Genomic DNA, 72089 nt, shown 5'->3' on the forward strand with positions numbered 1-72089 from the left:
TGGTGCTTTCCGTATCTTCTTTAGTTAATCACGGATGGTGGGTCCTCCCCTTATAATTTTTCTTTATAGTAAGAATATACTTATTCTTGATATTCTGAATTATCCTCTTAAACTTCTGCCACTGCTTCTCTATTGATCTATCCCCTAGCCTAGTATCCCAGTTTGCTTCAGCTAGCTCAGCTTTCATACCCACATAGTTGCCCTTATTTAAGTTTAAAATACTAGTCTTAGACCCACTCTTCTCCCTTTCAAACTTCTTTCCCCTATTATTCCTCATCTCCATTCAAACCAATTATATATTCTGATCTCCTGAACCAAAGTCATCTCTAACTATTGCACCAATGCCATCCTTGATCAACAGTGCTACCTCTCCACCTTTACTTAACTTCCTATTCTTCTTGAATATCATGCACCACTCAATATTCAGGGCCCGTCCTTATCATCCTGCAGCTATGTCTTCGTAATGGCTATCAGATCATATTTATTTACTTCAATGTGCACTACAATTCTACTTTGTAATGTATGCTATGCGCATTCAGATACAGAGCCTTGAGCTTTGTCTTTTTATTACCTTTGTAACATCTCATCTTGACAAGACTAGTCTTGACTAGTTTTAAAACAAGTTCCTGAGGAAAATGAACATCACATCTAGTTGAGAGAAGAGCCACAGGTTTGTCCTTTTTCAAAAGCAAACTAATAATGTCATTAGGCTGTGTTTTTGTGTAACACCAGGACAAATAAAGGACTGAGCCAGGTCCTGGAATATTTGATGAACCAAACGTAGTCAGAAAATTGAGCTGCCACTTGAGTGAATGCAATTGTAGTACCCTCTGCAGGATTCACAAGTCTTTCCTGTGAAGATCATCAATCAGATGGGTGGAATTTTTCGGCGTCATTTAGGGCTTGAGCAGGCAATATGCAGGAAGGCCAAAAATTGGTTTCACATCATCGTGAAACCAGTTTACGATTGTCTGCTTTGCCCGTCAGTGGAGGGTTGCGTTTCCCGCTGCTGAACGTCGGGAGCTTCATTATCATATATCTGCACATACCTGCTGGCTGGAATCATCAGCCCATGTGAAATTTACCACCCTCAGCGGCGGGAAAACACGCCGGTACGGAACATGTCTTGACAAGTGTGATGTGCAGAAGTCAGGACTTACCATCAGAGCCTTGCTCACATCACAGACATCCAAGGAGCAGGAGATGCTGGAGCCCTACAGCAACCGGACCCTGGAGGAATGTGCATCATATGCTGGATGGATTTATAGGGACAGGGCTCTGCTGCAAAGCAGCTTACGGAAGATCGAGGGTCTGCTTTGGGACATCAGTGTCTTGGCCATGGTCTGCTACAGATGATCATCGAGGGGGTGGAGAGTAAGGTGCAAGTTTGACTGGGAGAGGGAGGTGTACTGGGGTGGTGAGGTTAGGGGGGAGGAACCGATGGTGTCAGGGGGCAGTGAGGTTGGGAAAGGGGGAACTATGGTGTCGGGGGTGGGGGGTGAGATTGGGAGTGGGGGGAGGGAGTATGGGGAGGAGGGTGTAACGGGGGAGAATGCGGCAACTGGGGAGGTAGGTGTAAAGGGGGAGCAAGGTGTAAGGGAAGGACTTCTGAGGGGGAAGAAGTTCGGAGGGGGCAGGGCTTTGAGGGGAGGAAGGAATCTGGAAGAAGGAAGGAGTCTGGGGGAATGAAGGGGTTCACAGAGGGGAAGGAGTAAGGGTAGAGGAAGGAGCAAATGGGGGGATTTGCAGGTGACCGTGCAAGGGAGGGGTCTGTGAAGTTGATGACTGCCTTCTGGGGAGCAAAAGGAAGGTGGGCGTGGTAAGAGGGAATGGTGAGAATGAGAGAGGGTAGAGTGAGCCAGAAGGGTGGGAGGGTGAGGGTGCAACAGTAGCGGTAGATGGGACTACGAGGGTGTTGAACTCAGTGGGGACTTGGAGGCAGACAAGGACCCTGGGAGTAGGAAGGAGGAGGCTGGGGAGGTCAATGTGGATGGGGTGGGATTGTCGGGAAGGTAGAGAACTTATCTGGACATGTTTATCTGGACATCCCAGAAAGAAAAGGGTTCTGGCTAGTAGGTGACACTGGGGAGGTGGAAGGTGATGTCAGGGGGATTGACAGTGATAGGGGAAAGGACATGGGTGACTGTGGTGGGGGGAAAGGACGGGGAAGCTGAAGACATACTTAACAACTGCCATGGTCAGGATTTTTTGCTCAGTGTGTGGGCATGTGGCCAATGTGCCTGAGCGTAAAATAACATGCGATGACCTTGGGCAAGGGTCCCGACGACTTTGCGCACTTGCGTGATATTTTGGTCAGCGGGTATGCACGAGTCTTGCAATCAGCACTGCAGGATATCCTCAGGATAGTGGCCTCAGCCCATACATCTTCAGCTGCTTCATCAATGACCTTCCTTCCATCATAATGTCAGAAGTTCACTGACGATTGCACAATGTTCAGCACCATTCGTGACTCCTCAGACACTGAAGCAGTCCATGTCCAAATACAGCAAGACCTGGGCAATATCCAGGCTTGGGCTGACAAGCGGCAAGTAATGTTCGCACCACACAAATGCCAGCCCAGTCAATGACCATTTCCAATAAGAGAAAATCTAACCATCGGCCCTTGATGTTCAACGACATTACCACCACTGAATCCCCCACTATCAACACCCTGGGGGTTAGCATTGACCAGAAACTGAACTGGACTAGCCATATAAATACTGTGGCTACAAGAGCAGTTCAGAGGCTAGGAATCCTGTGACGAGTAACTCACCTCCTGACTCCCCAAAGCCTGTCCACCATATACAAGGCACAAGTCAGGAGTGTGATGGAATACTTCCACTGACCTGGATGAGCACAGTTCCATAACACTCAAGAAGCTTGACCATCCAGGGCAAATCAGCCCACTTGATTGGCACCACATCCAGAAACATCCCACCTACGCACTGTAGCAGCAATGTGTACCATCTACAAGATGCACTCCAGAAATTCACCAAGGCTCCTTAGACAGCATCTTCCAAACCCATGACCACTACCATCTAGAAGGGCAAGGGTAGCAGGTGGATGGGAACACCAACTGGATGTTCCCCTCTAAGTCACTTGCCATCCTGACTTGAAAATATATCGCCGTTACTTCACTGTCGCTGGGTCAAAATCCTGGAACTTCCTACACCACATGGACTGCAGCGGTTCAAGAAGGCAGCTCACTACCACCTTCGCAAGGGCAACTAGGGATGGGCAACAAATGCTGGCCCAGCTAACGAAGCCCACATCCCATGAATGAATAAAAAAAGATGATTTTCCAATGAGGCTGAAGTATGGGCATTAATTTACTTTCATCCAATGCTATAGGCTCTACCAAATCTCTGGCCATGTTATCCTCTGTAGAATCAAGCATTTTGGTTCTCCCTGGACAACTGTTCATCGTTAACTAGTGATTTGCAAGGCATTGCACTGGTCAGTTCAGTGGGACACAGATACGGGTGCTGCTGTTCCGCAGCAAACACAGCTGATTCCTCAGAATCAGAAAACAGAGACTGCAAATGGTTCAGCAATAGATTTGAATAGTGAATCAACCTCTAATACTTCATTTTCCAATGGATCACTCAGTGCTACAATGGTTTCTTTCTCATCACCTTCTTCAGATGAAAGCCACCCCAGTTCCGAAAGGTCATCTTGCAGATGGCCACAATTTCAATCTCTGTCCGGGGTCCAGTGAATGGTGCCTCTGTGATGGAGAGTGAACCGATGCTCAATGAATAAACCTCACCGGCTGCTGTAGGATAAAAGTCCACTGGTTCTACACATGACTTTGGAAATTCCGCCATGAAAGGCATCCAGTTGTCCAGTTATGGGTTGTCATCTGCTTTTTCTAGAATGCCCAGTTGTATATAGACATCGCCACTCATTAAGGATACACGTTGATTGTAGACAACATAGAGGGACTCAACAATCTGTCACCCTTCTAGTGAAGAGTGATAATTGGCCAACCCTTTATGGAAAGGTTTGTGCCACCTGGACCTTGCAACTTAATGTCTGATGAATGGAGGTGTAATGTTTGGAGCCAGTTAAAAATTGTAACACCAGCTCCAGTGTCAACTTTAAAGTTGATATCAAAGCCTTTAACTGTAACTGACCAACAGTCTTGATCAAGACCATTTAGTTCCACTAGGGACTCTGTAATTTTGTCTCTGTCATTATTTCCAATTTCTTGGATATTTTGCATTTCATCAATATTATCTTGTGTTTTTCCTCTATTACAGTTATTAGACTTTGAGAAGCGCTTGAAGTGTCCAGTCCTCCTGCACTGGAACACACTCTGTACACCCTGCTGGGCAATCTTGGCACCTGTGCTGTTTCTTCGTAATGCAGCATAAGCATCGCAAGACGTCTGCTATAGGGTTTCCCACTCTTTCGCTGTTTTGGCAGGCTTTTGAGTGGGTGGGATCAATGCCCCTTGGCATATCTAGATAACAGAGTCATCTAGAGTTGCAACAGATTATAGACCAATTTATTTCTCTGAGTTCAGCCTGCCGAGCGTACTGAAGTGCTTGATCAAAGATTAGGTTGTCTTTCGTCTGTAAAAAAAATCTGAGAGCTTTACATTATGGGCTCCGATGACAATGCAGTCATGAATATATTCATCTTTCAAAGCATCATAGCCACAAAAACTGGCTAGGCTGTATAGGTCAGTAAGAAATAGTTTGACGGACTCCCCTGGTCTTTGGGATTTTTGATTAAGGCATACTCAGTCATGAGGTTTAGTTTCAGGCTAAAATATATGTCCAATGCTTTTAGGACAATCACAAAGTATGCGGAGGACTCTTCCTACCCCTGTCTCAAGAGGACATCGTCAGAGACTGGTCCTATGGCATGAAAGAATGAACTAATCTGATGCTTCTGCTCTTTAGTATGCAGGCCTGATGTTGGAGGAAATGTTTCTTCCTAATTTTTGTCTCTCTGTAGGCCCTTGAGACTTTTGAACGGGCAGGTTAGGGGCAGTGACTGCTTGCCTAGTACTGATATTGTTACCGCTTTCCAGTTTGTCTCCTTCTCAGGTGGGTTTGCAGATTCTCGCTTTGATCAGGTTTTCTTCCAGTTTCGCACCGTGGGTGTTCCAATGATGACACCAACCTTCATTAGATTGGTGTCAGCACTGCTGCTACCATATTTTGTATGCTGGTTGAATGGCCTATCTTATCTTGAGTTACCCTGGTTGGGGGTAGTGGCATAGTGGTATTATCACTAGACTAGTATTCCAGAGACTGAGAGTAATGCACCTGGGGACCTGGGTTTGAATCCCATCATGGCAGATGATGAAACTTGAATCCAATAAAAATATGAAATTAAAAATCTGATGATGACCATGAAACCATTGCTGATGGTCAGAAAAACCCATCTGATTCAATAATGTCCTTTAGAGAAGGGAAATCTCTGGGCAAGGGTAATAAATTCTGGGCTAGCCAGTGACACCCACATTCTATGAATTAATAAAAAAAAACTCAATTAGTTACTTCAAACTGTGTTATTGACACCATATGCAAGATAGGTTAGAGAGTAGGTATGTCTCTCATGAGTGCAGACTGTTCCATCCTCTCTATATAGTCTCGAGCACATGACCACTGATGTCACTGTTACATCATGATACACATCACGCATTACCATAACTATTCTATTGAACCATTATACTACAAGGGTGGCCACGGTGCTCAACTTCTTCACCTCAGGTTCATTTCAGAGCTCTGTTACTGACCCTTGTGGAATATTTCAGTCGACTGCTCTCTGCTACATCTATGTCGTTATAGATGTCCTCACTGCAACAGTGGCTGCAATGGACGTGGCCTCACAAACAGAGGGCAGTGCGTTTTCCATCAATCGACAGTTTTCCCTATGTCTGGGGCGTTGTAGACCAGGGCATCATAGACTGTACCCAGGTGGCCATGAAGGCAACCACAGAAAGACCAGACAAGTTCATTTACAGGAAGGGATACCGCTCCATCAATGTCCAGGTTGGCAGGTTGTGACCAGTGGGGTTCCGCAAGGATCAGTGCTTGGGCCTCAGCTATTTACAATCTATATCAATGACTTAGTTGTGGAGACCAAATGTAATATTTCCAAGTTTGCTGATGACATAAAACTAGGTGGGAATGTGTGTTGTGAGGAGGATGCAAAGAGGCTTTAAGGGAATTTAGGCAGGCTAAGTGAGTGGCAAGAACATGGTAGATGGGATATAATGTAGAAAAATATTAAGTTATCCACTTTGATAGGAAAAGCAGAAGTGCAGAATATTTCCTAAATGACGAGAGGTTAGGAAGTGTTGATATCCTTGTGGGTGTCCTTGTTCATAAGTCATTGAAAGCTAACATGCAGGTGCAGCAAGCAATTTGGAAGGCAAATGGTATGATGGCATTTATTGCAAGGGGAATTGAGTACGGGAGTAAAGAAGTCTTGCTGCAATTGTATAGAGCCTTGGTGAGACTGCATCTGGAGAATTGCGGAGTATTGGTCTCCTTGTCTGAGAAAGGATATCCTTGCCATAGAAGAAGTGCAACAAAGGTGCACCAGACTGATCCCTGAGATGGCGAGATTGTCCTTTGAGGAGAGATTGAGGAGACTGGTCTATATTCTCTAGAGTTTAGAAGAATGAGAGATGAACTAATTAAAGCATACAAAACTCTTACAGGGCTTGACAGTGTAGATGCAAGAAGGATTCCCTGGCTGGTGAGTTTCAGACCATGGGACACAGTATCAGAATAAGAGGTAGGCAATTTAAGACTGATTTGAGGAGGCATTTCATCACTCAGAGGGTAGTAAATCTTTGGAATTCTCTACCCCAGAGGGCTGTGGTGCCTTAGTCATTGAGTGACTTTGTCAGGAAGATATAATAATGTTATTGGAATTTATCATAAAATAGTGGTATCTGTGTCCATATGTGTGTGTGTGTATGTGTGTGTGAGACTTAATTAGATTAAAGGCAGCTGGTCTGAAGGCTTTGATGTATTAAAGATAAACTGGGGTTGGGATGTTAAGTAGGTAAACATGGGGGAGTTTAGAATGTAAGGTGTAAAAGAACATTTCTATTTTTAAATATACCAGGCTAGATTGTTTTCAAAGGTGGAGTGAAATGTGTCACCTAGCCAGGTGAAGTTTATTTTTATTTATTTTTCCCAAAGCTTACTAATACAATACTATGAGAGATTTTTATGATCAGGGTAGTAAAGTACAAAGACATAGTGAAACAATGAGAATTTGCATTCAAAGGGGGGAATATGCATAAAGGAGTGAAGGCTATGTGTAAAGGCAAGCATTTTAAGATCTAACAAGTATGAAAAGCCTTCAGTGTCTATGCCTCAAGCTGCTGTCTACAATAAACTGAAGTTAAGAAAACGCACTTTGAATTGGATTGCTCAGGGTAACATCTTTCTTTACCTGGGTCTTTTAAAATCTATGTGTCTTACTGTTGACAGAGGTGTAACTGGGAGTCAGATTAATCAGGGGATTTAGAAGTTATTACAGTAGTAATTTGTAGACATTTGTATGTGCTTAAAATAATTTCTCTTATTAATAAATGTTTAATCTAGTTAACCTATAAGGCTCGGTGGTCTTATTACTACTGAATTCAAAGTCTGCATCTCAAAACATACAAATTGCAAAAAATAGCTGTGGCAGTTGTCTCAGGTTTCCCTCTGAGATTTGAACAACTCCGCACTTACCATCAGCTGTGCCATAATAAAGTTCAAGACAGAGATCGACAGGTTTCCAAATATTAAAGATATCAAGGGTTATGGGAATAGTGAGGGAAGATGGCGTTGGATTGAAGATCAGCCATGATCTAGTTTCATGGTAGAGCAGACTCATGGGGCTGAATGGCCTATTCCTGCTCCTATTTCGTATGTTCCTATGAAGACAAGCCTGGCACTGAATGAAGCATGAGCCTTAACATGGAAGGCAACCAAGCCATCGTATTTCCCAATACCATTAAATAATGATATAGTTTATTGGCTGCAGTCTCCACTGGCTCCAGTGAGAACCTGATGAAATCTCGGTACAAGTGATCTGTGACATAGATATGTAAATGGCATGCAAACAATTGCATAAACCAATGACTTTAATATAGCGTGAAGTGTGACAATTTTCTTTAGTACAGCCTGTTCCTACTTCCCCGCCGTGTAAATAATGTTGGCATGGCACTGCCGGTTAGAAGGCAGGAAATATGCCTATTCCTGATTTCCACCTCAAAGATGAAAATCCAATGTATAGAACCATAGGCTGAATTGTGTCCGCCCTGTGGAGACAGCCTGGGAGACAGGAGGGCTCATAAAATGGTGGTGGAGGGAGGCAGGAGGGAAGCTCAATGTCCTCCTACTGCCATGCAAAATAGTCAACAGCCACAGGGTGGCCATCCACCAACCATAAGTGGGCAGCAAATTAATGTACGAAACTGGCCAATTACACACAAACATACGTACAAACAAAGAGCAGGAATAGGCCATTTGGCCCTTGGAGCCTGCACTGCCATTTAATAAGATCATGGCTGATCTGATAGTAAACTCAAACCTGCATCCCACCTATCTCCAATAACCTATCACCCCCTTGCTTACCAAGAACCTATCCGCCTCTGCCTTAAAAATGTTCAAAACTCTGCTTCCACCACCTTTTCAGGAAGAGGGTTCCAAAGACTCACAGCCCTCTGTGAGAAAAAATTCGCCTCATCCCCGTTTTAAATGGGCGACTCCTTATTTTTAAACTGTGAGTCCTAGTTCTAGATTTTTGCACAAGAGGAAACATCCTCTCCACATCCACCCTGCCAAGTCCCTTCAGGATATTATATGTTTCAATCAAGTCACCTCTTACTCTTCTAAACTCCAGCGGATACATGCCTAGTCTGTCCAACCTTTCCTCATAAGACACCCCAGCCATTCAAGGTATTAGTCTGGTAAATCTTCTCTGAACTGCTTCCAATGCATTTACATCCTTCTTTAAATAAGGTGACCAATACTGTACACAATACTCCAGATGTGGTTTCACTAGTGCTCTGTATAGCTGAAGCATAACCTCCCTACTTTTGTATTCAATTCCCTTGCAATAAATGGTAACAATCTATTAGTTTTCCTAATTGCTTGCTGTACCTGCATACTAGCCTTTTGCGATTCATGCACTAAGACACCCAGATCCCTCTGCATTTCAGAGCTCTGCAATCTCTCACCATTTAGATAACATGCCTCTCTTTTATTCTACTGGCCAAAATGGACATTATACTTCATTTGCCAAATCTTTGCACACTCACTTGACCTATCTATATCTTTTTGTAACCTCTATATGTCCTCTTCACAAATTACTTTCCTACCTATCTTTGTGTCATCAGCAAATTTGGCAACCATCCCATCCGTCCCTTCATCTAAGTAATTTATATCAATTGTAAACAGTTGAGGTGCCAGCACTGATCCCTGTGGCACACCATTTGTTACATTTTGCCAACCTGAAAAAGACCCATTTATGCCTACTCTCTGTTTCCTGTTAGCCAGCCAATCTTCTATCCATGCCAATATGTTACCCCCTATACCATGAGCTTATATTTTCCGCAATAACTTTTGATGTGGCACTTTATCAAATGCCTTCTGGAAGTTTAAGTACAGCACATCCATTGGACCAAGGTTTCCATGGCGGCCACCATCCTGCCAGTGTTGACTGCGGTGTGTCACAATGCCGGCACTATCACCTCAGGTGGAAGATGGATGGACTCCTCCATCATGCCTTGTATCCTGAAGAGTGCAGCGGACATCCCTTCCTGATGTTCCTGAGCTTGCCTTTGAAGCTCCAGTAACTGTGACATGACCGAGTCCAGAGGCTCGTCATCTGACTCGGACTCAGTAATGTTCTGGCCTCCAGCAGTCCTCCGAGTGCCGGGAACCTGGGAAGTCCCTGCCTCCGCCTGCTGTGTATCAGCTAGTGTGATGTGCTCATCAGATTGTGATCCTGAGGCTACTCTAAAGCTAGATCCCACCCAGGTGCGTATCTCTGTGCTACTGGAGGGTGTGGGTGAGTGCTATGACAGAACTTCAGGAATGGTGCCTTCAGATTCCCCTTCGGAGGTTTCTTCAGAGGTTGCTTGGAGGCTCTGGGTCATGGACTCCGTCTGCTGCTTCCTAGATGTGCTATGAATGCAAAGGGAGATAATTAGTTCATGACAGTGGCCTGTGAAAGAGGACACATCACTCATGGCATGGTTAACTGATGGATGTTGCACTGCTGGATCCTCACTTGGTAGAGCAGCGCTGACCTCACCATCAGCACAGGACCGGTCCTGGTCATCGCCAGCCAGCTGGATGGCTCTGTTTTCAAATTCTGTGAGAGCTTTGAATTCTGGCATCATTCCGCCTGTCTGTGACCTATCCCTCCTGTTGTGAGCCAGTTTGTCCTGCATGGTTAGAGATGGGGAGAGTGTATCAGGACACCTGCCGGGCCAGTTGATAAGTGTGCCTCGCCTGTGTGGGTGGGGAGTGGTCCGATGGATGGGATGAGGACAATGATTGTGTTTGAAAGAGTGAATGGTGATGTCCCTTGCACTAGCAGTGAGTAAGTGTCCTGTGAGGATTCCCCACTCCCCCCACTGTGCTTCACAGGGTTTGTGAGTTGGGAGTGATGAAAAGAGTGACTTACCCTGGCAGAACGGAGATCATTCACTCTTTTGTGGCACTGGGTAGCTGTCCTCTTCTGAAGGGCGTTGGTACTGACCACCGCTGCCACCACCTCCCAAGCCGGGTTGGTGACATTACTACCCATTCTGCGGGGATAGAGCACATCCCGGCGGGCCTCCACAGCATCCAGCAGTTGCTTGAGGAACCCGTTGTTGAAGCGGGGGGCTGCAGTCTTTTTGCCTTTGCTGGCCATGTCTCCCAGGTAGCGGTGGTGAGCTGGTGGCAATGAGTGCTTTGCTGACGGCTGCCTTTTAATGATGGCGGCTGGCATGATGCAACAGCGCGGTGATGGCGAGCGGGCGAATGAGAGCCCGCCTGCCATGGAAATGTCATGTTTGGCGAGAGTGGATATACAATAAGGTGGGCTCGGGAAGATACGGCGCCAAAACCCTCCACTTTCATCAATGGGTAGGACTCCATTTTACTCGCCCAGCACTGCACTGAGTGCAATTCTGGAGAAATTTAGGCCACTGTGGTAATTCTTACCCACATGGGAGAGAATGTTCTGCTACTAGCAAACAGTGTTATGCTTGTGGAAAGTGCAAGCGTTTTAGCACTCACCCACAAAATCAACTCTTAAGACCAATACCACCAGAAGTGTAAAAGCAAAATATAGCAAGTGCTAGAAATCTGAAATAAGATCAGAAAGTGCTGGGAAAACTCAGAAGGTCTGGAGAGAGAGAAATAGAGTTAATATTTCGAGTCAAATGACTCTTCTCTAGAACTGAAGGAAGGTAGAAATGTGATGCGTTTTATGCTATTGAAATGGAGGTGGGGAGATAGAACAAAAGTGAAGGTCTGGGTTGGGTTACATGGAACAAAAGGCAAAGGGAGTAGTAATGGTTATAGGAAAGAAAGAAACCCTTGTTTCAGAATAGGTGTTAATGGCAGAATAAAGATCAGCTCTGTCTGAAAGCAAAAACTGGCATTGAGCAAAAAAAAAAGGAATCAAAATGGGGGACAGAGTTAAAAGCAAAAAACTGCGGAGTTCATGGCCTGAAATTGTTGTACTCAATATTGAGTCCAGAAGGCTGTGAAGTGTCTAATCAGCACATGAGGTGCCATTCTTCAAGCTTGCTTTGAGCCTTAATGGAACATAGCAGTTGGCTGAGAACAGAAATGTGAGCATGAGAGGAAGGTGCTGAATTAAAATGGCAAGCAGCCAGAAGATTGGGATCATGCTTGCGAACTGAGATGAGGTGTTCTGCAAGGTGGTCACACAGTTTATGTTTGGATATGTCGCAGCTGTTCTGATGTTGCTACATTCCACAATGGTGTTTCTGGCAAGTCTTCCTTTTTCCTCAACTGAGGATTCTCCACCCCACCCACTGTGGCTCACAGGACCATCAACCATGTCCAACCCATTTCTTGCACTTCTGCTCACACCCCTACCGTTTCCTCCCAGAACCTTGAGAGGGTTACCCTCGTCCTCACTTTCCACCCCACGAGCCTCCACATTGAAAGAATCATCCTCGCCATTTCTCCCACCTCCAGTGTGTTGACACCACCAGACACTTCTTTTCCTCCCCTGTCAGCATTCTGAAGGGACTGTTCCCACCGTGTCACCCTGGTTCACTCGTCTACCACGCCCAGCACCTTTTCACATTCCCATAGCACCTTCCCATTCAATTGCAGGAGGTGTTTCATCAGTTCTTAAACCTCCTCTGTTCTCACTGTCCAAGGCCCTAAATACTCCTTTCAGGTGAAGCAGCAATTTATTTGTACTTCTTTTAATTTAGTATATTGTATTCACTGCTGGCAATGCAGTCTTCTCTACATTGGAGAGTAAATTAGGTCTATATTCTTAAGAATTGAGAAGACTGAGAAGTGATCTCATTGAAATCTTCAAGATCCTGATGGAGCTTGAGGGGGTATGTACTGAGGGGTTGTTTCCCTGGCTGGGAATCTAGAACAAGGGGGAACAGTTTCAGGATATGGGGTCAATCATTTAGGAGAAATCTCCTCACGCAAGGATTATGAATCTTTGAAATTCTCTATCCGACAGGGTGTGGGTGCGCCATCATTGAATACATTTAAGGCAGGGATAGGTGGATTTTTGGTCTCTCAGGGAATTAAGGGATATGGGGAGTGAGCGGGAAAGTATAAGTGAAGCCCCAGATCAGCCATGATCATTGTCAGGAATATGTAATAATTCTCATAATATTATTGGAATTTATTGTAAAATATAATATTAGTGGGATGTGCCTATGTGTCTATATGTGTATGTGTGTGTGAGAGACTTTAATTGAATTAGAGGCAGCTAGTCTAGCTGCTTTGATGTAAGAAGGGAACTTAAGTTTGAAATGTTAATTAGGTAAACACGGGGAAGTTTAGAAACATACGTATCAAGAGAATATTTGCGTTTTTAAATAAACCAGAATAGATTGTTTTCAAAAGAGGGAGTGAAATGTGTCACCTAGCCTGGTGAAGTTTAGAAAGAGTGTTTATTTTTTCCCAAAGATTACTGGTAAAACTTAGAGCTATGAGAGGTCTTTATTATCAGGAAGACAAAGTCCAAAGACACAGTGAAATAATGGGTATTTGCATTTAAAGGGGAAAATATGTATAAAGGAGTGAAGGCTGTGTGTAAGAGTAGGCATTTTTAAGATCTCACAAGTGTGAAAAGCCTTCAGCATCTGTGCTTCAAGCTGCTGTCTTCAAAGGAGAGAAGTTAAGAAAAGTCACTTTAAATTCAACTTGTTCAGGGTATCATGTTTCTTTGCCTGGGCCTTTTAAAATCTATATGCCTTACTGCTGCATTAACAGAAGTATAACTGGGAGTTAGAAATTACCATTGCAGTAATTTGCAGATCTATGTATGTATTTAAAAACCATTTCTCTTATTAATAAAAGTTTAATCTAGTTCTGTAAAACCTATAAGACTTGGTGGTCTTATTACTACTGAATTCAAGGCATGCATCTCGAAATTTATATAAACTGCAAAACAAGTTGTGGCAGTTGTTTCAACTTTCCCTTTTGGATTTGAGCATTTACCATCGGCTGTGTCATAACATCATGTTGAATGATAGAGCGCACTCAAAGGGCCGTATGGTCTTCTGCTACTAATTCTTATATTCTTAACGTTTCAGGTTTGTGGAAGGTCACCTAGAAAGTTAGCATACAGGTGCAGCAAGCAAACAGAAAGGCAAATGGCATGTTGGCCTGTAGCACAAGGGAATTGGAGTTCAAGAATAAGGAAGTCCTGCTATAATGTACAGATACCATCAATAGCCTACCTAGGGATACCTTGAAGCAGGATTTTGCACCTCATCCCAGAAACTGGTTTCAGAGAACGCTGGCCACGTAATGTGGTTCACAGCCTCAACGTGAGAAGTACACATTGGTGGGAGAAGACCACAAGATATGTACATTACGCACATTTATTACTATGATGGTAATAATTGTTTTAAGTCACCAATGACATAATTTGGCTCTGTAGTGCCATTTATTCATAAGATCATTAAACTTAAGAATTAGGAGCAGTGGTAGGCCAGGCAGTCCCTTGAACCTGCTCCACCACTCAATATCTTATCCTTGGCCTTAACCCAACTTTCTCATCTGTTCCCTATGTCCATGATTAACTGACAGACCAAAACATAGCTCAGCCTTGAATATACTCATTGTTGGGACATCTACAACCCTCAACATCGCAACAAGACCCTAACTCAGCCTCCCCGTGTGTAGGGATTGCTAACTATCTGGAACCTAACTGATTGACATTGAAGGTCATTTCTGACTCTGATATCCAGGCTTTTTGCATATCCTTGGCTTTAATTTTAAATTTCCAATAGATTGATTTATGTTATAGGTCACTTCTGCTTTGTGTCTTCTCAGAATCAAGCAGTTAATTTCCTGCTTGTTGAGGTTCTAATAGGTGATTATCACAGCTATGGTCAGTTTCAGCAGTTTAACTTCTGTCTACCTCAAAATTATTCTGTTAGGATCTGTTATGATCACCTGCCCATTTTAGAACTCACTTATTTTTCAATCCATTGATTTCAATCTGGTAAAATTGGACAGGTATTTTAATGGCCCAACAATTGATTCCTTTTGGTCACTCCTAGGCATTGATGGTAAAAATAGCCCCTGCTGAATGTCCAACATCTCATTACAGTCAAGGAGACATCACTACACCTCTTTATTACACTGCTAATGCCAAACCCCACCCTTACCCTCATTCAAGAAAACCTCACATTTTCTTTATCTTGGTTGGAATCAGTGGCAGAAGTTAACAGCAATAAAAGTTCTTACCTGTTGCTTACCCAGGTTAAAGTTTCAATTCCTACCTAGCACCATAAAGGAACGTACAGCAGGCTGGAGAGGGACAGGATGAAAAGCAACATCGGCCAGCTTTGTATAAAGTATGCAACCAAAGGCAGGGCCATGTAGCCGATTGCAAAAGAAATGCAGAACCCTAGTGCACCAAAAAGAACATGAAGGGATTTCCCAAGACGTTCTGATCCTGTAAGAAGAGAATAACCAGGTCAAGGACAACAGTATTGTGAGTCATTTTCGACTTTCATTTCACTGCCTATTATTGCCACTCTGAAATAAATGATTCTTTTGTCTTCATTTCAAAAAAAACTTTCAATAAGGAAGGTGAATGCTTTCTAAACATAAATCACAGACCAAGCTGTGTGAAAGATCCCAACTGCAGATATGTCACCACAGCCTAGCATATGCATCTCCCAGAGGCCATGATTGAGCAGCATAAATAAGAAACAGAAAACAATGGATAATAATTAAAATGAAGCAAAGTTCTAAAAGCAAAAAGGAAATCTGTAACAGGCATTATTGGAGATCATTACCGTCGCGCCTGTTTCCAAACCTGGACAGCTGTTCGTCGATGCTCTGTGCTGACTCCATCCTACCTACTTCAATGTTACCAGTCATACTCCCATATATTATGAATTTTTAGTCAAAACTTTATATTGTAAAACTGAACTCAAAAGGTTGAAAAAGATGGCTGACCAATGGCCACCTGACTGCCTTTGTGGATTGAGACTGCTTCCCTGTCTCAAGAGCGGACAAAAGGAACACTCCAGACTGATGTTGAATTAATGCCTTTTCCTGAAAGTAATCCAAGAGGGTATTGCCAAATTGAATGGGTCATCCAAACACAAAGACCCTATTTGTCTCAAACTCTCAATCTGCCAAACAACAATGCAGCGTGTATAATCGACACCATTTGTTCGGAGAAAGGACTTTGAGCTTGTTGAAGTGACATGATGAGGAAACCATTTTGTTGTCTGATTTTAAATCAGCTAGAAGCTATTCTACAGAGCGTTACACTGAAAGCCATTGAACTAGCTGTAAGTCACACAAGCAGCCAAGGTAATTGTTATGACGCAGCAGGTGGTAAATGCTGAGCTGTTCAAATCCACGATAGCCTTGACTTTCACATCTCTTGGAGCCACCTTACCACATTCAATGGCACAGCATAGATATGTAACTTGTGCTTTTACAAATTCACTTTTAGCCAAGTTCATCACTAAATTAGCTCCTTGTAATCAAGTAAATAATTCTTCCAGAGGTCGTAAATGCTCCTCCCATGTAGGACTGAAAACTATCAAGTTGTCAATATAAACAGCACAATTGATCAGACCTGCAATTACTTTGTCAGTCTTTGAAATATCACAGATGCATTCTTCATGCCAAGTGGCATGACTTTAAACTGATATGATCCATTTGGCATCACAAAAGCCGATTTCTCCCTTGCTCTCTCCGATAACGGTACTTGCCAATACCCTTTTAGCAAGTCAATCTTTGTGATAAATTTTGATTGTCCCACTTTCTCAATGCGATCTTCCAACCTTGGTATAGGATATGAATCCACTTTTGTCACCGCATTCACCTTTCAATAGTCCACACACAGTTGTGTTCCATCTGGTTTTGGTAACAGTACAATAGGTGAACTCCAGTTACTGCAACTAGACTCAATGATATCATTTTGAAGTATGAAGTCAATTTCTTTCCGTACTTCTGATAACTTTGTCAGATTTAATCTATAAGGATGTTGCCTTACCAAAGATGCAATTTCTATAGACACATCATGTATAGTTAAATCTGTCCTAAGAACATAAGGACATAAGAAATAGGAGCAGGAGTAGGTCATTCGGCTCCTCAAGCTTGCCCTGCCATTCAATAAGATCATGGCTGATCTGCCCCAGGCCTCAGCTCCTCTTTCATGCCAGCTCCTCATAGCCCTCAACTCCCTGATATTTCAAAAATCTATCTACCTCCTCTTTAAACACTTTTAGTGATCTAGCCTCCACAACTCCCTGGGATAGAGAATTCCAGACATTCACTACCCTCTGAGAGAAGAAATTCCTTTGTATCTCAGTTTTAAATGAGCGTCCCCTTATTCCATAACTATGTCCCCTAGTTCGAGATTCCCCACTAGTGGAAACATCTTCTCAACATCTACCCTGTCAAGCCCCCTCAGAATCTTGTACATTTCAATAAGATCTCCCCTTATTCTTCTAAACTCTAATGAATAAAGGCCTAACATGTTTAGCCGTTCTTGATAAGTCAACACCTTCAATCCCAGGAATCAGCCTTGTGGATCTCTTTTGAACTGCCCCCAATGAAAGTATATCCTTTCTTAAATATGGGGACCAAAACTGTACACAATACTCCAGGTGCGGCCTCACTAACACCCTGCACAGTTGTAACAAGGCTTCCCTATTTTTAAACTCCAACCCCCTAGCAATACAATCCAAAATTCCATTTGCCTTCTAAATTACTTGCTGCACCTGCATGCTAACTTTTCGTGTTTCATGCACAAGAACACCCAGATCTCTCTGTGCTGCACTTTTTTGAAGTCTCTCCCCATTTAAGTAGTAGTCTGCCTTTTGATTCTTCCTACCAAAATGCATGACCTCACACTTTCCTGCATTAAACTCTATCTGCCAAGTTTTTGCCCACTTACTCAACCTGTCGATATCCCCTTGCAGATTCCTTATGTCCTCATCACAACATACCCTCCCACCTATTCTGATAGCATCAGCAAATTTGGATACATTACACTCTGCCCCTTCCTCTGAGTCATTAATATAGATAGTAAATAATTGAGGCCTTAGGACTAATCCTTGTGGCACCCCACTAATTACCTCTTTCCAGCTTGAAAAAGACCCATTAATCCCAACTCTCTGTCTTGTGTGTTAACCAATCCTCAATCCATGCTATTACATTACTCCCAAAACCGTGAACTCCTATCTTGTGCAATAACCTTTTATGTGGCACCTTATGGAATGCCTTCTGGAAATCCAAATCCGCCGGTTCTGCTTTATTAACTCTGCTTGTTATATCCTCAATGAACTCTAGAAAATTTGTCAAACATGATTTCCCTTTCACAAAACCATGTTGACTCTGATTGCGTTAAGCTTTTCTAAATGTCTTGCTTTTTCTTCCTTAATGATGGACGCTAGCATTTTCCCAATGACAGATGTTAGGCTAGCTGGCTTATAGTTTCCTGTTTTTTGTCTCCCTCCCTTATTGAAAGGGGTATCACATTAGTGGTTTTTCAATCTACTTGGACCCTCCCAGGATCCAGTGAGTTCTGGAATATTATGACCAATGCCTCCACTATCTCTGCAGCCACTTCCTTTAAAACCCTTGGATGCAGGCCATCAGGTTCTGGTGACTTTGTCTGCATTTAGTCCCATTAGTTTGTCAAATACTTTATCCCTCATGATAGGGACTGTTACAAAATCTGTCCTGGCATTAGTTCCTTGCTTATCTGATATCTTTGGGATGTTTATCGTTTCTTCCAGCATGAAGACCGATGCAAAATGTCGATTTAAATTATCTGCCATTTGCCTGTTCCCCATTATCAATTCTCCAGTCGCATCCTCCAAGGGTCCCACGCTCACTTTTGTCACTCTCTTTCTTTTTATATACACGTAGAAGCCCTTGCTGTTTGTTTTTATATCTTGCCAATTTACTTTCATAATCAATTTTCTCCCTCTTTATTAGCTTCTTAGTCATCCGCAGCTGGTTCCTAAAAAATTCCCAATCCTCTGGCCTACCACCAATTTTTGAAAGTTTTCCATTTTGTTTCTAGCAACAAAATTCCAAGCTGTAGCATTCCTGTCTGCTTTCACTTTCATCACTTTCTATGATATCTTTAAATATTCCCTAGCCAACTCACATGCTCTGTCAAATCTCTCTCTGAAGTTTGATACACAATCCCGGAGAGTGGTTTCTGAATTTTGACCCACCAATTTCTCATAAATCAAATTAAATAGTCCTCTTACCTCATGACCATAGACTAGTTCAAAAGGATTAAAACCAGTTGATGCATCAGGGGTGTTTCCAATAGCAAATAACAAGAATGGAATTCCTCCCTCCCAACCCTGTGGATAATCCTGACTGTACGTTCTCATCATAGTTCTTAGAGTTTGGTACCATCTTTCCAAAGCCCCTTGTGACTCAGGATGATAAGCTATTGACTTAAATTGTTTTATCCCCAACTGTTCATTACTTCCTTAAACAGCTGCTACATAAAATTTGAACTCTGACCTGATTGTATTTCTTTAGGTAAGCCATATCTTGTCAAATATTTAGTTAACTTTTCCACAATCTTCTTTGTTGTAATGTTTCTCAAAGGTATTGCTTCAGGAAATCTGGTAGACACATCCATTATTGTCAGTAAGTACTGATTTCCACTTTTCATCTAGTGTGGTGGGGTGGGGGATGGGGGGTGAGGGGTGGTCCTACACAATCAATCATGACCCTAGTAAAAAGTTCTTCAAATGCTAGAATTGCAATTAAAGGTGCTGGCTTAATCTCTGCTTGTGGTTTCCCTATCACCTGATATGTGTGACATGCTCTACAGAATTTGACTACATCACCATGAAATCCAGGTCAATGAAAATGTTTTTCTATTAACGCCTGCTTCTTTCTAATTCCTAAATGTCCCCCCATTGGAATTTCATAAACTATCTTCAGAATCTCATTTCTATATTCAAATGATATTGCAATCTGATGTACCTCCCTCTGACTTTCATTTGCTGAAACATGATACGGCCTCCATTTTCACATTAAAACATTACTCTTAAGGTAATAGCATTTTGGAATACATTTTGTCTCTGTTTCTGAGTAAGCTGTTTGATATAAATGTTGTGTTTGCAAATCCTTTTTCTGTAACTTCACTAACTTCCTTGAGTTAAACACTTCATTTGAATTGTCCTCTGTTCTTTCCTCCTGAACAATGTTATCAAACACAGTGTCAGCTAATTGGACTTCAATACCTTCTCCCTGCCTTTGTACTTCCTGTTCTTCTTGTTTCAACCTATGAACCTGTGATCTTGTTATCACACAATCTGGAAACAATACAGGATGCTCTCTCTGCTGCACTTCTGTTGAAGACGCCTCTACCATAGGCATGACCCACATTTGTGATTCAGCTATATCATTACCCAAGATAAATTGAACTCTTGCGATGGGCAATTTTTCCACCATTCCAACTGTCACTTCACCTGTTTTCCACTTACTCTTTAAATTTACCTTCCACAAGGGAATAGATTTAGCATCTTCATGAACCCCACTTATTATTACCTTCTCCTGCAACACTCCCACTGAACAACAAACATCGCTACCCCACAACATTAAGGATTAACTAGCCCCTGTGGCTCTTAAAATTTTAGCATCTTTACTTACTCCACTCTGTGTACATGGAAAGACTTTCCCTTCACATACAAAATCTTTAAACATCTTTACAACCTGCTCCTCAGAATTCTCCTGGGTAAATTGTGAACACATTCCCACTTCGTTACCTATCACTGATTCTTCCTGTTTTACCTGTGCACAAACCACTGGTTTTTCCTGTACTTGAACCTCAGAACCCACAGTACTTTTACTTCCAGAACTTTTCTGCACCCCAATAATTCCAACAGTTCTCCCCTGCAATTTCCAGCATATTGACTTCTTGTGTCCCACTTTATTACAATAAAAACACCTCAATTTTTGAATGTCACCTCTACCCTCAGCACCATCCTTTTTCATTCTGATAAAAGAACTTCCTGGGAATTTCCACCTACTCATTCTCTTCCCTCACTACCTACCTTCCTTTCACCTTCCCACTTTCTATACTTTTCCGATTTGAAAGGGTGATGGAAAAAATGTTTGACTCTATGAACTAACTCATAATCATCAGCTATCTCTGCTGCTTGCCTTACAGATTCAACCCTCTGCTCCTCCACATGAGTTCTCACGACTGAAGGAATTGAATCTTTAAATTCTTCCAAAAGAATTACTTCTCTAAGAGTTGCATATGTCATTTCTATCTTTAATGCTGATACCCACTGGTTAAAATTACTTTGTTTTGCTCTCTCAAACTCAGTATAAGTTTGCCCAGACTGTTTTCTCATATTCCTAAATTTCTGCCTGTATGCCTCAGGAACCAACTCATATGTACTCAAAGTAGCCTTTTTATTTTTACCACATCATAATTCGCCGATACCTCTTCTGAAAGCAGAGCATAAACCTCATTTGCTCTATCCACCAACCTGGATTGTAACAACAATGTCCAATTTTCCTGTGGCCATTTCAACTGTTCTCAAATAAAATAAAGAATGCTTCAACATCTCTTTCCTCAAACTTTGAAAGAGCTTGTACAAATTTAAACATCCCCCCACTAGGTTCTGATTTGGAAATATGTCCTTCCTCACCTACTGGCATCTTTTTCAACTGTCTGCATTTTAAGCAGAAATTCTCTCTGTTTCTCTTTTCATCTTTCCTCCTTTTCTAACCTTGCCATTTCTAATCCCCTTTCTTGTTTTCTTTCTCTCTCCTGCCTTTCTGCCTGTTCCCTTTGAAATGCTCTTTCTTTTCTTTTTCTGCTTCCAATTTTTTTATTTGCAACTGAATTTGAGCCCATTCCAATCAATCACCCATTAGAGAACTCAGTCTCTCAGGTATTCCTTCCAATTTCAAATGCTGTGCTACACCTTCAATTATGTCGTATTTCCTCATGCCTGTAGGTAATTCTAACTGTAACTTATCTGGCAATTCCATTAACTTAGCTTTATTTACCTTTTATAAATCAACCAAAGTTATAACTTCAACTCCCAGACAAGACTTAGCAATTGCAAAGCCATGTTGCAGTCTCACTACTACAAAAAAACCTCACACCAACTCTTGAAGTCAAAGAGCTTCTCTTACTTGTAACCTTAAAATTCAGCAACTCCAAACCAATCAAGGAATTTCAAAAAATCTCACAAAGAGCCCCCAATTTTTGTTATGACACAGCAGATGGTAAGTGATGAGCTGTTCAAATCCCAGAGGGAAGCATGAAATAACTGTCACAACTAATTTTCAATTTACATGTTTTGAGATACGGGCTTTGAATTCAGTAATAAGACCACTGACTCTTAAGAGGTTTTTATAAATCTAAACTAAACATATAATAATAAAAGAAAAGATTGTAAGCACATACATATATCTACAAATTACTACTATAATAACTTCTAAATCTCCTAATTAATTTAACTCCCAGTTACACTTTTACTAAGGCAACAGTAAGACACATAGATTTTAAAAGACCCTGGCAAAGGGACATGATATCCTGAACAAGTCGAACTCAAAGTGAGTTTTCTTAGCTTTAGCCCTTTGAAGACAGAGGCATAGATGCTAAAGGCTTTTCACGCTTGTTAGATCTCAAAAATGCCTGCCTTACAAAGAGCCTTATCTTCTTCATACATATTTTCCTCTTTGAATGCAAATTCCCACTGTTTCGCTATGTCTTTTGCATTTTACCCCTCTACTAATAAAAAATCTATCATAATACCAATTCCACCAGTAATCTTGGGGAAAAATAAATAAACACACTATTTCTTACTACTTCTGCAGGCTAAGATACGTTGCACCCTCTCCTTTGAATTCAAGCCTCTATAGTTTGTTTAAAAATGCAAATGTTCCCTTTACACTTCACATTCTAAAACTTCCCATTGCTATGACCCATGCAGTTGGTAAAGCAGAGTTATTTAAAAATGCCAGAGGGAAACTTTAAACAACTGTCATAACCTATAAGTTTAAGTGTTATATTTGAGATGCGACTCTAAATTCAGGAATCAAACCACCAGTTCTCGAGGCTTTACGTTAAACTAATTGAAACATTTTATTAATTTACACAGGTTAAAATATATACACATGGCTACAAATTACTACTATCATAGCTTTTAACAAATTCCCGAACTAATCTCCATTAAGGCAACAGCAACCCATAAACTTAACCAAACACCAGGCAAAGCATTTTCACCTTACGAATTTAGAATGAGGTTCTTTTCACTGTGGAGCCAGTTGGAGGCTTGCAGCTGCCTTTTGATCTTATATTGCCTCTGCTCTGCACACCTGAAAACTACTGAAGTTATACCTACCACCGCTGATTGAATTCAAATTCTCATTAGTTCACCAGTCTCTTTGAACATTACCCTTTAAAAATGAAACCTCATTCATTGTGCCAAATTTATTAGTAATATAAACATATTGCTTGGTAGCTGCTAGAAAGGCAGAAAGTCTTCACCCCATTTCTTGAGTATTCTATTCAAAAAATGCAAATACATTTTACCTCTCTGTTCACATCTCAAACTAGTACATATCAAAGCACCCAGGCTAGCTGGCTTTAATCCAATTAAGACTAACATGCAGACTAAACGACTATTTTAAAAGAAAAAAGCTTCATGACACCCATATTTTCCTAATTAATATTTCAAACCTAACTTTGCTACTTACATCAAAGCACCCAGATTAGCTGCCTCTAATTCAATTAAGTCACACACACACATAGATACATCCAACTATTACTCTATTTTACAATAAATTCCAATAACATTATGGAAATTATTATATCTTCCTGACAGTAATAAACAGCAATACCTTGAAAGTGGGAAATCCTAACAGAGAGAAAGCCCCTTTCCAATTTGTTTCAACTTCAAGTTCACCTGAGAACCAACTTCCTGGAAATTTGTTAACAAGAAACTCCACAGCTTACTAAGAACCCTTTACATTACCATTTCAACTTTAAAGCATCAACTGCATCTAAGTAAAATTCAGGCCTGCCATGAAAGAGCTGAGATAATTATAAATTGTAACCATATATCACTTTGATCTGTATCTAATCTTTGTGCATGTGAGTGTATGTGAGATATTGCATTTTAAAAATTCATGGTAAGTGTGTGATAATAAATAGCATTCTTTATTTTGAAACTCATAAAAAACTTCTGCTGCAATTATTTAATTGGGGGACACAGCCTGAGGGTAAGAAAACACACAACTCTTATATACAAAAATACTGACCATGGGCAGTAAAAAGTCCATTACACAGCCCACCATAGGCCCACTGACTTAAAGTCTGGATTCCATCATATTGACTCCTATTGACTTCTCATGTATTATTAGGTTTTTATGTATCCTAACAATTGTTAGGTAACCAAGCCTATGTAACTGGAGTTTTCCTTGTGTTCATTCATAAAGGTCTGGTTAGGCCACAACTAGAATGTTGCATCTCATTCTAGTCACTTTAGCAAAGATGTGAGAGTTCTTCGGAAGGTGCAGAGGGATTTACCAGAATGATTCCAGGGATGAGGTATATTAGCTATGAGATTAGGTTGCAGAAGTTGGGGTTGTTCTCTTTGGAGCAAAGGAGATTGTGGGGAGAATTGATGGAAGTGTACAAGATTATAACAGGTTTGGATAAGGTAGACAAGTAAAAACTGTTCCCATTAACTGATGGTACAAGGACTAGGAGATATTAATATGGCCTGCTCCTGTTCCTAATATGTATGTTTGTATGTAAGGTTTTTGGCAAGAGATAGAGAGGGGATGTGAGAGGATGTTTGTTGCTAGAGAAAACTACCCTCCAATTCACTTGCAACTGCAATTTGAAAATCCCAACAGCCTAGCCTTTGGCCATGTTCACCATGTTCACCACAACATTTCTTCAGCTGTTGCTTTGCTCAATTGTACCCACAGATCCACCTTTGATGCTAAAGTCTCCAATAATACCCATCAAGGCCAATCCCCCCTCTCTATGTTCCTTAACTCCACTCCCTTAAGTCAAAGGGAAGAAGACTTGAACAGATATGGTTCAGCTTGTATGATTTCCTAGTTTCTCCCCTATCTCCCCTTATGTCCTCTCTGAGCTCACCTTGTGCATGAGGCCACCTCCTGCTCCCTGGATCCTGTTCCCACAAAAGTGCTGATCACCAACTTTCCCTCCCCATATTGGTCCCCATATTATCTGACTTTGGTAATGGTTCTTTCTCTTCTTCAAATCTTTCACCACCACCCCTATCCCCCCAAAAACAACCCTTGCTCTTACTATCCTCGTAAGCTACCATCACATCTCCAACTACCCTTTCCTCTCTAAAGTACTTTAAAGTGTCCATCTCTCCCAATCTGTTCCTATTTTTACAAGAATTCCATGTTTGAATCCCTCAAATGTGGTTTCTGCCCTTGCAACAATACCAAAATGACTCTTTCCAAAGTCACAAATGACATCCAATGTGACTATGACAAAGGTAAACTATCCCTCCTCATCCCTCTCAACCTGTCTGTAGCCTTTGCCATGGTTAACCACACCATCCTCCTTTAAATCCTTTTCACCATCATCCAGCCGGATGAGGATGTGCATGCCTGATTCCATTCTTATCTGTCTAATCACAGCCAGAGTATTAGCTGCAATGGTTTCTATTCCTGCTCCCACAGCTTTACCTCTGGTGTTCCGCAGGATCGATCCTCGGCCTCCATGTATTTCTCACTGATATGCTGCCCCTCAGCAACATCATCTGAAAACATAACATCAGTTTCCACCTGTAGGCAAACCAGCAGCCTCGGGACCAAGTCCCTGCCGGATTTTGGATCCTGCCAGTTTTCAGTTCCGGCAGTTCTTGCGGTTCAGGTTGGGCAGTTCAGGCTGGGTTGAGTCAGGGGCCACTCGGACCACACATAGCACGGGAAAAGACCAGCTCACGCAGTCGGCATGCCACCGTGCCAATACAGCACCTAGGCCATCATGCCAGTAAGCTATGTCATTATTTTACCGGCAGTGGTGTAGTGGTATCGTCACTGGCTGGATAATGCTCTGGGAACCTGGGTTCAAACCCCACCACAGCAGGTAATGGAATTTGAATTCAATAAATATCTGGAATTAAAAGCCAAATGATGACTGTGAAACCATTGTCGATTGTGACAAAAACCCATCTGGTTCACTAATGTCTTTTAGGGAAGGAAATCTGCTCTGCTCATCAGTCTAGCCTACATGTGACTCCAGACCCACAGGAATGTGGTTGACTCTTAAGAAAAATGCCCTCTGAACCTAACCAGTGATGCCCACATCCCATGAATGAATAAAATAAAATGGTAACAAAAAAATTCATGCATGGCAGCTTAAAAAATGTCTGGTTTTTGGACATAGCTGTTTTTTGGATGAGCGGGTTTGAGACACTCTACCTGTATTGTGGAACCAACTAGAGAACAGGCCAATTTAGGTCTAGTATTGTGTGATGAGAAAGGTGTAATTAATAAACGTGCAGTAATGGAGCCTCTCAGGCAGTGATCCTAATATGATGAATTTTATATTGAATTTGAAAGCAATTTGGTTAAGCCTAGATAAGGCTCTTAAGTCTGAACATTACGGAGGTATAAGTGGCGAGTTGGTGAAGTTACATTAAAAGATATGATGGAAGATAAGTAATAGCAAACAGGTAGTGGTGGCATAGTGGCATTGCCACTAGACTAGAGATCCAGGGTAATGCTCTGGTGCAGGTGGTGGAATTGAATTCAGTAAGAAATCTGGAATTAAAAGTCTAATGATGACTATGAAACCACCATCGATTGTTGTAAAAACCCATCTGGTTCACTAATGTCCTTTAGGGAAGGAAATCTAACATCCTTAGCTGGTCTGGCCTACATGTGACTCACAGCAATGTGGTTGGCTCTTAAAATGCCCTCTGAACAAGGGCAATTAGGGATGGACAATAAATGCTAGCCTAGCCAGTGATGCCTACATACCATGCATGAATTAAATGATGTTGTCTACAAAAAGCAGCTAATTACTGCCCCAACAGTCCGCTCTTAATCAGCTGCAAAGGGATGTCGTCAATGGTGCTGTCAAGCAGCATTTACTCAGCAATAACCTGCTCACTAATGCTCAGTTTTGGTTCCGCAGGGCCACTCTGCTCCTGACCTTATTACAGCCTTGCTCCACACATGGACAAAGAGCTGAAATCAAGTGGTGAAGCCTGCAATACCACTATGCCACCACTATCTGTTTGCTATTACTTATCTCCCATCATATCTTTTAATGTACCTTCACCAACTTGCCACTTATACCTCCATATCAAGGCAGCATTTGACTGAGCGTGGCATCAAGAAGCCCTAACAAAACTGGAGACAATGGGAATCAGGGGGAAAACTCCACTGGTTGGATTCATACCTAGCAGAAAGGAAGCACCTTCAGCTGCTTCATCAATGAAGTAGGGATGTTCACTGATGAATGCATACAATCATCAATGTTCAGCACCATTCGTAACTCCTCAGATACTGAAGCAGTCCATGTCCATATGCAGCAAGGTGTGGACAACATTCAGGTGTGGTCTGATAAGTGGCAAGAAACATTCACACCACAAAAGTGCCAGGCAATGACCATTTCCAAAAAGACAGAATCCAAACATCTCCCCATGACATTCAATGGCATTACCATCGCTGAATCCTCCACTATCAACACCCTGGGGATTACCATCTGCCAGAAACTGAACTGAACCAGCCCATATGAATACTGTGGCAGAGATCAGAGACTGGGAATTCTGTGGAGAGTAACTCACCTCCTGACTCCTTAAAGCCCGTCCACCATCTACAAGGCACAAGCTAGAGTGTGATGGATTAATCTCCACCTGCCTTGGTGATTGCATGGCCAGCAACACTCAAGAAGCTCAACATCAGGCTCTGTGCAGCCTTCAGACCACAGAGATGGTCCGGCCTCACACTCCCTGGAAACATTGCTGATGCCTGCAATTCGACAGTGCTGGTCATTGCTGCCAGAATGTAGTGGGAAGTCGCCACAGAGTTCACTCATTCTCTCTGCGTGCTCTCAGCACCTTTAATGTGGGCCTGGCCCCCATCACATCAGCATCTGCGACCAGTGATGCTGTGCACCAGCTCCTGAAGGGCTGAGGTGCTGAAGGTGGACACAGCATCAGATGCGTCAAAAGTTTCATGGCTGCGTCTCTGAGATGGCCCTGATCATGGGGCACAAGTGAGCTGCCCTTAGCCAGACAAGAGTCAGACATTCTCAGAGGCTATGTGAAGATCTATGGAGTGTCCTCACTGCATGTTGTCTTCATCCTCCTGTGATTGAGCGACTATTAGGGCCTCCACTGCATCTCCATGACAGGAACATTCTCACAGGGGATATTGGCGCTGCCATAAGCCAGACTGGAGTCAAACATTCACAACTGCGATGTGAGGATCTATGGGGACAACACACTGCATGTCATCATCATCCTCCACAAACCTGGCAGCTTTGAGGGCCTCTTGAGTGTGCCTGCCTCATCTGGCCAGTGTGAGGGGCTCATCTCCATCATTGTCATGACCGAGGGCCCCCTCACCTTCATCCTCATCGACGCCCTCCTCATTGGAGGAGACGTGCAGCTCCTCCACCTCCTCCTCAGCCAGCATCTCTCCCCATTGCAATGCCAGGTTGTAAAGGGCGCAGCAGACGACGACGATGCATGACACCCTCTGTGAACTGTATTGCAGGGCTCCACCAGACTGGTCTAGGCATCCTGGAACTGCATCCCGAAGGTCTACTCTACTAAGTTGTGAGCCGCCGGATGAGCCTCATTATAGCTCCGCTCTGCTGCAGTCTGAGGCCGCCACATGGGTGTCATCAGCCATGGCCTCTGCGGGTAGCCCTTGTCCCCGAGGAGCCAATCCTGCAGCCTCTGTGGACCCTGAAAGACTGCAGGGATCTGCGAGCGACTCAGGATGTAGGCGTCCTGCACACTTCTTGGAAACCATGCACATACCTGCAGGATGTGTTTCTGGTGGTTGCATACCAGTTGCACATTCAGTGAGTGGAAGCCCTTGCAGTTGATGAAGTCCACTGAGTGTAGCGACGAAGACCTGAGCACCATGAATGCAGTCAGTTGCACCCTGCACCTGTGAGAATCCTGAGATCAGGGCGAATCCCAGCCCTGGGCGAAATACACAAAGTTGTGTGCCATGGAGAAGATGTCATCTATGACCTCGTGGATGCATTTGTGGATGGTAGATTGTGAAATCTCACAGAGGTCACCTGTGGAGCCCTGAAAGGAGCCACTGACATGGAAATTGAGCACCACGGTTACTTTCACAGCCACTGGCAGTGGATGCCCTCCATGCCCCCTTGGCAGCAAGTCCTGCAGTAAGTGGCAGATGTGATCCACCAGGTCCCTAGACATGCGCGTCATTGGTGACACTGGTTCTTAGTCATCTGCAGGAATGTGGAGGATAATGCGGCATCTACAAACCTCACTGTCGCTTGGCGCTGACCAGCCATGGCTTGCTGTCGCTCCTGGGCGGGAACCCCTGCTGCCCCTTCTTCATGAGGTTGCTGATCCAGCCTCTGCGCAACTGGGTGCCTCAGTTGTTCTGTTTTCCATCTTCTACAATCTCTGTTGGCCATTAGGCATACAGCTAGGTCACCAGGATCCATGATTCTGACGTGGTCATCCTGCAGAATGAAAGAGACAGAGAGAGGTGGTTATCATGGCTGTATTTAGCACCTTTCCTGGCCCTGTATGACTGCCCCTTAATGCTTCCCGAAGAGTGCTGGCCACCCCTCGGATGGCCAGAGATGAGTGCACGGCATGGCTGCCCTGTCAACCTGCGACATGGGGGAGCCAGGTCCCAACTGGGATGCTGAAATTGCAAGGGGCTGTGAACACCTCCAGCAGTGACTGATACATGGCCAACGTTGGCGAGGAGATTGTACAATGTGTGCAGTCCAACTGCTCCGCGGTCCAATAAAGTGATTGCGGACTCGAAGCCTGTGCCGGGGGTGGGGGGAGGGTGGCAGTGGTAGTGTGGGGTGCGTTGGGGAGGGTGGGATAAGGTATGGAGTGATAGGTGGCCCTTTGGTGCCTCCGCATTCCTCGCATGGGTGGGCAGGTTAGGAGCCTGACCCCAATCATGTCGCTGTGGCTGTGCCTGATCTCTTAGTTGCAGAGGCATGGTCAGTTTGTACAGGTGTCCCTAATGCATGGCCCCTCCCTCGCTTACCTTGCCCACCAATCTTGATTGCCTGCGCATGGGGTGCAGTGCCAGGGCAGCACTTGACCCCCCCACCTCAGCAGTTGCCTCTGGGGCCAGGCATCAGTTCCCCCCCCACCACCCCCCAACCCACCCCCGGCACCCCTGAGGCCTGTAAACAGCAGGTGAGCTGTGGAGAACGCTGCTGCGCACTCATCTCAGTTCCCCCAAAGTGAAGGTCACCAAGTGCACGTCGCATGTGTGCTGTTGTGAAACACATTGACGTGCTTTCCCGCCGATGTGGATGGACAATACGGTGGGGTTCCAAAAGCCCGGCGGGATGGCCTTTTAATTATATGCTAATGTATTACAATTAGCTCCCCACCGACCGATGGCGGGAAAAGCGGCCTACCGTCGGCGGGCTGAGTGGACGATCGCGAACTGCCTTCACGCCTTTGTGAAGCAGGTCACGCAATATTTTCCACACAAGCCACCAGTGGGCTCGGAAAATTCCGCCCTGTTTCAGGAGGCGATCGCACCCCTTATGTTAGGGTCAATCTGCTTTGGCCAGTGCTCAGGGATAGGAGGTTGTGACTGTGAGTGAAGCAGTTCTGAGGACCCAGATGGTATAAATGAAAGAGCCTCAGCCCTTGCAATTGTCCAACAGGTTCAAGGTTCTTGCACCTTATATGGATTAAAGTGTGGGCTGCGGGCTGGATGAATGAACTGTGGTACAGGAAACCATTCAAGCTGGGGGGCGTTAACAGCAATGTAGTGGTAGTAGGGTAGAGTATAGTCAGGGGGATAGATGCAGTTGTCTGTAGCTGAGAGCGAGAGTCCAGGCGGCTGTGTTGCCTGCCTGGTGCCAGGATTTGGGACATCAGCAGGAGCTGAAGAGGAACTTGCAGTGGGAGGAGGAAGAGCCAGTTGTCATGGTACCATCAACATGGATAGGACTAGGAAAGAGGTTCTGCATAGGGACTATGAGTAACTAGGAGCTAAATTAAGAAAGCAGAACCTCAAACGTAATCATCTCCAGATGGATTGGTTGCCCTGTTGCTCCTCTCTCTTGCTGTTTTAAGCCTAGTCTTGCTGTGTCTCTAAAGTTTCACGCTCCTCTGTCTCGTTATTTTAAGCTTTGTTGTGTCTCCAAGGACTCACACTCCCCTCCCTCGCTGTATTGAGCCCCACTGTGTCTCTGAAGTCTCGCTCTCTCTTTCATTGTTTAAAACCCTGCTGTGTCTCTGAAGTCTCTTGCTTTCTCTTGCTGGTTTAAGTCTTGCTTTGACTCCGCAGACTCACACTCCTCTTTCTCTCTGTATTAAGCCCACTGTGTCCCTGAGGTCTCAGGCTCCTCTCTATTAGTTTTAAGTCCGATTTGTCTTTGAAGTCTCACGCTCCTCCCTCTCACTGTTTTAAGCTACATTGAGCTGCATTAGGGAAAAGAATCCTACCCTTGTGTATTCCCTTGCCTTGTTTGGCATGCCCAAATGCATTCCCTCACAATTCTCCAGACCGTATTCCTTCTAGCATTTTTCTGCCTACCTGACCAGTCTGTTTATATCTTCCTGGGGCAGTATCTTCCGGACGGCGAGCGGGAGCGGGGCCCACTCACTGACACATAAAATGATGCGGGATGCCATTGGGTGAAACTCCCGAGGTCACCCCGCATCATTTAGATTTTCAGGTTGGCGGGGGTGCAGCTGAGTTAGCTGCGCGGCCACCGACCTGTCAACGGCCAATTGAGGCCATTGAAAAACTAAAACTAATTAAGCTCATTAATGGACCTGCCCATCCAACATTAAGGGGGGGGGCGGGGGGAAGGATTTTTCGCCTGAAGTTTCCAGCTTTACCCTCCACTTTCAAGCGCAAAGCCAATTTTTGTATCATCTGCAAACTTCTTTATCATGCCTTTTACATCTAAATCATTGATTATGTACCACAAAAAGCATGGGTAGTCCTGAAACCTGTCCTACAGGAAATAGCTTTCCAATCACAAAATACCAAGCAACCATGGTCTTTTTCTTCCTGCCAGTAAGATAATTTTGGACCCAACTCAGCACTTTCCCTTGAATCCCATGGGCTTTTATTTGCTGCACAGTCTGCCATGTGGGACTTTGTCAAAAGCCTTGCTGAAAAATTATTATATATCAAATGGTCTACTCTCATCCTTGTAAGCAGGACAAAAAATGCAATCAATTTAGTTAGACAGGTCTCCCCTTCACAAATGCACACACTGTCTGTCCTTGGCCAGGATTTTTCCTATGGCAGGTGGGCTGAGCGGGAGTGGGCGGGGCGGGCACGGAGCTGATTGCTGCCCGCCCAGCGTAATACGCGGCTGGTAGCGCTCAGTGCTCGCTCTGCGGGCAGGGGGAGGAGGGAGAGCCGGGGCCAAAGCTCTTCCATGCATGTGTGCGAAAGAGAACAGCAATCTCCCTGAGGCACGAAGCTGCCTTAGGGAGATTGAATAGTTATTAAAATAATTAAAGAATTGATTTTAAAATTTATTGAAACATGTCCCCTCATGTGACTGTGTCACATGAGCTGGGACATGTTTTTATATTTATGAAAATTAATTAATTTGTTTGATAAAAGCTTCAGGAAACCCCATCCCGCTCGTGGATGAGGTTTCCTGAAAAATGCGAAGGCCGCTTGGGCTTTCCGCCTGCCCACCAACCTTAAGCCCGCCCCCGCACGCCGACCGGAAAATTCTGCCCCTTGTTTAATTAGTGTCTGTCCAAATGACAATACATGCTGCCCCTTAGAATTTTTTCCAATAATTTGCCCACCACTAAGATCATAGGCTGAGTGGCCTGTTTTTCCTTCTTCCTTTAACAAATATTCACAATCCTTTATTCTTATACAAATATTCTTTTGTAAACTGAACTATGAAGGGTAAGCAAAAGGAGGTGAACTTGCGCTTTTTGTTGGTAATGAAAGGGTTAACGTATTTGCTAAAACGCAGGAGATGAGCTCACACAATTGCAGTCTTACAATCAAAGTGATTTTACTCTGCAGAATCTTCTATCTCTAACCCATGAACTTATTCATCAGATTTGAAATACTGATATCAGATAGTTACCCAGTTTAATGCATCTGATGTAGATTATGGTCACCTTTTCACCTCTGTCTCTCAAGCCATTTTATCCACTCTTTGTTTGTCCCCAGCACGGGAATACAAAATCTCTAGGCAATAATCAAACAATAAATTAATTAATAATGACCCCAAATTAAATTTAAGCATGTATGTGAGGTGGGGAGGTGGAAAGCAAATTTGGGGTGAGTGACAAGCTTGTATGGCCTCAGCATGAGTCATGGATTTTAACCAACTGGCCAATTCCAGGACTGACTCTTGCTTAAACCCAGGAGAAGGGCAAGAAAGCCAATTGGTGGAAGTGGCAATGGGAGCCCGCTGACAGGAACATTATTCAGCCTTGAGGTAGGCCATGGGAGAGAGGAGGGAGGAGGAAATCAAGGGCAGGGAAGGCACAAAGTCTCCTTGGAGGGCCTGGAGAAGCACTCCTGCTCCTCCTGGCCTACAACAAATCCATTAAAATTGTAAATAAAATTATTTTACCATGGCCTGAATTTTTCACCCATCAGGTGCGTGCGATCAGGGTCCCGAGGGCCAGAGGGGAAATGGGCCCTCAACCACGATCGGCCCCTGACCATGATTTCTCACTGGCTGGCCAATTACTCTCTGCACTGCCAGTGGGGGCGGGAAGAAGGCAAGCGCCTACGTCACAGTGGGTGCTGGTGAGCGCTTCCAGTGAGCTACCTGAAGGCAGACACCTACCTCAGCAAGCTGCAGACCTCCAAATAATAAACAAAACAACAAAAATATGTCCATGCAGCACAATCAAGCACCTGAAAGCATACCTCCCAAAAAAAAGTCCCCAGATATCCCTTTTTATTTTATTTCCCCACGGATCTTTCATCCCACTCTGGGTAGAGGTTTGAGCAAAAATGTAAAGGCCGCCTGACCGATTGGCCAGTCCACCAACTGTAAAAGTAGACAGGCCACAAAAAATTGCTTTCATTTGCCTCCTTCATGTCTCTTCTGGTCGTGGATCTAATTGGCAAAAGCTTTCCCCAGTGCAGCCAGTATAATGCACAATTTAGATGATGCAAGGTTAACTCTTTGAGGTTTAAATAACAGCATCAAACTCAGACCTTTGAATATTTACAAGGATCCTGCCTGATTACAGCATGTGCCTCACATACCCTGAAACAAAGGAGTTTAAATTGAGGCTGTTGCAGCAGGTGGTGAGGTATATACTCAGTCCCTACTTTAACAATGCCCCTTTCCCACATGCTCTGCTTCTGTCACATGCTTGGGGCTATAAATTGGGTTAACGACTGTTTCTGGCAGAGTTGAGTAAAGGAAATAACTCACCTGTCTGATAATTGTCCAACAAAAAAGCAACCAATCAGCACTGTTATGAAAAAACCTGACAGAAAACAACCCTTTCCTGTCATTGTCACAAACCAAATCCCACTGAAATGCAAAAAGAAATGAAAAACACCATATTTGTGGTTTGAGGAAAATTAGAGAATAGCCATTTTACTGCACTGGATCTAAGGATGGACTGAAAAAGGATACAAGAAAAGCTCATTTGGCTCACCTAGCTGCCTATGATATCAGTCTAGGTTCAGGGACAGTGCTTACACCTCTAAGCCAGTGACCTGTGGATTCAAATCCCATGTCAGAAACCTGAGCACATAATCTAGGCTGTCACTTTAGTTCACTACTGAGGGCGTACAGTGTTTTGAATGAAATGTTAGTGATCCCACCTGCCCTCTCAAGCAGATGGGAAATATTCCATGGCATTATTTGAAGAAGACCAGAATAGTTTTCTGGCCAACCAACTAAGGTAGATTACCTGGTTGTTCATCTCATTGTTTTTTGTGGGATGTTGCTGTAACATTTGCCGGTGTTGAAATAATTTCAAGTTCTTCATTAGATGTGAAGTGCTTTGGGACATACTGAGAACTTGAAAAGACATGGAAATGGAAACTCTTTACTCAACAGGCAATATACAATTTACATAGCGTGGAAACTATGTGGCAAATTTCCAAGGCAGATGGTAAATTTTTCCCACAGCCTGAAAAAAAAGAACAAAACTCTACAATGTCAACATTCATCAACTGGCTTTCACAGATAGAACTTTTATGGATCCAGCAAGATTAGGAGAATCATAACCCAGAGTGTTACAGACAAGACGGGGGTTAATTTAAACAGCCCTGATTTCTCCACTCACTAACGGTCCATAAATAGAAAGGTGTTCTGATTTCTGATTTCCCTCTTCATAAATTGTGGCATGTTTTCACCCACTCTTCAGTTTGGGAGTGATCCAATCCTCTATTAATAACCCAACAGCAAATTTGACACACAGTAAAATTAGAGGGCTGGATTAATTTTACACGCACACAAAATGCAGGAAAGGGTTTTGCAACATCTGTCCCTGTTTGCACTCATACAATAAAAGAGGGATAAGGGAAAAAAAGGAGTACAAGGCAAGACCACAATAAAAATAAGAGTTATGGTTTCACCTGAGTCCAGAGTCCAGAACTAAAAGTGCAATGGCATCTTCTTTCAGAGGTTAGCAGGCTGAAGCTGTTGCAGGGTGATCCGACTTCCAAGAAGCGAGGACTTCCATGATGAGAGAAGGCACATAGAGATTAATTAGGCTTGAAGGCACAGATGCAGAAGTTCCAATGTTCCAGTACTTCACATCTGTCTTCACCCAAGAGAATAAGGATGAAGGTATCGAACTCGGGGAGAGAGACTGCGAGGTTCTTGAGCAAATTGATATTGGGAGTGACAAGGTATTGGAGGTATTGGCAGGATTAAAAGTGGACAAATCCCCAGGTCCGGATGATTTGTGTCCCAGGCAGCTGAGGGAGGCAAGGAAGGAGATCGCAGGGGCACTGACCCAAATTTTTAATTCCTCTCTGTCCACAGTGGAGGTACCAAAGGACTGGAGAACAGCTAATGTGGTTCTGCTATTTAAGAAGGGTTGTAGAGATAAGCCAGGGAACTACAGACCAGTGAGTCTCATGTCAGTAGTAGGGAAACTATTGGAGAAAATTCTGAAGGAGAGAATCTATCTCCACTTGGAGAGGCAAGGTTTGATCAAGGATAGTCAGCATGGCTTTGTCAGAGGGAGGTCATGCCTAACAAATTTGATTGAATTTTTTGAGGAGGTGACCAGGTGTGTAGATGAGGGTAGTGTAGTTGATGTACTTTATATGGATTTCAGCAAAGCCTTTGACAAGGTCTCACATGGGAGACTCATAAGGAAGGCAAATGCACATGGGGTACAGGGTAATTTGATAAGGTGGATTCAAAATTGGCTTAGTTGTAGGAGACAGAGGGTAATGATAGGAGGATGCTTTAGTGACTGGAAGCTAGTGTCCAGTGGTGTACCACAGGGATCTGTACTGGGTCCCCTATTATTTGTCATTTATATAAATGACATAGATGACTATGTGGGGGGTAGGATTAGTAAGCTTGCGGATGAGACAAAGATTGGCCTGGTGGTTAACAGTATGGTTGAATGTCTTGGGCTACAGGAAGATATAGACAGGATGGTCAAATGGGCAGATAAGTGGCAGATGGAATTTAACCCTGAAAAGCGTGAGGTGATACACTTTGGAAGGAGTAATTTGACAAGGAGGTATTCAATGAATGGCATGACACTAGGAAATTCTGAGGAACAAAGGGACCTTGGCATGTGTGTCCATAGATCTCTGAAGGTGGAGGGGCATGTTAGTGGGGTGGTGAAAAAGGCATATGGGACACTTGCCTTTATCAATCGAGGCATAGATTACAAAAGTAGGGAGATCATGTTGGAGTTGTATAGAACCTTGGTGAGGCCACAGCTGGAGTACCGTGTGCAGATCTGGTTGCCACATTATAGGAAGGATGTGATTGCACTGGAGGAGATGCAGAGGAGATTCACCAGGATGTTGCCTAGGATGAGACATTTAAGTTATGAAGAGAGGTTGGATATACGTGGGTTGCTTTTGTTGGAGCAGAGAAGACTGAGGGGCGACCTGATCGAGGTGTACAAGATTATGAGGGGGATGGACAGGGTGGATAGGGAGCAGCTGTTCCCCTTAGTTGAAGGGTCACTCATGAGGGGACATAAGTTCAAGGTGAGGGACAGGAGGTTTAGGGGGGATGTGAGGAAAACCTTTTTACCCAGACGGTGGTGACCATCTGGACTGCGCTGCCTGGGAGAGTGGCGGAGGTGGGTTGCCTCACATCCTTTAAAAAGTACCTGGATGAGCACTTGGCACATCATAACATTCAAGGCTATGGGCCAAGTGCTGGTAAATGGGATTAGGTAGGTAGGTCAGGCGTTTCTCACGTGTCGTTGCAGGCTCGATGGGCCAAAGGGTCCCTTCTGCACTATGTGATTCTGTGATTCTGTGAGTGCACATTGTAGGTGAGGGCCAGGCACTTCACTTGAAAAGAGCCCTTTCTTCTGCTACCTGTTGGATGATAGAATGGTAAATTGCCTGTGTTCAGTTCCACACAGTAACATTACAGGTTCTAGCAGTTTGGGAAAGGCCATGTGACATACCTCCCATTTCTTCTCCTGGTTGTTGGGCAAATGATGCATTTCCCAGTTCTGGAATCTTGAGGTGTTTAATAGGGGAGTCAGAGCCCCTTTGGTCCTTTTGCAGTTGTACCGTCTCTGTCAGCTGGAACTCTGCCTTAGAAATGTAAAAGGGGATGGGTGCATTTCTTTGGAATTTGATTATTGGCTGTCATAGAGGGCATTAGAACCTCTTTAAAGATAGTGAGATCCCTGCTGGTTTCTGAAGGTTAGAAATTCCTCTGTTATGACTCATGGCTAATCATTATAGACCCTTTAAAAAAATATAATTTTATGGAGTAGCCATGTTGACATATATATATATATATTCACACACACACACGGCTAGCAGAGGAAATTGTCACTTTGCTGCATTCTCAAGGTTTATACACAGGACAAGGTGCCAGCCAATGTGAGTAATTTCTTTTGTTGGTTAAAAGGCAATAAAGTCCAACTCCAGGGTAAAGGTGGGAGCTCCAGCTATATTGGAGTCCAGCAGGTGCTGGGTTTCCTGCCTGACCTGGGCTAGCTGGTTGGGGCTCAACTGGTAGCGCTTTTGATGCATTGGTGGGGGTTCTCCTACATCCACATCATGGACAGCTAGTGGGATCCCTGTGATTTTTAAAAATTTCCCAAGCAGGTGGCCACATCTCCCAATGCTTTTGGGTCAGAGATGCTGATTGGTCATTTGAGACTCTGGGATCTGCCTTCCTGGCAGCCAAGGGTTCAACTGGGGAAGCTTCCTTCTCACTTCACCTCTCCTGGCTATCCTCAGATATGCCCACCCTCACCGATAGACAATCATCGGTTGACTGGGCTCTGAGTTCAATTTGGCCCTAACTATACTTGAACTCCCCTTGTGCTGGTCCCAAGGGCATTGGAGTTTCAGGGTTACTGTCTTTCCCTGATCTGTTAATTTGGGGACGGGTTGGTTCCCAACCTGTCCCATTTTGTTTGGGAAACTACTACTCTCAGGTTGCCATCCAGCTCCTGCTGCACTGCCCTGCACCCCATCAACTAGGTGAGGCATCTCCCTCATCATTTGCATGACTGCTTGGGACCTTCCCTGTTCTCCCTCTAAGTTTGGAAGGATGGTGTGGGCTGGCCAAACCTCCTGCTCTGCCCGCAAGGGTACAGGCTTCTATTCTCGCTCACAGGGGTTGGGCTGGCTTCGTGCCCTGTGGCTCTTCAACTATCTGAGGCTGTTCCCTCACCAGCTCTGGAGGTATTTGGGAACCCCTTGGGTCTGCCTCCAAATTTGGAAAGGCGGGTTTGGATAGCCAGGCCTCCTGCTCACCCCTTTTAATTTAATTCTGGGCAAGGTAGCTTCCTCAGCAACTGAGTATCTGATCGGGGACCTTCCTGGCTTCCCTCTTCAGAAAGTGAAAAGAAGGTTTCAGACAGTCAGACCTCCTGCTCATCCAGCAGGGGTACAGGCTCCCTTCTTTTTAACTTTTCTGGCCAGGTCTGGGGACTTTCTGTGCCCCTGTTGATCCCCGGGTAGAAGGATTCCGCTAGCCCATCTCTGGCTGCATCTCCTCCACTCTTTGCTGCTCTCATCCCAGCCTTTTTGCTTCCCCCTGGCTCCTAGACTGAATACTGCCCACCCATTGTCGATGCCTGGGAGTTAACTGCAACACTTGCTTTGCCTTTTGGGCGGTGGCAAGTATGAACTCGCTCACGGGGTAAAGACTTCCCCAATTTAGTTACTGTAGGGGTAGGCCAGTCCCTAGTCGGTCCCATGTCCTCTAGGACACCCAAGCTCACATGGAGCTGGCTAGCTTCTACTGCTCTGCCATGCAGCTCTTTGTGCAAGGCAGCTCCATCACTATCAGTTCTGCTGCCTGGGAATGGCTCTGTTCCCTGTTTAATTTAACAAAGAAGGTGTTGGCCAATTCTGTCTCTGGCTCACTTCCTTCATCTTGTTTGAAATCCATTTTTCTAAATCTTTTGAACTTTACTGGCCTAATGTCAGCTTCTTTAAATCCAGGTAGCTTTCCCTAAGCCACCTTATCCCTGATGGGTTCTTTCGTCCCCCTTCAGGGTCTCTGAACATTTTTCAGCCTTCTTAAAAATTCATTCATGGGATGTGGGCTTCACTGGATCGGCCAGCATTTATTGCCCATCCCTTGTTGCCCTTGAGAAGGTGGTGTTGAGCTGCTTTCTTGAACCACTACATTCCATGTGGTGTAGATACACCCACAGTGATGTGAGGAAGGGAGTTCCATGATTTTGATCCAGTGCTAGTGAAGGAACGGCGATATATTCCCAAGTCAGGATGGTGAGTGACTTGGAGGGGAGCTTTCAGGTGGCAGTGTTCCCATCTAGTTGCTGCCCTTGTCCTTCTAGATGGTAGTGGTCGTGGGTTTGAAAGGTGCTGTCGAAGGAGCCTTGGTGAATTCCTGCAGTGCATCTTGTAGGTGGTACACACTGCTGTTGCTGTGTGTCGGTGGTGGAAGGACTGAATGTTTGTGGATGTGGTGCCAATCAAGCGAGCTGCTTTGCCCTGGACAGTGTCAAGCTTCCTGAGTGTTGTGGGAGCTGCACTCATCCAGGCAAATGAGAAGTATTCCATTACACTACTGGCTTGTGCCTTGTAGATGGTGGACAGGAACTGGGGAGTCAGGAGATGAATTACTTGTCACAGGATTCCTAGCCTCTAACCTGCTCTTGTAGCCACAGTATTTATATTGTCACGACTCATTGGGGATAGCGGGCAGTAGTATCAAGCCCCACTGCCCCCCGAGCCATGACAAATGTGAGAAGTTTAATCAGGCCACCAAATTGCCCCAATTCTACCTAACTGTTTAATTTAAGTTAAAATAATACAAGCTCCAGGTTTGTAAACTTAACAAATAAGCTACTGTTTATTAAACAAATTGTCTGTAACCGTTGGCAAAAGAAAGAAATATAAACTGCTAATGTTTAACTCTCTAACTCTACTCCTATACTCAAACACACACACACGCACATAAGATACACAAAACATGGATTTTAAGGGTGAGATAAAACAGCTCAATAGCACCAATCCGGGGTTCAGGATTAGATGGGTTGACTTTGATTGATTTCTTCCAAATTTCTTGCAGGTTGTTGTGGCTGACACGAGCTGGTCTCCCAGCACTTGCAGTCTGTGGTTCTCTGGTTGAAACTTGCTTTTAATGTCTCGACTGGTGATTCTTCTCCTTTTCCTCCTGACAGGGGTCTCTCAAAGAAAGCAGGGTACAGCGATGTGAGAAATAACCAGTTAGCTACTATGGCAGGATTACTGGAGTCTTACAAAACACAGGAGAAAGGGGTTTTAGGTCTTTTCTCTTTTCAGGCTAGGAGCTGATCAACTGCACTATCCTCACGCTGCACTTGGCCACTTGGTCAAGAGCCAATCAAAATGCCATTGCTAGGCAGTTTCCTCTTAAACCAGGACTCTGTTCCAGCACCATTCTGTCCAACCTGGCACACACTGTTCCAGTAGCTAGCAACATTGTAGATTTTCTTCTTCCTTCTCCAGTGAACATCTCTTTTAAATGGCAGCCATGGTAGTTTTTAAAGCCGCAGTCCAATCTTAAATCCACAGTCCAAAAAATAATACGTGCCTCCACTCTTAAAAAGATGAAACGCCATTTAAAACACGTGTTTTATAAAGGGTATGTGCTGCATAGATAACAAACACAAGACTTACACTCATTCATTCATCCTTTCCCATTGTGCAATCTTAAGCATTAACTGATTTCAATAATTTACACCCAGGACCATGCATCCGCAATCACATTATCTTTACTGGCAATGTGAATAACCTTTACCTTGAATAGTTGAAATGATAGACTCCCTCTACACAGTCTCATGTTTCGAGTATAACTTCTCAATGAGCGCCAGCGGATTATAGTCAGTGTAGGTTAGTGTTTCCTTGTTATCGTGTCGGGCATAAACTTCAATGCTAGAGTTTCCTTTTCGACTGCAGAGTACTTCCTCTCTGATATTGATTTAGTTTCTTAGTAAAGTGCCCCACCAGCTTCTCTATCCCTAATTTATCATCTTGTAATGGAACTGCACCCACCCCAAAGTCACTAGTGTCAACCACCATTTTAAAAAGTTTGGAAAAGTAAGGGGCGGAAAACACGGCTTCATTTATTAAGACTGCTTTCAGCTTTTCAAAGGCTGCTTTCAAAGGTTGGCATTCTGCCAACCATAGCATTTTTGCCTGTTTTCTTAACAAATTGGCGAGAGGTACAGCTATTGTGCTGAAGTTAGGCTCAAACTTCCTTTAAAACCCACGCATTCCCAAAAACCTCATGATTTCTTGTTTGGTTTTAGGAGTGGGAAATTCCTTTGACGCATTCACTTTTGCTGTTCTCGGCAACACCTGCCCTTCACCTACAATGTGACCTAGGTTGGTTATCCTTGCTTTTGCAAATTCGTTTTGGGCCAGATTTATGACTAAGCCAGCTAATTGCAGTTGTTTAACCAGGTCCTCTAACTGCTTTACGTGTTCTTCCCATGTGTTGCTATATATATTACGGCATCAACTAAGTAAGCCACACAGCTAGGCATTTCAGCTCCAACTCGATTCATATGTCTCCGAAATGTAGCCAGGGCATTTTTAAACCCAAAGGGCATGACTAGACACTGATACAACCCACCTGGTGTAACAAAAGAGGGCATTTCTTTAGCCTTTGATGTTAATGGCACTTGCAAGTACCCCTCAAATGGATCAATTTTAGAAAGAAATGAGGCACTGTGCAAACCTCTAATCGAGGAATTGGGTACAAATCTGTCCTCATTACTACATTCACTTCCCTGTAGTCTATACAAAATCTAATGGATCAATCTGGCTTAGCAACCAACACAACCAATGAACTCCAGCTGCCTTCGCTGGGCTCGAACAATTTATTTCCTAGCATATATTTGATCTCTGTTTCTGGGAAGGGTCTGGGAAGAGTGTCCTGCAGTTAGCATCGCTGTGAAGCAGTCTGGGAAGAGTGTCCTGCAGTCAGCATCGCGGTGAAGCAGTCTGAGAAGAGTGTCCTGCAGTCAGCATCACTGTAAAGCAGTCTGGGAAGAGTGTCCTGTAGTCAGCATCACAGTCTGCACTGAAGTGCTGCTTTGGGAGTTCGGTGAGAAGGGAATGAGGTGATCCTTTGAGTACCGTGAGTATGGTCGGGTAAGTACTTACAATTTTTATCGCTTATAGTTTTTAAGGCCCTATTTTGTGGTTCATCGTTTGTAAAGGCTATATTCTGTAACAATGAGGAGCAGGGAAGAAGGGCCCTAGAGTAATTGATATTATTTGATATTAAGTATCTTCCAGAAGGTTCAATTTAATTTAAAGGGGTAAGTCATGGCAGGAGAGCTGAAAGGGTCCTGAATCTTAATAAAGGAAACTACGATGGTATGAGGCGCAAGTTGGCTATGATGGATTGGGAAATGTTACTAAAAGGGATGATGGTGGATAGGCAATGGCAAACATTCAAAGAGCGCATGGGTGAACTGCAATAATTGTTTATTCCTGTCTGGTGCAAAAGTAAAACAGGAAAAGTGGCCAAACCATGGCTTACAAGGGAAATTAGAGATAGTATTAGATCCAAGGAAGAGGCATTCAAATTGGCTAAATAAAGAAACAGACCTGAGGATTGGGAGCAGTTTAGAATTCAGCAAAGGAGGACCATGGGATTGATTAAGAAGGGGAAAATAGAGTACGAGAGTAAGCTTGCGGGGAACATAAAAACTGACTGTAAAAGTTTCTATAGGTATGTGAAGAGAAAAGATTGGTGAAGACAAATGTAGGTCCATGACAGTCAGAAACAGGGGAATTTATAATGGGGAACAAGGAAATGGCTGACCAACCAAATACATACTTTGGTTCTGTCTTCACAAAGGAGGACACAAATAACATACCAGAAATGTTGGGGAACACAGGGTTTAGTGAGAGGGAGGAACTGAAAGAAATCGGTATTAGTAGGGAAATGGTGTTGGGGAAATTGATGGGATTGAAGGCCGATAAATCCCCAGGGCCTGGTAATCTACATCCCAGAGTACTTAAGGAAGTGGCTCTAGAAATAGTGGATGCATTGGTGGTCATCTTCTGAGATTCTATAGACTCTGGAACAGTTCCTACAGATTGGAGGGTAGCTAATGTAACACCACTATTTAAAAAAGGAGGTAGAGAGAAAACAGGGTGTTTTAGACAAGTCAGCCTGATGTCGGTAGTGGGGAAAGTTCTAGAGTCCATTATAAAAGTTTAATAGCCAAGCACTTGGAAAACAGTGGCAGAATCGGACAGAGTCGGCATGGACTTACAAAAGGGAAATCATGCTTGACAAATTTGCTGGGATTTTTTGAGGATATAACTAGTAGAGTTGATGAGGGGGAGCCAGTGGATGTGGTTTATTTGGACTTTCAGAAGGCTTTCGACAAAGTCCCACATAAGAGATTGGCATGTAAAATTAGAGCACATGGGATTGGGGTTAAAGTATTGAGATGGATAGAAAACTGGTTGGCAGACAGGAAACAAAGAATAGGAGTAAACGGGTCTTTTTCCGAATGGGAGGCAGTGACTAGTGGGGTACCACAGGGATCGGTGCTGGAACCCCAGCTATTCACAATATATATTAATAATTTAGATGGAACTAAATGTAATATCTCCCAATTTGCAGATGACATAAAACTGGGTGGGAGGGTGAGCTGTGAGGAGGATGCCGAGATGCTTCAGCTTCAGTGATTTGGACAAGCTGAGTGAGTGGGAAAATGCATGGCACATGCAGTATAATGTGGATAAATGTGGGGCTATCCACTTTGGTAGCAAAAACGGGAAGGCAGATTATTATCTGAATGGCTATAAATTGAGAGAGGGGAATGTGCAATGAGACCTGGGTGTCCTCGTACACCAGTCACTGAAGGTAAGCATGCAGGTGCAGCAGGCAATAAAGAAGGCAAATGGTATGTTGGCCTTCATAGCGAGAGGATTCGAGTACAGGAGCAAGGATGTCTTGCTGCAATTATACAGGGCCTTCGTGAGACCACACCTGGAATATTGTGTGCAGTTTTGGTCTCCTTATCTGAGGAAGGATGTTCTTGCTATGGAAGGAGTGCAGTGAAAGTTTACCAGACTGATTCCTGGGATGGCGGGACTGACATATGAGGAGAGATTGAGTCGATTAGGATTATATTCGCTAGAGTTCAGAAGAATGAGAGGGGATTCCATAGAAACCTATAAAATTCTAACAGGACTAGACAGGGTAGATGAAGGAAGGATGTTCCCGATGGTGGGGGAGTCCAGAACCAGGGATCACAGTCTGAGGATATGGGGTAGACCATTTAGGACTGAGATGAGGAGAAATTTCTTCACCCAGAGAGTGGTGAGCCTATGGAATTCGCTACCACAGAAAGTAGTTGAGGCCAAAACATTGTATGTTTTCAAGAAGGAGTTAGATATAGCTCTTGGGGCAAAAGGGGTCAAAGGGTATGGGGAGAAAGCGGGAGCAGGCTATTGAGTTGGATGATCAGCCATGATCATGATGAATGGCAGAGCAGGCTCGAAGGTCCAAATGGCCTACTCCTGCTCCTAGTTTCTATGTTTCTATGTTTCTAACTGAGCTCGTTTCTCTGGGTTCAAATGATACGGATGTTGTTTCATCGGCACTGAGTCTCCTACGTCCACATCATGTTTAGGTAATGTAGTACATCCAGATGCATCGCTACAAATTTCCTTATGCTTCCTAAGTAGCCTTATTAAATCTTCCCGTGGTCCTTCCTCTAAATACAAGAGCACAGTGTCTGACTGTTCCATTATTTTCGCATTGGCCAGTCAAATTGTAGGTGGTTCACTTTGTGCACTGTCTATTTCTCCTTCTACCTGGCTTTTGCTGTCTATGTCATCCTCCATGAATCCTACCACCTGGCACACTTGCTCTTTCTGATCATCTCCTCTGCAATGATCAACATGTTTATGTGACATATGCGTTTCTTCTTCCTACGCTCAGGAGTATCTATCAGATAAGTCACTGCCCTGACCCTCCTAACTATCTTGTAGGGGCCACTAAATTTCACTTTCAGTGGCTCACCCTGCAAAGGTAATAATACCAATACTTTGTCTCCTGCTTGGAACATTCTAGTTGAAGCATGTTTATCTGCCCATTCTTTCATTCTGGCTTGTGAGATTTTTTAATGCTCACACGCTACTTTACATGCACCTGTGAGTCTTTTTAGAAACATGGACACGTAATCCAACATGGAGGATTCGTCGTTGTGCTGTAGGAACTTTTCCTTAACCAATTTTAATGGGCCTCTTATTGCATGACCATTGATCAATTCGAATGGGCTAAATCCAGTAGATACGTTGAGAGAATCTCTGGTAGCAAATAGTAAGAAATCTGATCCTTTGTCCCAATCCTTTGGGTATTCATGACAAGAGGTCTTACTCATGGTTTTGAGAGTCTGATGATATCTCTCTAAAGCTCCTGTGTCTGAGGTGATAGGCAGTAGATTATTTTTGTTTGACGCCCAAACTGTTGATTATACCCTGGAAAATTTTAGACATGAAGTTAGAACATTGGTCAGATTGTATTTCAATCGGTTAGCCATAATGAGTGAAAAACTGAGTTAACTTTTCCACTACCACCTTAGCTGTAATTGTCCTTAAAGGAAAAGCTTCTGGAAATCAGATGGTTATATCCAAGATTGTCAGGATATATTGATGTCCAGCTTTTGTTTTGGGCAATGGCGCTTCATAATCGACAAATACCCAACTAAATGGTTTTTCAAAAACCCATATGGGTATTAAAGGTGCTGGTTTGATTACATCTTGCGGTTTACCTACTACCTGATATGTATGACACGTTCCACAAAATTGCACTGTGTCTTTATGAAGTCTTGGCCAGGCAAAAATGTCTATTTACCGATACTTGGGTTTTCCGTATTCCTACAAGCCCTGCTATGGGAACCTCGTGTGCTACTCACAATATCTCCTTATGATATTTGGGCAGTACCACTATCTGATGAACAACCGTCCATTCCTCATCTACAGGTCTGTGGGGGTGTCTCCACTTCCTCACCAGAACCCTGTTTTTAAGGTAATAACACTCTGGAACTCCTCCAGCCTCAACTTCACTGTGAGCTGACTGTGCTAACTTGTTTAACTCTGGACCTGCTTTCTGAGCCTCAATTAAGGAAGACATACCAAACATTTCTTTTGAATTATCGTCATCCTTAAATAAAGTTTCAACCACTTGAACATCTACTCGTGGTATTACATTGACCTCTGGTGATGGACTTTGTTTAGCCATTGCTCTGGTCAGCACACACGATAGAAAAGTACCAGGAACCTGTTCTTGTAATTGCTCTGTCTCTTTAGCCTCTTTCGGACTTTCTGTGATTATGGGCGAAGCTATAACTTTCACTCCTGCCAAATCATTCCCCAGGTGTAGATCCACTCCATCCACGGGTAACTTCTTAACCACTTCTACAACCACCAATCCAGACGACAAAGCACATTCCAATTACTCTTTGTACAATGGAACTGGGATATAATCTCCACTTATCCTATTTACTAACACTTTTGTTTTCACTGAAATCTCAGGAGGGGAAACTAGGTCCTTCTCCAGCAAAAGAGTTTGAGTAGCTCCGGGGACCCTTAATATGCCTTTGGGTTTAGCTGCATCATTTGATGAAAAAGGAATTATCTTCCTTTTAGACAAAAATCTTTTATATCTCTCATCTACCTTATTCACTTCACCTGCATTCACAGCATTGTTTACCTCCAGAACCTTATTTGTAGTTAAAGCTACAATTTGATCTGTGGCATTTTCTTTTTGAGTTCCCTTTTTGGACTCACTCTTACAAACTCCAATAATTCCCCCCAACTTCCAGCACTCTGAATGAATGTGTCCCACTTTATTACAGTGGAAACATTTAGGCCTTAGAGTTTCACCTCCCGTCCTCAGTACCTTCCTTCCTGATCTGGGGAGGAGATCTCAAGATATTCCCAGCTATTCATTCTTTACCCTGGCAACTCACCTTCCTTTCACTCTCCCACTTTCTATCCTTTTCAATTTTATGGGGGCGATGGAAAAAAGGTTTAGTTTTATGGATCAGCTCATAATCATCGGCCATTACTGCTGCCTGTCCAGCAGTTGCAGCCCTTTGGTCTTCCACATGGGTTCTTATTACAGAAAATAGGGAGCTTTTAAACTCTTCCAAGAGAAAGGTCCCTCTGAGAACGTCATAGGTAGTTACAACTCCTAATGCTCGTATCCACCTCAAAACTACATTATTTAAGTCTTTCAAATTCAATGTAAGTTTGTCCGAAAGAAATAAAGAATGCTTCAACATCTCTTTCTTCAAATTTTACAAGAGCTTGTACAAATTGAAACATCTCACCACTGAATTCTGATCTGGAAATAAGCCCTGCCTCAAACAGGTGTCTCTTTTTTAACTGCCAGCAATCTAAACTGGAATTCTCTCTCTTTTTCCCTTTCCTCCTTTTCTAACTTCACCATTTCTAATGCCCTCTGGAGATCAAGTTGTCACATTTCCATTTCTCTTTCCTTTTCTTTTTCTAATTCTCTTTCTTGTTTTCTTTCTCCCTGCTGCCTTTCGGCCTGTTCCCTTTGTAATGGCCTTTCTCTTTCTGCTGCCTCTAGTCCCATTTTTTTATTTGTAACTGAATTTGAGCCCATTTCCCTGTTATATCCCTAGACCACTGATCGATGCTGATCTAGGTTCCAAGGGTGCATTCCCTATTTGCTTCCTTGCTCAGTTGGCCATTCATTATATGTGACGTGTGAGTTGGTAGGCTGTTTGATAGGAACTACATCACAGCCGAGCTCGATCTACAAATACACTTTGCAATTTGACTTACTGACTAGCAAACAGACATTAGAGTCTTGGTAAATTGTTCCTCTACCAAATTCAACACACTGACTCTGTGGGCTGGATTTTTGCTACTGATATGGGTAGCTTGAGTCAGGAAATTTCCTGAGTTGGCACACCCACCTCAATAGAAAGGCCCCAGTATGACGCAATCTTCAACTTGGGCGGTGGATGAAGTCAGGCCCGCCACCCCCAGAAGAAAATCAGAGGGAGCCACAGAGTTAGCCACATGCCCAGGCAAGCTGGTTATAAAACCTGCCTTGGATCAGGCCCTCCTGTCCTCACATCTCACACCCTATCACTTCCCACCCGCTCCACATGTCACCCCATGCCAATTCATGCCCACAAGCATCCCCGTGGCTCCTTATAGTCTCTGTGTCAGCTCATGCCAAACCATAGAACCATAGAACCATAGAAAAGTTATAGCACAGAAGGAGGCCATTTGGCCCATCTTGCCCATGCCAGCCCGAGGACACCCAGATGCCCTTTCTAAACCCACCTTCCTGCACCCGGCCCATAGCCCTGCAGCTTACGGCACTTTAGGTGCAGACCCAGGTACTTATTAAAAGAGTTTAAAGTTTCTGCCTCTATCACCAACTTGGGCAGCGAATTCTAGACACCCACTACCCTCTGCATAATAAAGTTCTTCCTCATGTCCCCCCTACACCTTCTGCCACTTATCTTGAACCTAAATCTCCTGGTTCTAGAATTCTCCACCAAGGGAAACAATTTTATCCTGTCCACTCTATCTATTCCCCTCATAATTTTGTACACCTCAATCAAGTCACCTCTCAGCCTTTTTTGTTCTAAGGAAAATAACTCCAACCTACCCAATCTCTCCTCATAGCTACTCTTTTCTAACTCTGGTAACATTCTTGTAAACCTCCTCTGCACTCTCTCCAGAGCTATTACATCCGTCCTGTAATGTGGTGACCAGAACTGCACGCAATACTCCAGTTGTGGCCTCACCAGTGTTTTATACAATTCCAACATTATATCCTTACTTTTATATTCTATACCTCTGCCAGTGAAGGAGAGCATTCCATATGCCTTCTTTACAACCTTGTCTACTTGAACTGCTGCCTTCAGGGACCTGTGTACTTGTACACCAAGATCTCTCACTTCAACTACCCCTCTTAGTATATTCCCATTTATTTTGTAATCCATGTAACTGTTTGACCTCCCTAAATGTAGGACCTCACATTTCTCTATGTTAAAATCCATCTGCCACTTTACTGCCCACTCCGCCAACCCATCTTTATCGTTTTGAAGATTATGGCAATCCTCTACACTATCCACTACTCGGCCAATCTTTATGTCATCTGCAAATTTCCCAATCGTGCCCCTCATGTTCACGTCCAAATCATTAATATATAACACAAACAACAAGGGTCCCAACACCGAGCCCTGTAGAACACCACTTGAGACAACTTTCCATTCGCAAGGGCATCCATCGACCATTACCCTTTGTTTCCTGTTACAAAGCCAACCTTTTATGCAGTTTGCCACATTACCCTGAATCCCATGGGCTTTTACTTTCCTGACCAATTTGCCATGTGGGACCTTGTCAAATGCCTTGCTAAAATCCATGTACACAACATCCACTGCACTACCTTCATCAACCCTTCTTGTCACTTCCTCAAAGAATTCAATCAAATTTGTGAGGCAAGACCTTCCTTTAACAAATTCATGCTGACCATCCCTGACTAGTCCATGCCTTTCCACATGACAGTTAATCCTATCCCTCAGGATTGATTCTACTAATTTGCTCACCACCGATGTAAGGCTAACTGGCCTATAATTGTTAGGCATTTCCTTTGATCCCATTTTAAACAATGGAACTACGTTTGCATTTCTCCAGTCCTCTGGTACCTCCCCTGTATCTAGTGAAGATTGGAAAATCATCCTCATAGCGTCTGCTATCTCCTCCCTGACTTCCTTCAGCAGCCTCGGAAACAATCCATCTGGCCCTGGTGACTTATCAACTTTCAACGATTTCAACCCTTCGAGTACTTCCTCTCTCTTTATGACTATCCCATCCAATATCTCACAGTCTTCCTCTTGGACTACTATATCTATATCCTTCCTTTCCTTTGTAAACACAGAGACAAAATGATTGGTCCCACTTTTTCTTTAACTAACCTTTTAGCATTAATGTATTGGTAAAACATCTTTGAGTTATCTTTAACTTTACTTGCTAATCTTTTTTCATGCCCTTTTTTTGAATTTCTTATTTCCTTTTTCACTTTGTCCCTGCACTTCTTATATTTGTCTAGGCTATCTGCAGTGCTTAGTTCTTTGTGCCTATTGTACGCTTTCTTTTTCTGTTTGATCTTCCCCTGTATTCCTCAAGACAACCAGGGAGGTCTAGATTTGGCAGTACCACTCTTATTTTTGTCGGGGACATGTCTACTTTGTAGAATTAGGATCTTGCTTTTTAGTGCTCCCCACTGGTTTTCCACTGTTTTATCTTCCAGCAGTGCTGTCCAGTCCACCTCAGCCAAGTCCCTTCTCATTTCTGCAAAATTTGCCTTCCCCCATTACAAGACTTTTACTCCTGCCTTATCTCTATCCTTTTCCATGGTAATGCTAAATCTAACTGAATTGTGATCACTGTCCCCGATATGGTCACCAACTGTCACTTCACCCACTTGCCCTTCTTCGTTCCCCAAGACTAGGTCTAGAATTGCATCTACTCTCGTTGGGTTTGTCACTAATTGGTTGAAAACATTTTCCTGGATACACTGCATGAATTTTTCTCCCTCAGTGCCCCTTATATTGTTTGAATCCCAGTTGATATTCGGATTGTTGGAGTCTCCTGCTATTATTGCCCTCTTGTTCTTACAAGCAGAAATTTGCCTACTTATTTGTTCTTCTATCTCCCTTTCATTATTTGGGGGTCTGTATTATACTCCCAGTAGCATGACTGCCCCTTTTTTATTTCTAAGCTCAATCCATAAAGCCTCGTTTGTTGACCCATTTAGTATCTAATCCCTTCTCACAACTGGAATTGATTCTTTAACCATTAGTGCTCCCCCTCCTCCTTTTTTATCTCCTACTCTATCGTGTCTGAAAACTCTATAACCAGGGATATTTAGCTGCCAGTTTTGTCCCTCCTTTAGCCAGGTCTCCATTATAGCAATGACATCCTGCTGCCATGTGTCTACCTGTGCCCTTAACTCATCTACCTTGTTTGTAATACTCCTTGCATTGAAGTATAAACAGTTTAACCTTGTCAATTTCCCTTGCTGGACACTTTTTAAACTTTGCTTCTCCTGTAACTCCATGTCTATCACAACGTCCCTAGCTAATGTTCTACTTCCATTTTTCTGATCTGAATCTGACCTATCTCATCATACTCCTGGGATCCCATCCCCCTGCCACACTAGTTTAAATACTCCCCAACAGAACTAGCAAAAGCCCCCTCAAGGACACTGGTCCCAGCTCTGCCTGGGTGCAGCCCGTCCGGTTTGTACAGGTCCCACCTTCCCCAGAACTGGTCCCAGTGCCTCAAGAATCTGAATCTCTCCCGGCTACACCATCTCTCCAGCCACGTGTTCATTTGGTCTATCCTCTTATTCCTGCTCTCGCTAGCACATGGAACTGGGAGTAATCCTGAGATTACTACATTTGAGGTCCTGCATTTTAATTTATCTCCTAACTCCCTGTACTGAGCTTGCAGGTCTACATCCCTTAGTTTACCTATGTCGTTGGTACCAATGCGTACCACGACCACTGGCTGCTTACTTTCCCTCCCCAGAATGTCCTGCAGCCGCTCCGTGACATCCCGGACCCTGGCACCAGGGAGACAATATACCATCCTTGATTCACATTTGCGGCCACAGAAGTGTCTGTCTGTGCCGCTAACCTTGAATCCCCTATCACTATAGCCCTGCCACTTGTTTTCCTCCCGCCCTTATGTGCAGCAGAGCTACCCACGGTGACGTGAACTTGGCTGTTGCAGCTTTCCCCTGAGAGGCCAACCCCCTCAACAGTATCCAAAGTGGTACATCTGTTAGTGAGGGGGATGACCACAGGGGACTCCTGCACTACCTTCCTGAGTCTTTTACTGTTCCTGATGGTCACCCATTCCCTTTCTGCCTGTGTAATCTTCACCTACGGTGTGACCACCTCACTAAACGTGCTATCCACGACTTTCTCAGCATCACCGATGCTCCACAATGAGTCCACCCGCAGCTCCAGCTCCGAAATCCGGGTAGCTAGAAGCTGCTTTTGGACACATCTTCCGCACACATGGTCAACAGGGACGCTGGAAGCATCCGTCATTGCCCACATCCTGCAGGAGGAGCATATCACGGGTCTAAGATCTCCTGCCATGATGTCCCTCTCGATTAAGCTAGTTACTCCCTTAAAAAATACGCTAGCTTGGGGCCTTATTTATGTTAGCTAGGAACCTTGTTTCTTGACTAATTATACTTGTACAGTACTACTCTATACTTTTTTGGTAGCTTCTACCTCAGTAATAAGCAACGAATAATTTTAATAGATTGAAAAAAAACTCACCAGGATTTACTCACCAATCAGCTACTTTTTTAAAAATCCACTTTCAGAAGAGTGTCCCTCGCAGGTCTGGTGCTCTCCTGAAGGTACTGTCTATCCCTCTTTTTTTTTGGTTTGAAGAGGAGGGAGGGATGGAAACACTATAGGAATGTAATGCTAACTCATGTCAACCTATGCCAACCCATGTCAACTCATGGCAACCCATGCCAATTCAACAATCCCCCTTGGCCCTTTACCCATCATGCCAATCCATCCAGTATCCACCATGGACAGACCTCAAGAACTATGTTGAGATGAAATAAAATGAAGTTCCTCATTACATTAAAAATAACTTCCCATTCATGGAAGCTCATTCACACCTTTTAAATCTCCAGTGGTTAATCCATTATAAAAACAAACTTCTATTCATAACCCACATTAAAGAGAGCTAATCTTAAAATAGCTTATTTGACCTGTCAGACTGCAAACTCAATCCCTCCCCCCACCCTACTGAGATATCTGAAGCTTTTGAAAATCAGCCACGCATTCAGAAAGCACCCTTAGGGAAATGTCAAAAAGCAGCTATTGAAATTGCTAGTATAGCATTTTAAAAATATTTTTAAAGAGTGAGGGATTTAAATAACTTCACATCATGACAGTTATATAGTCCTTATCTGCCCTGTAAGAGCATTTACATCTACTCCATAAATTTGTGAGTCCCACGCTGTGGGTTAAGACCCCTGCAACAGCCAAAAAAGGATCTATTTGAATAATGAGTTCAAATGGCCCTGCTGAGTTTGGGTTTCCCTCGTGTGTGAATCATACCCTGCTCTCTTTCCACTATTGGCAAAAAATTGGATCTGTCAGAAATAGGTGCGGGACTTCTGCATCCGGGTCCCACCCACTATTTTGGAAGCTCTATGGAGTCTCCATGACTCCATGAAAATCCATGCCTTATTAAGATCATCTGATTCAGTAGAAATCGCTAGACAGTTCAGTGCAATCCCACATTAAATAGTTCACTTATCAACTGCTCAATCTTGGCAGAGCTATTTCATTATTTAAAAAGTTAATATTATTACATTTAATTTATTTTGATAGGAAACTGTTCCAGAACACTGACATGCCTGTGGGGGACAAAATCTACACTGCTACCTCTTAAAGGTTAAAGTTTACCTCTCGGCCTTATAAAGATTGAAATCAGTTCTCAGCTTGTTATTCTTCTTACCACTGAAAACAAGTTCATTTGTTGAATAAACATTTCATAACTTAACTTGCTCACAAATTATAGATGATAAAGCTATGCCTATGTTACAATTTTGTCTCCATTATGCATTATTTCTCTAAATAACAAAGACCAAACAGAAATTTGGCCAACAAATTAATTTGATGAACTGAACCCTAAGATTGAATTGAAAAACTTGCAAACTGCAAGACATAATAAAATGTTACAAACTTCAGAAACATGGAATAAGTGGTTTATTAAATGTATCTAACATTGTGGGCAATAGGGACTGTGGAAGGAAAGCTTGTTTGTTTGCTGGATGTCTTTGTGTTGGAGGAAGTTGTCTGGTATTGGGAGGAACTCGCTTTTGCATGAGTATCAGATGGGTGAACTGGTGAAAACTAACTGAATGTCGCAATACTAAGGGCATCCCAGGCAAAGTATTCGCTGCTGATAGTGTTTTAGATGTTCTGTCCTGCCATGTCCAGTTATGAATATCGGTGGACCATTAGAGAACTAACAAGAAGAGGAGTCCGTGAACATCCCTGTTTTTAAAGATGGCGGAACCCAGAACATTAATGCAAAAGGCATAGTTGAAGCATCTGCACCACCTTCAGCCAGGAGTGCCAAGTGAATGATTAATCTTGGTCTGCTCCTGAGGTCCCCAGCATCACAGTTGCCAATCTTCAGCCAATTCAATTCGCTCTATGTGATATCAAGCAACAACGAAGTGCACTTGATGCAACAAAGGCTATGGGCCATGACAACATCACGGCATTGGTACTGAAGACTAATGCCCCAGGACTAACTGCACCTTTAGTTAAATTTTTCAGTGCCTCTACAGTTGGGTTGGGTCGGAGGGGTAGTTAGATGGTCGGAAGGATAGTTGTGTGGTTGGGAATTAGTTAGCAGATCAGGGGAGTTGTTGGGTGGTCGAGGGGATAGTCAGGTCATTGAGGGAGGTGTCAGGTGGGTTAGGAGGGTAGTTGGGGAGGTAGGAGGGGATGGCTGGGGGGGTGGTTTGTGAGGATAGCCAGGTGGTTGGGAAGGGGGTAGTTAACGGATTGAGGGGGTAATTGGGTGGTTGGGGGAGTAGTCAGTGGGGTTGGGTGGTTAGGTGGGATAGTAGGGGGGTCAGCGGACTAGTTGAGGGGTTGGGAGGTGTGTCAGGGGGTCGGGAGGATAGTTGGGGAGGTAGGAGGGGATGGCTGGGGGGGGTGGTTTGTGAGGATAGCCAGGTGGTTGGGAAGGGGGTAGTTAATGGGTCGAGGGGGTAATTGCGTGGTTGGGGGGGGGTAGTCTGTGGGGTCGGGTGGGTAGGTGGGGGGACGTGGGGCTAGCTGTGGGGTCCGGAGACTTATTGGGTGATCTGGAGGGTAGTCAGTGAGGTTGGGGGGAATGCTCATGGGGGGTGGTGTTGTGAGGGTACCCGGGTGGTTGACAGGTGTTCGGGGGCTAAGGTTTGGGGGAGATGATTGGGGATGTAGTTACATAGTTACCCAGAATTGAGACGAGGGCCGGGATTTTCCATGCCCGCCGGCGTCGGGCGTGTTCGGTGGCGTAAGCGGACAATAAGGCACGATCGGTTTCATGATGGTGTGAAACCAGTTCGTGATTGTCCGCTCCGCCTGCCAATGGCGGGCTGCGATTCCCACCATCGGACATCGAGAACCTCATTGTAATACTTCTGCAGATGGTTATTAGGCCAGCCTGCCGGAATCATTCCCACACCTCTCCCCTCCCTCCTACCCCCACCATCACCACCCACCCCCGCTGTGTCGTCTGTCCACGTCAACGGGAAATCACGCCGACATGTTTCACAGCAGCACATAAAAGGCATACTCTTGGCGGGCTGCATTTTGAAGGGAACTCGGAGGTGAGTACCCAGTAACGTTGTGCTGTGCTCACCAGGGTCGCCTGTTGGAAGCGGCCATACATTAAGGAAACCTCTATAAAGTGACCATTCCTCTGCAACAGAGACAGTTCAAGTGCAGTCACATTGGTAAGATTGGAAACAAAAATAAAAATACCTGGAAAAACTCAGCAGGTCTGGCAGCATCTGTGGAGAGGAGCACAGTTAACGTTCCGAGTCTGTGTGGCCCTTCAACAGAACTAAGTAAAAATAGAAGAGAGGTGAAATATAAGCTGGTTTAAGGGGAGGTGGGACAAGTAGAGCTGGATAGAGGGCCAATGATAGGTGGAGATAACCAAAAGATGTCACAGACAAAAGGACAAAGAGGTGTTGAAGGTGGTGATATTATCTAAGGAATGTGCTAATTAAGGGTAGAAAGCAGGACAAGGTATAGATAGCTCTAGTGGGGGTGGGGTGGGGTGAAGGAATCAAAATAGGCTAAAAGGTAGAGATAAATCAATGGATGGAAATACATTTAAAAATAATGGAAATTGGTGGGAAAAGAAAATTCTATATAAATTATTGGGGAAAAAAAAGTGGGGGGGATCGGAAAGTAGGTGGGGATGGAGGAGAGAGTTCATGATCTAAAATTGTTGAACTCAATATTCAGTCTGGAAGGCTGTAAAGTGCCTAGTTGGAAGATGAGGTGCTGTTCCTCCAGTTTGTGTTGAGCTTCACTGGAACAATGCAGCAGGTCAAGGACGGACATGTGGGCATGAGAGCAGGGTGGAGTGTTGAAATGGCAAGCGACAGGGAGGTCTGGGTAATGCTTGCAGACAGACCGAAGGTGTTCTGCAAAGCGGTCACCCAGTATGGGTTTGGTCTCTTCAATGTAGAGGAAACCGCATTGGGAGCAACGAATGCAGTAGACTAAATTGAGGGAAGTGCAAGTGAATTGCTGCTTCACTTGAAAGGAGTGTTTGGGCCCTTGAACGGTGAGGAGAGGGGAAGTAAAGGGACAGGTGTTGCACCTTCTGTGATTGCATGGGAAGGTGCCGTGGGAGGTGGTTGAGGTGTAAGGGGTGATGGAGGAGTGGACCAGTGTGTCCCGGAAGGAACGATCCCTGTGGAATGCCACCAGGGGGGGTGAAGTGAAGATGTGTTTGGTGGTGGCATCATGCTGGAGTTGGCGGAAATGGCGGAGGATGATCCTTTGAATGCGGAGGCTGGTGGGGTGATAAGTGAAGACAAGGGGGACCCTATCATGTTTCTGGGAGGGAGAGGAAGGTGTGAGGGTGAATGTGTGGGAGATGGGCTGGACACGGTTGAGGGCCCTGTCAACCACCATGGGTGGAAAACCTCGGTTAAGGAAGAAGGAAGACATGTCAGAGGAACTGTTTTTGAAAGTGGCATCATCAGAACAGATGCGACGGAGGTGAAGGAACTGAGAGAATGGGATGGAGTCCTTACAGGAAGCGGGGTGTGAGGAGCTGTAGTCGAGGTAGCTGTGGGAGTCGGTAGGCTTGTAATGGATATTGGTGGACAGTCTATCACCAGAAATTGAGACAGAGAGGTCAAGGAAGGGAAGAGATCTCTGGCACTTGACATCAAGGCAGCGTCTGACCGAGTGTGGCATTAAGGAGCTCTAGCAAAATTGGAGCCAATGGGAGTCAGGGGGAAACCTCTTTGCTGGTTGGAGTTATACCTAGCAGAAAGGAAGATGGTTGTTGGAGGTCAGTCATCTCAGTTCTGCAGGAGTTCGTAAGGGTAGTGTCCTAGGTCAAACCATCTTCAGCTGCTTCATCACTGACCTTACTTCTATCATAAAGTCAGAAGTGGGGATGTTCACTGATGATTGAACAATTTCCAGCACCACTCGTGACTCCTCAGATACTGAAGCAGTCCATGTCCAAATGCAGCAAGACCTGGACAATATCCAGGTTTGGCCTGACAAGTGGCAAGTAACAATTGCACCACACAAGTGCCAGGCAAGGACAACCTCCAACAAGAGAAAATCTAACCATCGCCCTTGACATTCAATGGCATCACCATCACTGAATCCCCCAGTATCAGCACCCCGGGGGTTAGCATTGACCAGAAACTGAACAGGACCAGCCTTATAAATACTGTGCCTACAAGAGCAGGTCAGAGGCTAGGAATCATGTGATGAGTAACTCACCTCCTGACTCCCCAGAGCTTGTCCACCATCTACAATGCACAAGTCAGGAGTATGATGGAATACTCTCCACTTGCCTGGATGAGTGCAGCTCCCACAACACTCAAGAATCTTGACATCATCCAGGACAAAGCAGCCCGTTTGATTGCCACCCCTTGCACAAGCATTCACTCCCTCCACCACTGATGCACAATAGCAGCAATGTGTACCATCTACAAGATGTACTGCAGAAACTCACCAAGGCTCCTTAGGGAGCACCATTCAAACCCGTGACCGCAATCATCTAGAAGGACAAGGGCAGCAGATAGATGGGAAAACCACCACCTGGAAGCTCCCATCCAAGCCACTCGCCATCCTGACTTGGAGATATATCGTCATTCCTTCACTGTCACTGGTCAGAATCCTGGAACTCCCTTGCTAACAGCACTGTGGGTGTACCTATACCACAGGGACCACGGCGATTCAAGAAGGCATCTCACCACCACCTTCTCAAGAGCAATTTTTAATGGGCAATAAATGCTGGCCTAGCCAGTGATGCCCACATCCTGTAAATGAATTTAAAAATAACAATGGCCTAGGTTTTCGGGTCAGTGGCTGACATTGAAGGAAACTGCCCTGCCAGTTTCAGAAGAGGAATGATGGTTAGCATTGGCAGTTTCCATGTCATTACTACCACAAAATCCAGGACAATTTCTATTTTGTTCATTTACACTTCTCTGGGTTGCTTCCTGGCATTTTCCTGTGTTAAAAGAATTGCATAATTATACAATTCTCCCCCAAACCTGCTGTTACAATGAGCCCCCACTGCTTCCCTTGACAGCTCATCCCATTACATTCACCACTCTCTGTGTCAGGTAAGTGACATTTAAATTGTCTTTTCAGACTTCCTTAATTTGAAGCAAATTTGAAGTTGTAGAATCTTTGACTGTTAAACCAATTGAGATTAGGAAAGGAAAATTTTAATTGAGATAAATTAGATAAATCTTCTTAAGGCTGGAGAGGGAGTCATGTTGAGTTTTAGATGGGGAACAAAGATAGAGGTCAGAGTTAAAATTCAAATCATGCAAGATAAAGAACTGTAGGTTGGGTCTGGGTTCATATGCTCTTTTTCTTACAAAAATATAAATATATTAATTGCTTTCACAATTAATTCTCAGACTCACTAGTGCCGGTGTAATCACTCTATTTCTTCCGGCACTTACCTCACTGACGATGGTGGAGATGTACTGATCCTTACTGTACTTCCAACCATCCAAACAGGGCTCCTGTTCTACCTCAGACATATTGCAGGAATCTGGGTTGGGAAAGGTCTCCGAAAGATTTACTATCACATCCAGCCGGTACCGTCTACATTTGCTGTACAGGAGTTTGTATTTTTTTTTCCCAGAGGGATAGTCCGATTCATCCACGCTTCACTCAGATTGAGATTCCCGGGAATTAAGCAGTGATGCTCTGGAATACCCCACCCCCCCAAAAAAAACTATGGACGTTCTGCTGAAACCATTGGGAAAGATGCTGAGGCTCAAAAGGAAGAAGATCATTTCTGGTAGGGTCCCCATTCTCCGAGAAAAGCGGTGATTTCATCGTAATCCCGCATGTTAGTGACAGCGAGAGGTCTGGCAGCGAATTTCTTTCATAAAACTGCAGCAATTTTCCCTTGGAGGGCAGACCGGAACTACAGCCTTGAGTTATTTCAAACTCTGTTTCAACCTCAATCACTTCCACCTATAAATACTAATCCAACCTTAACCCAGCCCTGAGAGCTCCTCCCAATCCCACTGTACCATTAAAATGGATCCTTTAAATTGACAGTTTGTTTGCCAGCATTGAAATGTTTCTTATTCTTCTGGCAGGAGAAACACTTGTCCTTGTAATTACAAAACAGATATTACCACAAAGATTACAATGTCTGTCAGATGCTGCCAGACCTGCTGAGTTTTTCCAGGTATTTTTATTTTTATTTTGGATTTCCAGCGTCCGCAGTTTTTTGCTTTTATATTACAATGTCTGTTTCCATACTGACTCCTGACAAGGGATGAAAAATATTCTTTAGATGTTGGAGATAGGCTGTGTGGGATATGCAGACTGCTCAGCTATTCCACAATACAGGAGCTATATTTTCCCATGGAATTTATGTTAGTTTGGAGGAAGGGCTTGGTACAGCATTTGGTAGATACTCTGCTGCCCAAGCAGAATGAGTCTCAGATGCCCATTGTGAATGCCATTGACATGAATTATTGGTTGTGGTTAAGCTGGAGTCTGTCCTACCTGGTATTTAATATTTCTGGTTGACTTCCAGTTGTGACATCTACATTGTTTTTAGCTTTCCCTTTCAGAGTTGGCAGCAAATTAATTTTTTTGCAAACCTATTCCGAATGCTGCCCCATTCCCCTCCTCCCGGTTAGCCTAGATTCCCGATTGGATGCAAATCCACACATCAGTTTATAAACAGGCATCCCAGAGAATGTAGTCAATGAGCAAGAGGAGGAGTTCACTGAGTGACACGCATGTCATGAGCGAGCAAGAGCAGCTGGTGGTAGAAGAGGAAGTGAAGGAAACTGTTTCTGTCCCATCGCACCTGACAATCATTGTCATGTATGTTGAGCTTTACAAGCTGATAATTTTTAAAAAATGTTTCTTTCACTGAAAGTGAAATTCAATGTTCTGAAAAGCGTGAATTCCCCATACGCACCTCAGTTTGGGAACATGCCCATGTGTTCTCAGGCTGCCATGGGAAGGGAAACTCAAATAGAAACTCATTGAGGTGTCAGGTGGGAGTTTTGGCACTTTTCACAGTACCTGACAGAACAAAGAACAGCTGCTGCTGAGGTGCAGAGGGGAGAAGTGGAACTCTCCCTGGAACAGGTCATCAGTGCTCTGTAAGAAATGATGGGAAGCAGAAGTACAGCTCTCTATGGGGAAAACAGTTTTACCAGAGCCGACAAAACCATTTAAAGGGGTTGGACACAGGAATCTCTAGAATTCTGCATTGTCAAGACTGTTGTGACCTGAGGGAGAGAGGGACTTGTTGAGATGTGCCTTGCTGGTGATAATAGGATCTAGAAAACTCAGGCAATGTGGAACGATTATCGAAGGACACTGCAAGTGTCACTGGCCACTGGCATGGCAAGGAGAGGTGAACATCTGACGGAGAGTTTGTAGTGACTTTGTGACTGCTTGTTTAATGCTACATATCTGCCAGCAATGAGATGTGAAGTAAAGGCCTTTCATAAGACCTATTTCAGTTGTGTTGGTGAATGAATGTGCAACTTACCTTTTCCTTTGGTTTGATCAGTTATCTGTTACTTAACGTTTGATCTATTTTGATTTTAGTTTGTATGTTACAATAAAAAGTGAAATTATATCCACGCCGTCATGAAACCAATCACGCCATATTGTCTGCTCATGCCACCAAACACGCCCGATGTTGGCGGGCACGGAAAATCTCAGCCTATGTGTGTGTGTGTTAGTCCCCGTTCGTGCAGTGGAATCTGGTTTCCAATCATCTCAGCTATCACTGACAAAGGCCTTGCTCCGTCAGGACTGTGTCGTAGCTGGTGTGCAATGGCCATCCCATGTAAAAAGAACCGGAGTACAGACATCTTCCATCCCCTCAAAATGAATTTCAGGACTTGGAACATCAGGACTCTCATGAACAACACGAGCAGCGGCAGACAGAACGCCGCACTGTTAGCATAGCTCAGGAACTCTGGTGCTATGACATCGATATTGCAGCACTGAGTGAGACAAGGTGGGCAGGAGAAGGCCAGCTCATGGAAAAAGCCATTCTGCAATTTGAAGGGCATGTCTACTGGAACAGTGTAAGGGATATACACAATGTTGTTGTTGTCCTGGAAGAGAGTGTGCCGTGAAAGGCAGGATGGTGCTGAGGAGGAGTCTGGTTCAATGGGGACCTGCCTGGCAACATTTTAATTGGCTCCTGACCAGGTGACCAGTGTTTGTTTGAGAGCAGTGCAGCAGAATAGGAAAAAAGGCCTAAAACCTCTCTCTCCTGTGTTTATAAGATTCCAGTAATTCTACAGTAATAGCTACCTGGCTTTTTCTCTTCATATCTCTATAACCTGCACTCTCTGTGAAAACCCCTGTCAGGAGGCAAAGGGGAAAATCATTGTTGGAGGTACTGAAAGGCAAGTGCTCAACCAGTGAATGAAAGACTGAAAGTGCTGGAAGACCATCTTGCGTCATCAACAAAGAACTGAAAGGAATTTGGAAGACATCGATCAAAATCAACCCATTGAATCCTGTACTCTGGAATTGGTGCTATTGAACTATTTTATCCCACCCTTAAAATCTATGTTTTTGTGTGTCTTATGTGTCTTACATGTGTGTATAGGGATTTGAGAAGGGGTAGAGTTTAGGTTATAGAGTTAGAAGTTAGCAGTTCATATTTCTTTCTTTTGCCACTGGTTAAAGACAATTTGTTCAATAAACAGTTATTTACATATTAAGTTTACAAACCTGGTGCTTGTATTCTGTTAACCTGAATTAAACAATTAGGTGGGTGGATCAAATGTTTCACATTTGTCATGGCTCAGGGAGGAGTGGGGCTTGATATTGCAGCGCACTATCCCCAGTGAGTCATGACAAAGTTTGGGGGCTCATGCGGGATATTTTGGAACAAAAGGCAACACTAATTTGGGCGTAGATTTAGTAAGTAATAAAAGCTAAAAGGAAACAAAAGGTTTGTACTGTCAAAAATATGAAAGCACTGGAAACTGCCAAAGCTTTCCTGCAAGTGTAAGTCGTGTCCCTGACGATTTTACAAGGGATCCCAAAAGCCAGATTAATCGAATTGGCAAGTAAATTAAGAGTAGGATTGCCTGCCAGAGCTAGAGATAAGGCAGAGATAATTGAAGGTATAGCAAAGGAGTTAAAGTTGGAAGTGATAACTGACACTAGTGAGTCACAGCTGGAGGTAGTGAGACTTCAGTTAGAAATGAGAAAGGTTGAATTTGAAGAAGCAAAGGAAATGAAAAAAAAAATCTTGAACTAGAGGCAGTAGAAAAAGAAATAGCAGAGAAAGAGAAAAAGGAAAAGGGAAGAGAGAGAGAGCATTTCAAAGGGATTTAGAAATGGCAAGGTTGGAAACAGAGAAACATAAAGCTGAACAGGAAAGAACTGAAAGAGTAAAAGAGAAAGACAGAGGTTTCCAGCTAAGATTGCTGACAGTTAAAAAGGAGACACCAATAAGTGAGGCAGGACTTATTTCCAGATCAGAATCCATTGGGGAGATGTTTCAATTTGTACAAGCTCTTCCAAAATTTGAGGAAAGTGATGTTGAAGCATTCTTTATTTCATTTGACAAGATAGTTAACAGATGAACTGGCCAAAAGAAAACCGGACATTGCCCATGCAGAGCAAATTGACAGGTAGAGCACAGGAAATGTTTGCTTCATTGTCAGGGGGTTTCTAGGGATCATGATTGGTGGAAAGGACCATTTTGAGTGCACATGAATTGGTCTCTGAAGCATACAGACAAAAATTTTGAAATTTAAGGAAACAGCCTGGGCAAACTTACATTGAATTTGAAAAGATTAGGCAAAGTAGCAGTGGATACGAGCATTAGGAATTGAAACTACCTATGAGGCTCTCAGGGAGACCATTCTCTTGGAAGAATTTAAAAACTCCCCCCTTCCGCAATAAGAACCCATGTTGAGACTAAAGGGTTGCAACTGCTAGACAGGCAGCAGTAATGGCTGACGATTATGCGCTGATTCATAAAACTAAACCCTCAAAAATTAGAAAAGGATAGAAAAGTGGGAGAGTGAAAGGAAGGCAAGTAGTCAGGGTAAAGAATGGATAGCTAGGAATACTTGGAGATCTCCTCCCCAGATCAGGAAGGAAGGCACTGAGAATGGAGGTGAAACTTAAAGGCCTAAGTGTTCACACTGTAATAAAGTGGGACACATTCGTTCAGAATGCTGGAAGTCTGTTTAAAGAGTCTTTGGTGTGCTCATTCAAGGAATGCATAATGTTAGCATTCAGGTGCATCAAATAATTAGGAAAGCAAATGGCATGTTGGCCTTTATTGCAGGGGATTGGAGTACAGGAATAAAGAAGTATTGCTACAATTCTGCAGGGTTTTTATGAGAACAAATCTGGAATACTGTATGCAGTTTTGGTCTCCAAATTTAAGAAAGGATATACTTACATTGGAGGCAGTACAGCAAATGTTCACTAAATTGACCCCTGGGATGAGGGAGTTGTCCTATGATGAGAGGCTGAATAAATTGGGCTTATACTCTCTTGGAGGGTAGAAGAATGAGAAGTGATCTCTTTGAAACCTACAATATTTGAAGGGCTTTGATAGGGTAGATGCTGGTTGGGGAATCTATAACAGAGGAACACAGTCTCAGGATAAGCAGCCAATCATTTAAGACTGAGATGAGGAGAAATTTACCTCATTTGAAGGGTGGCGAATCTTTGGAATGTTCTACCCCAGAGGGTTGTAGGTGCTCCATCATTGATACATTTAAAAGTGGGATAGGCAGATTCTCAAGGAATCAAGGGATATAGGGGACAAGTGGTAAAATGTATTTGAAGCCCTAGATCAGCCATGTTCATATTGAATAGTGGAGCAGGCTCTTTGGGTCATATGGTCCACTCCTGCTCCTATTTCTTGGGTTCTTGCATTCTTGTGGACATTTCATCAGGAGGAGGACACCATTGGAGTTTTCTTTCCCTACTCCTTCCTTGCCAATTGCACCCTTCTAGAGATTTGCGGACCTTCATGAATCTGGTGTTGAAATTGCTGAGGAGGATCAATTTGTTGCCTGCTGAAACTCAGGCTAAATATTTCTAAAGTCAGTGTAGAATCTCCCCTTTCTGTTGCCTCAAGTGGAGGAGCGTATATGCTAATGACAGTGGCATACTAATTCCTTGTTAGGGTGAACCAGGCAGGATTGAGGCACTCGCTGATCCCACAGAGGGAGTCACTGAGGTACCTCACAAACACATTTTGATGTTGAAGCCCACCCCATGGAGGCGTCATTCCTCTTCTGAAAGTCTCTTTCAGAAAAAGGTACATCTGCAGCCTTGTTCCTTCAGTTGGCCTTCTCCTGCACATCAGTTCTCACTTACGGCAGCAATGTTGAGTTTGAGGCTCCTGAGTTCCCGAACTATAATGGCAGTTTGCGCTCAAGTGTGTCACTGTTGGTGGTTTCCTGAGGATCCTGACAGTCCAGGTCCTAACTCCATTTTGATGAGTGCAACAAGCTTGTACATGATATTTTTTAATGCAGAGTGGTCATTACACACTGACCATCGCACAATCTCAACATTGGTCCAATGGCAAGGAGACACCAAGACAATTGGAGGCTTGGCTCTGCTGTGAATCATTAGTACATGGTCATACACAGATGCATCTCCCCCCAGTGCAGAGAGGGCATGCTGCAACCCAGTTACCCCCACACATAGACCCCAATCACACCCAACAACATGCCTGCAGCCCTGGGTTACTGGGCTCTGGTCCCTGGCCCTTGCTGTTAATCAGTCCAAGCCTTACCTTCCCTGTTTTGCCAGCTGAAGATAAAAAAAAACAGTTGGATCCGAAAAGGTAAGGAAGGAGAAAAGAGAGCTGGGGTGGCAGTATTTGCCATTGGGCCAATGTTGAGGCTGTGTGATGCTCAGCATGTAATGACCACTCTGTGTTTAAAAAAAATTCATGTACAAGCTTCTTGCACTCATCAAAATGGGACTAGGACCTGGAATGTCAGGATTCTCCACCCCCCCAACAGTGACAGACTTGAGCGTGAACTGTCGTTATAGTTCAGGAACTCAGGTGCCTCAAACTCAACATTGCTGTGGTAACAGTGAGAGAGCGAGAGGAGCAGTGAGGTCATTAACAGTGAGAGAGTGAGAAGAGCAGCGGGGTCATTAACAGTGAGAGAGCGCGAGAAGCAGCAGGGTCATTAACAGTGAGAGAGTGAGAAGAGCAGCGGGGTCATTAACAGTGAGAGAGCGCAAGAAGCAGCGGGGTCATTAACAGTGAGAGAGCGAGAGGAGCAGTGAGGTCATTAACAGTGAGAGAGTGCGAGAAGCACCGGGGTCATTAACAGTGAGAGAGCGCGAGAAGCAGCGGAGCCATTACCAGTGAGAGAGCGCGAGAAGCACTGGGGTCATTAACAGTGAGAGAGCGCGAGAAGCAGCGGGGTCATTAACAGTGAGAGAGCGCGAGAAGCAGCGGGGTCATTAACAGTGAGAGAGCGCGAGAAGCAGCGGGGTCATTAACAGTGAGCGAGCGCGAGAAGCAGCGAGGTCATTAACAGTGAGAGAGTGAGAAGAGCAGCGGGGTCATTAACAGCGAGAGAGTGCGAGAACCAGTGTGGTCATTAACAGTGAGAGAGTGCGAGAAGCAGCGGGGTCATTAACAGCGATAGAGCACGAGAAGCAGCGGGGTCATTAACAGTGAGAGAGCGCGAGAAGCAGCGGGGTCATTAACAGCGTTAGAGCACGAGAAGCAGCGGGGTCATTAACAGTGAGAGAGTGCGAGAAGCAGCGGGGTCATTAACCGTGAGAGAGCGTGAGAAGCAGCGGGGTCATTAACCGTGAGAGAGCGCGAGAAGCAGCGGGGTCATTAACAGTGAGAGAGTGCGAGAAGCAGCGGGGTCATTAACAGTGAAAAAGTGCGAGGAGCAGCGTGGCTTTAACAGTGAGAGAGCGAGAGGAGTAGCGGGGTCTTTAACCGTGAGAGAGTGAGAGGAGTAGTGGGGTCATTAACAGTGAGAGAGCGAGAGGAGTAGCGTGGCTTTAACAGTGAGAGAGTGAGAGGAGTAGCGGGGTCATTAACAGTGAGAGAGCGAGAGGAGTAGCGGGGTCATTAACAGTGAGAGAGTGTGAGGAGTAGCTGGGTCATAAATAATGAGAGATTGCAAGAAGCAGCAGGGCCATTAACAGTGAGAGAGTGAGAAGAGCAGCGTTGTCTTTAACAGTGAGAGAGTGTGAGAAGAGTGAGAGACTATTAAAGAGCGTGGAGAGAGAGGCGAGAGACCATTGAGGAGCACGGAGAACAGCTGATTGGTGAGTAGGATTGGTGAGTATTTCTAGTCTTTAAAGCAAAAGTAAGGTCTTTAGTTTGTGTTTAGGTGTCTAGTTTTTTTCTCTTTTTTTAAAAATAGCTTGTTAAGTATAAGATTGATACTTGTGTGTAAAAAAATCACAATAAAGTGTAAAGAGCGGGGAATTCTTCAAGTGCAAAGAGCAGGGATACTAAAGTAATTAGTTGAGTAATTAAATAAAGTACAATAGCGAGGGCAGGGCAGGCGATGTGTTGCTGCTGCAGTATGTGGGTACTGCTGGACACCAAGGTGATCCAGAGTGAACACATCTGTGTAAACGTTTGCAGCTCAAGGAATTTTAGATCCGAGTTAAGGAGCTGGAATCCGAGCTGCAGACATTGCGCCACATCAGGGAGGGGGAAAGTTACCTGGGCACTTTGCTCCAGGAGGCGGTCACACCCCTCAGATTAGGTAATTCAAATTTTGTCTGTGATCAGTGACAGGAGGGTGTGACTGCAGGTGAAGCAGGTATAGGGACCCAGGGGCAAGTGTTTGAGGATCCTCAGCCCCTGAAATTCTCCAACAGCTACAAGGTTCTTGCAAGCTGTGTGGACGCAAGCAGGGACTGCAGGGAGGATGAACAAATGGACCACTGCACCGTGATGCATGGAACCATTCAAGTGGGGGGAGGAAATAGAAATGTAGTAGTGGTTGGGGACAGTATAATTAGGGGAATAGTTACTGTTCTCTGCAGCCATGAGCGTAAGTCCAAAAGGCTGTGTTGCCAGCCCAATGCCAGGGTTAAGGATATCTCCTCAGGGCTGGAGAGGAACTTGGAGTGGGAGGGGAGGGATCCAGTTGTTGCCATCCATGTTGGTACTAATGACATTGATAGGACTAGAAAGGAGGTTCTGCTGAAATAATTTGAACAGTTAGGTGCTAAAATGAAAAGCAGAATCTCCAAGGTAATAACCCTGGGATTACTACCTGAGCCACGGGCAAACAGGCATAGGGTAAATAAAATCAAGGAGTTACATGTGTGGCCCAAAGATTGGTGTGGGAGGAATGGGTTTCAGTTCATGGGGCACTGGCACCAGTATTGGGGTAGAAGGGAGCTGTTCCGGTGGAACAGGCTTCAATTGAACCACGTTGGGACCAGTGTCCTGGCGAATCGAATAATGTGGGCTGTATAGAGGGCTTCAAACTAAATGGGGAGGTGGGGGATGGCGGTGGGGAGGGTTCTGGAGAGGGGATACATAGGGTAACAAAGCTAAAGGATGTGGCAGCATTGCAGGGCAGCTATTTAGGTATTGATACCCAGAGTGTGACAGGAAGGGACAGAGTGTACAAACATAAAAAAAAATGGCTAATAGAGTCAACGGGGGAAGAAATGGTAATAAGGCAAAATTAATGGCTCCTTACTTAAATGCACATAGTATTCAGAACATAATAAATGAATTAACGGCACAAATAGGGGTTAATGGGTATGATCTTATAGCCATTACGGAGACGTGATTACAAGGAGATCAAAGCTGGGAACTAAATATTCGGGGGTATGTGACTTTTCAAAAGGACAGGCAGGAAGGAAAGGGTGGTGGGGTAGCTTTGCTAGTACAAGATGGGATAAGTACGATAGCAAGAAATGATCTTGGATTGGAAGATGTAGAATCCATGTGGGTGGAGGTAACAAATAACAAAGGATGAAGACACTAGTGGGAGTAGTCTATAGGCCCCCTAACAGTAGTTATTTTGTAAGACAGGGAATAAATCAGAAGATAATGAGGGCATGTAATAAAGGCAGTACATTAATCATGGATAACTTTAATCTTCATGTAGATTGGGAAAATCAAATTGGCAGAGATAGCCACAAGCAAGAATTCATAGAGTGTATTCGGGACAGTTTCCTAGAACAATATGTTGTGGATCCTACCAGGGATCAGGCTATTTTGGATCTGGTAATATGTAATGAGGCAGGTTTAATAAATGATCTCAGAGTAAAGAATCCCCTAGGAAACAGCAGCCATAACATGGTAGAATTTAGCATTCAGTTTGAGAGTGAGAAACTTAGGTCAGAAACAACTGTTCTAAACTTAAATAAGGGTAATTATAAATGAATGAGGGCAAAGTTGGCTGGAGTGGACTGGGGGAGGAGTTTAGCAGAAAAGACGGTCGATGAACAATGGAAGCCATTTAAGAAAATAGTTCATGACTCACAACAAAGATATATCCCAGTGAGAAAGAAGGATTCTAGGAATGGGATAAACCAATCATGGTTAACCAAGGAAGTTAAGGATAGCATCAAATTGAAAGACAAAACATACAATATGGCAAAGGTTAGTGGTAACCCAGAAGATTGGGAAGGTTTTAAAAACAAACAAAAGATGACCAAAAGATTAATGAAGAGGGAGAAAATAAATGTTGAGGGTAAACTGGCAAGTAATATAAAAAAGGACAGTAAGAGCTTCTTTAAATATATAAAAAGGAAGAGAGAGGTGAACGTGAACATAGGCCCCTTAGAGAATGGGGCTGGAGAAATAATAATGGGGAACCAGGAAATGACAGAGGAGTTGAATAAATGCTTTGCATCATTCTTCATGGTAGAAGACACTAATAGCATTCCAAAAATACTAAATAACCAAGGGGCAAAAGGAGTGGAGGAAATAAATACAATATCCAAATCTACAGAAGAAATACTAGGGAAACTAATGGGACTAAAGGCCGATAAGTCCCTTGGAGACTGAAGACTTGTGTTCCTGAACTTGATGCGTCCCTGAACTTGATGCGTCCCTAGCCGAGCTGTTCCTGTACAGTTTCAACACTGGCATCTACCCGGCTATGTGGAGAATTGCCCAGGTATGTCCTGTACACAAACAGCAGGACAAATCCAACCCAGCCAATTACTGCCCCATCAGTCTACCCTCTATCATCAGTAGAGTAATAGAAGAGGTATTGAACAAAGCTATCAAACGGCACTTGCTTAGCAATAACCTGCTCACTGATGTCCAGTTTGGGTTCCTGCAGGGCCACTCAGCTCCTGACATCATTACAGCCTTGGTTCAAACATGGAAAGAAGCACTGAACTCCCGAGGTGAGGTGAGAGTGATTGCTCTTGACATCAAGGCTGCATTTGACTCAGTGTGGCATCAAGGACCCCTAGCAAAATTGGAGTCAATGGGAAACCTTTCCACTGGTTGGAGATATACCTAGCACAAAGGAATATGCTTGTGATTGTTGGAGGTCAATCATCTCAGTTCCAGGGCATAAATGCAGGAGTTCTTCAGGGTAGTGTCTTCTGTCCAACCATTTTCAGCTGCTTCATCAATGACCTTCCTTCCATCATAAGGTCAGAATTGGGGATGTTCGCTGATGATTGCACAATGTTCAGTGCCATTTGTGACTCCTCAGGCACTGACGAAGTCCATGTCCAAATGTAGCGAGAACTGGACAATATTCAGGCTTCAGCTGACAAATGGCAAATAATATTCGCGCTACAAAAGTGTCAGACAATGACCATCTCCAACAAGAGAGATCCAACCATCACCCCTTGACGTTCAATGGCATTACCATCACTGAATCCCCCACTATCAACATCCTGGGGATTACCTTGACCAGAAACTGAACTGGACTAAGCATATAAATACTGTGGCTACAAGAGCAGGTCAGAGGCTAGGAATCCTGCGGTGAGTAACTCGCCTCCTGACTCCCCAAAGCCAATTCACCATCTACAAGGCACAAGTCAGGAGTATGATGGAATACTCCTCACTTGTCTGGATGAGTGCATTTCCCACAACATTCAAGAAGCTTAATACCATCCAGGATGAAGCAGCCCACTTGATTGGCACCCCATCCACAAACACTCACTCCCTCCACCACCGATACAGTAGCAGCAGTATATACCATCTACAAGATGCACTGCAGGAATTCACCAAGGCTCCTTAGACAGCACCTTCAAAACCCATGGACACTAGCATCTAGAAGGACAAGAGCAGCAGATAGATGGGAACACCATCATCTGGAAGTTCCCCTCCAAGTCACTTGCCATCCTGACTTGTAAACATATTGCCATTCCTTCAATGTCGCTGGGTCAAAATCCTGGAACTCCCTTCCTAACAGCACTGTGGGTGTACCTACACCACATGGGCTGCAGCGGTTCAAGAAGGCAGCTCACCACCACCTTCTCAAGGGCAACAAATGCTGGCCCAGCTAGTGAAGCCTACATCCCGTGAATGAATTAAAAAAAGTCCTCTGGCCCTGATGGGTTGCATCCTTGGATATTAAAGGAAGTAGCCACACAAATAGTGGATGCTTTGGCAGCAATCTCCCAAGAAACATTAGATTCAGGAAAAGTCCCAGAAGATTGGAAAACTGCCAATGTAAAGTCCTTATTCAAAAAGGGAGTGAGACAAAAGCAGTTAACGATAGGCCAGTTAGCTTAACACCCGTCATTGGGGGTGGAATTTTCCAAAATTTACACTATGCGTGGCAGTGGGGGAGGAAAATGGCATGCTGCCTGCCGACGGTGATGGCAGGCTTTCACACTGTATCATCCCGAGCCACCTCACTGTTTATGCACTCTCGGGAAGCACGCCATTTCCATGGAGAGTGGGTTCCTCATTCGTCCGCCTGCCATCACCCCACCGTTGCATCGTGCCGGGTGCTATGTTTAAAGACCAGCTGCAAGCACAGTGCTCATTGTTTCCAGCTCAGCACTGCTGCCCGGAGATAGTGCCCTCAAATGCAAGAAGACTGCAGCCCCCTGGCTTAATGATGGGTCCCTCGAGTGACTGCTGTGGAGGCCCACTGGGATGTCCTGTACCCCCGTTCTGGCTGCAGGATGGGCAGCAATGTGACCAATCCGGCTTAGGAGGCGGTGGCAGCGGTGGTCAGCGCCAATGCCCTTTAGAAGAGGACAGCCACCCAGT

At 44.1% G+C, this 72089-nt stretch overlaps 1 pseudogene; it reads right to left on the reverse strand.

The window, feature by feature from the left end:
- Positions 1-15111: 15111 nt before the first annotated feature.
- LOC144685345 (organic cation/carnitine transporter 2-like) lies at positions 15112-59747 on the reverse strand (annotated as a pseudogene).
- Positions 59748-72089: the final 12342 nt, after the last annotated feature.

Source organism: Cetorhinus maximus, chromosome 10, assembly GCF_964194155.1.
Source record: "Cetorhinus maximus chromosome 10, sCetMax3.hap1.1, whole genome shotgun sequence".
NCBI lineage: Eukaryota > Metazoa > Chordata > Chondrichthyes > Lamniformes > Cetorhinidae > Cetorhinus > Cetorhinus maximus.